The sequence below is a fragment of the Dermacentor andersoni genome, chromosome 11 (assembly GCF_023375885.2).
Source record: "Dermacentor andersoni chromosome 11, qqDerAnde1_hic_scaffold, whole genome shotgun sequence".
NCBI classification, from domain to species: domain Eukaryota; kingdom Metazoa; phylum Arthropoda; class Arachnida; order Ixodida; family Ixodidae; genus Dermacentor; species Dermacentor andersoni.
This window is the reverse complement of record NC_092824.1, coordinates 50,887,479-50,959,567: the sequence shown is the minus strand read 5'-3', so window position 1 is coordinate 50,959,567 and position 72,089 is coordinate 50,887,479. Positions and strand designations below refer to the sequence as shown.

The following is a 72,089-nucleotide window of genomic DNA, read 5'->3' as shown; positions in this document are numbered from 1 at the left end:
CCTTTTCAAGGTCAATTTGTATCATAGTGACTCTGTCCTCTCTTTCATCGCAGCATTCCAGTATGGTCCTTGCAGTATGTATATTCGAAAAGATCGATCTGCCTTTGATACCGCATGTCTGATGGGGGCCCACAAGTTCTTTTATAACGGTCTGCAATCGTCGCACCAGTACTTTAGTGTAAACTTACATGTGTAAGCCTACATGTGTTTTTCCGTCTGCATTTCGCAAGGCCTACTGATGGAAGACTATATGCGGGAAAATACACACGAGAGATACATGCTGCTTGAACATCAATACAAATATTTGTTCTCCGAAGAGAACCGCACGATGACAGTGCATGACAGCACACGATGACAGGCATCAGCGCATGCGCAATCGTCCTCGTGGCATTAACAAAATGAAATAAAGAAGAGTAAGAAAGGCATCTATTCCTAAGGCATAAGTACATGTAATATGCAATTACAAACAGCGTTTGAGTGGTCTGAAACCATATGCCAGTGCGATAAGTAGTAGGGTTGACCCTTCAGAGAAGTATCGCCAGCTGTTCCCAACGGCGCGACCTTGATGCGGCCAAATCCACTTGATGCCCCTCAATTTTCCAAACATGGCGCCATTCTTAAGCCTGTTTCAGATGATGCGACTTCCGTCGATTGCGACGAAAATCGTAGTGCCGACCCCCCGATTTTCGGCTGCGACCAACCGGTTGGTCCCACAGTCGCACTGTCGCGGCGATCGCTGCGATTTTCCGTCGAAATTGCGCTGAGAGCTATTTCGCCGGTTTGTTTTGGGAAGTGGCGCCTCGCTCCGTAAGTGCAATGCGCGGAGACGTGGATTGCCGAATGCGGTACGTACGCGAAGGAAGAATAGAAAACTTGTACCGCAGATTCCATTCTTCCATTTCTACACGTTCGTTGACAGCCTAAGCAGCAATGAAATGCATTTTGACGTTTGCTTCGTACACCTTTGCAAGTTGCCAGGAGACGACATGGCCTTTTGGAGTCTTCATAATTTTGTTTTGTTGAATAGCATACAAAAATCGAGCGTATGGAGCAGCTTAAATAATTTCGATGTCGGCAAGGGCAAATGACAGGACAGCAAAGTACCCGAAGTTACAATGTTGTGCATAACGCGTTACTGTTCAGTTGCATTTTCTTATCGGTTTTCAAGCATGAGTTTCCCGATGCATCTGGAAAGGTTATCTTATCTCACTTACTTATTAAATTTCACAAAGCAAACGTGTAGGCTATCGAAATGAATTTTCTACGATAGCATTAACTTCGTGGCTTGAATAAACCGCATCGTTAATTGGTTTTCGAATATTTCATGCACTTAAGTTGCTTCTATTCTCTGGAGAATATTTTTTCTTGCACAGAAACTAAAAAACATTGAATACGTTGCGGATTTTGTATTCTTACTGAACCTGCATTAACATTTGCTTTGAACGGTAATTAACGCTACAGTTAGTAAACCAAGTAAATTATTCGCTTGCTATAGTGTCACAGTGACAACGTACCCTCCTGCACCATCATGTGAAACTCGTGCAACAATGCGAAAAGCAGGCAAACAGCCTGTTCTTTTGGAGATGAAACTGTAGAAAACGACCCGTTAAAGAAAAGCAAATCAAAACTGTGCAGTGAAGTCAGCCAGTTGCATCCCTTCCAGTGAATCACTGAATCTTTTAGGTCCAAACGGTTCTTACACGTTCACAGCTGATCAAGTGTGCAGAAACATCCATGTCTTACATGTTTCTAGTAAGGGTTTCTAATAAGTTTGTGATTATATACATTAGTGTGCAAACCAATATAACGATATCCGCCGTGATTACTATCTTTAATACCATGCTACTTGCAAGAACATATCACCTTGGGGTTTTAGAAGAAATTTCTGCATTTCAACTATACACAATATGTCGTTTATTCAATAAAGTTCTACAAACTGCTTTTTTGCAATGACAAACTTATTCCAAGTTTTGCCTACATACATGTACAGGCAAGAAAGAAAAACTTATTTGTAGACAACAAAATTGTTAAAGTTATTCACCTGCCACTGTGGCTATAGCATTCTCCTACTAACACAAGGCGAGGGGTTGAAATGCCAGCCATGGCAGTCGCATTTCGATGGGAGTCAAAGCTAAAACAAAGCTCTTGCACTTAGATTTATTCCATCATCATTCATTGAACCCTTAAACTTCAAGATACTATTGCATAGGGGAGCATGCTTATGCAAAATCTAACGCCAATCGAAAGAAAAGGGCACAATTGTACAAAAAGCATCTTTTCTGATACTACAATTGTGTAAATATTCATTGCATCAATATCTATTGGTCAACAGCACTGCACAAATAACCATAATCAGGTATAGAAAATACTCTGTCAGGAAGCTGGTTCTACAGATGTATAAGTGACAGGACATGAATGCTCATACTACATCAGGCACACAGCACAATAAAAACCTTTTTCAAGAGTTGTCCCTTCTGGTAGATACGAGTTCGCCATAAGCAGCAGAAACTTTACTACAGGGCATTGTGTAATACCGGTTATGAATGAATGAAGTGAGTGAAGAGGCTTTTAACAGCAGCACCTCATGCTACTCTAATAAGAGGAACGTAGATCTAGAAAATTTCTGGTAGAGCACTCAAGTTCAACGGTAACTTTTTGAAAGACAGAAAATTCCAGGTGAGAGTTCGAGGTACATTTGGCCCACCCACAACAGCAACACATGGATACTACAAAACAGTACTACAGTCTATGGAAAAGATATTTTATACAGAAATCAAGAATGATGCAACAAGCTCTCGACAACACTACAGACTTGCTTGGCCAGTTTGGCCTCTCACTTTCTGATAAGTCAGCTTACATCGACGTCGGAAAAAAAGACTAGAATCAAGAACTAACCGAGATTGCACAATGTACTCCACATAGCTGGGCAAATATACTCGCAAGTCAACATCCACAAACCTTCAGCTAGTGTAAGACCATTACGGCAGAGCCAGCACACGGGTGAAACAATTATGCCTTGCCGAGACGAAAATTTTAATCTGGTGAAAAGAATACTCTCGAAATCATGGGTGGCCGACAAGCGGTCAATTTGTAAAATCGCAGATGCTGTACTTGCGTCCAAGACATTGTACTGCATGAATTATCAGCAGCGTACAAAAAAGACATCTATCACTTTGTACAATGACGACGTGACAGGCACACTTCACATAATTTTGAAGTGATGCTATGAGATCTATATATACAAAAATGATCATGTATACGAGAGCACATACACAGAGAAATCACGGGCACCTACATTCTATGCACATTCAATGAATACTTCTGATGGCCTGCCTACATGTACCAGGCCGGTCTAAAATGAAGCCTTACGCATTTATATGCCACTGATAGGAAAGCCATGACCCCTGTCGACGCAACTCTTCTTAAGGAAGAGTAACTCCTCTGATGGAAACGACAGTATACTATAGCTCAAAGTAGAACCTCCCGAGAAGTGGAAACAGAGCGCGGCGACCATGCCCTTTGGCAACTGCCTCGCACCGGTTACGCCAGAGACAAAAAGCCGCCGCAGCAATTAAAAGTCTCGCAAAGCGGCCACGTGAGCAGCGACCAGATGTAACAAAGCGACTAACTCCAAGGCCACGAACACCAGCATGCACGGCCCTCCAATAAAATAACCTCGCAACGACGCATTGCAGCAGCACATGTTTATAGGATTCTTGAAGGGGGCAATTGGGACACAGCGAAGATGGGACAACGCACCACCGCTCTAGCCTGTCATGAGTTAGAAGCACTTGCCACCTTAGACGCCACATGAAGTCGCGTATGGGGCCAGGCAGAAATGAAGCCGTTATCGCATGCCACGACACATTATTGGAGCGTGCGCGGCGCGCAGGGGGAACTAGAGGAAGCAGTAAGGCTGACATAGCAGCTCCAACACGGTTTATTGAACGTCTACATCAATACATACCTGCTCTATGTGGCGATAAAATGCTATGGCCGTAGAGTAAAATGCAGGTGCGTTTAACACTTATGGTCTGTGATTTGAGTGCACGCCCGTTAACATGTAACCAATTTTTGTGCCAAGCGGTTAGCAGGCGAGTTCGCGCGAAGAACACTGATCATGCTGTAACAGGCGGAGCAGAAATCGCAGAGCAAGTAACCGGCAGCTGACAGACACGGATGGGAACGGGAACCCACCGCGAGAGCGTGGTTGCCCAAGCGCCGCGCGACAGAACAGTTCCTTTGTTCCTTCTGCCCGACCAGAAGGAACCACGAAGGAACTGCAAGGACCTAGTAACCTGTAACGGTGGCAGTACAACGTGACAAACCTACCACACTCAGCCGCAACATACACACTGTGCTAAGTACCTTCTTTCTAATAAGGGTTAGTCATGAACTTGAACATCTTGTATATTTCGCCTCACATATTCAAGAATTGAGGGCCACACAGAGTCTGATATGCCATCATAGGTGTAATCAAGGCCTAAAATACTAAGGGAATCGCTATTTTGAAGACGGAAAAGAGGACTTGGGCGTATCTGTGGTGAACCAATGAAGAAAGAACGACATTTTGAAATATTTAGCGCAGCACCTGAAATATTTCATTACTCAGTGAAATTTCGAAGGCTACGGGGTAACCTGTCTGCATGCCTGAGATACAACATGACGTTATCGGCGAAGGCTGTCACCTTCATAATACCGCAACCAGGCAGTGGGAGACCGCACACGTATGGGTCTATGGCTGATCACAACGAGTACTTTGGATAGACACCCTTGACGAACACCACGAGTAACGGCAAATGGTGCACTTCCACGACCATCAAGAAACAATGTACTTCGGATATTTGAATAGGGAGTCCTAATAAGTTTAAAAAATTTCACGAAAAGCCAATCGAGGTAAGTAGATTAAATATCTAGCTATGTTCAAGGAGATCGAATGCCTTTTCTTGATCTAGTGAAACTAAGAGACCACGTGCTGACCTTGTCAACGTGTACGTCATTACGTCACGCGTAACGAACGAAAGACTGTGTATCTGTCTGCCAGAGACTGAGCATGCCTGATGGTGTCCTATTAAGGAAGGCATCAAGCTTCCGAAGCGTCGCGTGAGAATAGCTGTGAAGATTTTGTAGTCAACAATGAGAAGCGTGATTGGCCTCCATTCCTCTGCACGAACTGATGATGGATCGTGCTTAGGTATCAGCACAATACGGCCGTCGCGAAAACTACACGGGAATTCGAATTTATTAAAGTAGCGGCTGATAACAGACACGAAAGTGGCTCCAATATCTTCTCAGAATATTAGACAAAACTCTACGGGTAAGCCGTCCAGCCCTGAGGCCGAGTCGCGCTTCTTGGAAGGTAATGCTGCTCTCACCTCGTAAGCTGACGGTCGTACTCAAAGACGTTCAGCGACCTCAGGTGGAACTTGAGGCAGCTCACTAAGCATTTCAACGTTACTCGCACATTCGTACGCGCCATGTTTTCAAAATGCGGTACAAAGAATGAATAATCACGTGTACAAGGCGACCTAAGGAGAAGTGCTCTTAGAGCCGCAGTACCAATTTACATTGGGTTGTCTTGAAGGCGTATTGCAAATATGAATTTATGGCGACTCGCGATTGTCAATGGAGCCAGAATCATAAACTCACAGGCCTACATGTCATCGCTGATAACCACAGCAGTCATTCTGAAAATGTTTGCAGTCTTCTGAAAAATACTTCCTCATTTTATATCGCAGCTAGAAAATCAGAACGATCTTCCTCCATCGCTTCGGTAGTAGCAAGGGCCTCTTAGCTAAATATCTCCCAGGCAAAGCCCTTAAAGATCACAAACCTGAAGTTGAAGATAATATTTGGCAAGAATGCATTTTTTGAGAGTCGGTGGAAAAAAGCGCATCGTTGACGTCGACCCTCATTTGGAAGAAAAATCGCATTACGTGAACGTCACTGTGTTGGTTTGATGTTGTGATACTTCGAATGACCCAAACTGACGTCAAGAAAGGTTAATTGAAGAGTGGCAGATGCCCGTTGGCTCATCGAGCACATACCGAGTACCACACAGCCAGCGGCCACATGATACATACCCAATGATATCGATTTCACACACATTCATACGTTGTCGGTGAATTTTTTCGCGCTGTTCCGGTATTTATAGATTATAAGAAGGCATGACATTTTTATACATTATACATTTATACAATATAAAAAGGCATGGCATCTGCTCCTGTGTGTATTAGCACTAAACAATGAATGTGCTGGATTAAGGAAAAGAAGCAGCGGGAAATTGCTCGCTGAGAAAACAGGTAAACACAGTGCGACGCAACCTGAGAAATAATGATACTGAAGCGTCCAAGAATTTCGAAGAAAAAGAAATGATTGTATCGTCCCGACGGCACTTCGCAAGTCTCCGCAGGCGTCGATGTCCCTAGTTCTAACGAAATTATTTTTGAATAGCTCTGATAGTCCACGCAACAATTTGGTTGCTTGTGTACTGTTGATAAAATGCTCACGTGCTGCGTCCTAAATCTCACAGGACGAAACAACACATGTGCGTTGACATGTACAAAGACGCGCAGTCAGTCACGGCAAACGCGTGCGATCGCTGCTTTGAGGCTTCATTCTTTATGCTCTGTTTGGCTATGCACATACTCTCTATAACTTTGCATAGTTCGCCCTCAGCGAATGTCGAGCTTTTACGCAAAACGCCAGTTGGGGATACTTCAACGTGTCGACCGCAAGCAGTGGGCGTACCTTGAACGTATTAGGTAAATAGATGGCGTCTGCAAACCATTCTGCGCTTTCTGTTTGCCCAAGATTACTATTTTGACAGTTAAAAACTTCCCTCGTGGCAACCGTAGCAACTGCAAGAGGAGGTCAACCCAGCGCGCCTTCGCCTACCTTCCTCCTCAGCGACGCTTCGCCTCTTTTCTCCGCTATGGGGCTGACGCGGTGGAGTTTTGAATAAAACCCCTCGATTTTCGAAAAGTAGCGCAATCCTTAGAGCTTTCCGCCACCCCGCTCTCCCCGTTGTTTCCTCCTCCTCGCATCCTGTCCCCGCAGCCTCCACTGCTACTCCATTGGCCAATCTGTGTCATGTGGAAGCACGTGACGTGCTTTTGTATATTTCTTTCTTTCCATCGCGCTGCGACCGCCATTGTCGGCGCAGCGCGAGAAAAGTACGCGCAGACGGATTTATCGCGGAAGGTGGCGGGATCAAATGGCGACCAATTCGGCCGCATTTCGATGGGTTGCGACAGGCAAAGACGCCGGTATCTAGTGCATTGGGGCCACATTAAGGAACCCCAGCGGATCAAAATTAATCCGGAGTCGCCCATTACGGCGTGCCTTACAATCAGATCGTGGTTTCGACACGTAAAACCACAGAATAATTTTTTCTCTGTCTTGTGTGCCTTGAGTGCACCAGTTAAAGCAACACTGCTTCCCTGCTGAAACTTATAACGCAAAAGAATACAGACGCATGTTGTATACAGAAATAAAATTACTGCTTCAAGAAGAGTGTTACTGGTGCGAGTGAAGGGTGGGGATAATTATTTTCGGAACTTCAGTCCAGTTGTCCCATCAAGTTCGTTCTTGCTATCAAGTTCCATCCACTTGCGCTGTATTAACTAACTAACTAACTAACTAACTAACTAACTAACTAACTAACTAACTAACTAACTAACTAACTAACTAACTAACTAACTAACTAACTAACTAACTAACTAACTAACTAACTAACTAAACAAATAAATAAATAAATAAAAACTATTTCATGTGCGGGTACGTTGTTCAAATGATCAATACTGTATACGTGTGAAAACGTTGTTCATGGCTACCACAATCCGTGCGTAAGCTACACACATCTGGAAAAAGCGCGGAGGAGAAGCGAACCTGTTGTTGGCGTTGCTGGCCCCAGACAGTTAGAATCTCTCAATCGCCGGCGGAACAAAAGCCTTACAAGTACGTAAATGAACCTACGAAGCCCCATACGCATAAGTGAAAACCTGAGACTAAGGGAATTACGCGCCTGTTTGAGCACAGCTGGTGCATGCGTCGTGTTTCAGCAACACGAACTCTCAACTTCCGGGCGCTTTACGCCTTAAAGAATGGTTCTTTTCTGTAATATTGCGCAATTCCAACACGACATTATTAAGGCCAGTTACCGACTAACGAAGCAGAATCTCGCCTCAAAAACTGCTCCGCAGGGCTCGAACGACCTCTTGTGACGCCATCTTGGATTATGACTTCACAGTTACATGACGTCACCAATCACCAATTGGTTGCTATTGATTTACTATGGGGAGCGTGGCACCTTAGATTTATTGTTGGCGTCATCAATTGGCGGCCATGTTGAATATACCAGTGACGTCACCAATTCGATATACTAGTGGCTTCACCAATCAATTAACAATTGGGTTGCTATATCGATTTAATATGGTGGCCGCCATCTTGAATTCCATGAACTGAAAATTTCACGCCGAAGGTAGGTGCATGGTAGCAGACCCCAAGAAATCGAGAAATGTTATGAGTAAGAGCTTACGCTCTAAAAAGAAGAGCCCCTGTGCGTCAGCCAGTGATAAGGATACAGGCACTCAATCTCAGTGTTTACTGATTGTCATGTCTTGAAATGCGCTTTCGCAGCATAAATATACCAGAGCCGCTCAAGCTGAGTCCCGGTGCATGGTAATGCCAGCAGCGTAATATTCGTTTCATTGGTGAACAAATTCATTGTTATTAGCCCACGATTTTGAGTTGGTGCAGGTGCTTAAGCGAATAGACACATATCGCAGCAGTCTGCCGTTGCAGCTTGGCATCATGCTATTTGAGCAGCACACGCACTCAAAGCGGCCGCGCACCGAAACGGCGTCTGCGACTTTTCGTGCGCAGTGCACGCATTCGGCACGGCGCCTTGCTTCCTTGGCGACAGAAAGGGTGCTACAATGCCTACGATGCACGAAATTCTCTGAAACTCCCAACTCAGCGCAGCTGAGACGAGCAGAGATACCGTGGCGCCATGCATTCACCAGGAGAGCGTCGTGTTTTGTACTACCCGAAACCTATAAGCGCGGCACTGGAGGGCGCTGTTGACCGGTGTTTCTGCAGCGCCGCCTAGGCCGCCCCTCAGGCTGCTGCACTGGCCCGGTCTTGCGCCACCCTCGCCCTGTCTTGGAGGTAATCTCGGACGGAGGCAATAGGGTGGGCGAGCCGAGGCAGCGTGTTTCGGAGACTCCAGTTTCGGAGACGCGTTCAAGAGGCAGCAGAAGAGTTCGTTCCGCTCGTTTCGCGCCGTCATCGAGTGAGATCTGTGTGTATTTTCACGTGCACGCGGGACCCTACACTTGCCAATTTAATTAGTAAGCGAATGCTTGCTGCAATCTTACACAGCGGACAAAAGTACGAACCTTGCTTTGTGTAGTTGTTTAATAGATTGCTGTGGCTATTGAGCCTTCGCCTTTCGGGCGAAACTGCGACATCCTTGTTTCTTATGTTTCTAAGGGGGCTTATAACAGAGTTGCGTACGATAATGTTTCTTTCTCGTTGCGGACCGCATACCGCGGTAGCCCAGTGCTATCGCGTTGCGCTGCTTAGCACGAGGTCACGGGTCCAATCACAACCGCAGCGCGGCCTCATTGCAGTGGGTGTGATATGCAAAAAACGCTCGTGCCCCATGAATTCGGTGCACGGTGAAGAGCCCGAGGCTGCTGAGAATTAACCCGCACTTTCCCATTGCGGTGTGCCTCGTAACGAGATCTTTCTTTATTATTATTTTTTTGCCGCGTAAACCCCCGGAATTTCATTTTACGTCGCGCAACTACATTTACAACCGGCAGTTCTGCGTGCGTCTATTGAACTTAGTTTGGTATCTCGTTGCTGTTGTCTGTTTAGCAGCCAATCATTATTCTTTTTTTAGATTTTTAAGATCCCGTGGACGTAGGAGTTAGTCTGTGGCCTTCTGAGTGTTACTGCATGCCTCCGCCCTGGAATAAAAAGGAAAATATTAAATATCTGGTGCTGTTTCAGACCCAGGGTGGGCACTGCGTTGACTCGGAATAAAAGTTTATTATCTCTGTCTTTTACAAGTTGCTAGACACGTGCCGCGTTTTTCAGGCGTGGGAAGAGAAGGAAGAAGAGCGACTAAGCATCGGCCTAGCGCGTACCTCGTTCTCCGCGCGCGTTCAGGCATCACCAGAAGAAGAACAGGCTTTCGCAGGAACGGCTGCAGTTCATCGGTGCGGTAAGCATCTTGAGCTTGCAACAATGTTTCTCGATTCACGTTTTTTTTTCAGCACGCCGTACAGTCACGGGGTGCTAACTAAGCTAAGACCGATGATTACAGTGTCTTTCGCTGAGGTGACATCTTGCAGCGGGAGGAGGCGAAGGATGGGTCAGCCAAGATGGCGATCCGGTCACCTTCTTGCCCATGTTTCCCGTCGCCTTTTTCTCGCTGCGAGACGCTCACAGTGATATAAAAATTACAGATTATAATAGTAATAATAATTATCTTCTGTCATTTTACTAAGGGTAACAACGGAGCTGCTGGGGCTTCTGTGCTGCTGCTGTTATTAATTCGATGTTCTCTCTCGCGTCGCGATCGTGCCGATCTGCGCAGTTTTCGGTTGCCGCCAAAGAAGCAGCAACACTGCCGAGCAGCCAAGCTACTCCGAACCAGGCACGTATGGGTCTACGTAGCGCGGGCACCAAATGTGATAACAGGGCAGCGCGAACACGCACTGCAGTCGGGAATAAAAAAGTAATTGCCTGTGGCTAGCCTGAGAACCCACATAAATCGGAATAATTTTCAGTACGACAAGGACTCCTTTCCAGATATGAACATTGGATTCGTGGTGGGAGCACCGCAGAAAAGAAAAGAACAGTACGAGCGCGTGTTCGTTGTCTCATTTTAGTCCCTAACGCAGCTTCCTGACGACGCACGAAAACAAATGCGCCAATTTTCTTTTAGAGGTTTAGATGTTGAACCAAATCTTATTAGGGTCAACTGGCTCACGTACAGCCGCTGCAGTTATATGCCCAAACACACGCGAAGGAACTCGCGCTTATTTCGCTGAAGGCGTTATGATCAGACCAGCCACCAGGTGCTTTGCCGATATGTTTCCCACCCAACGTAATCGTTAAACCGCAGCGAGTTACGGATGTTCACCAATTTCTTTCTTGCCGAGTGACGTAGTTCGCGGACAACACTAGGTAATTACATAATCACACCCGCGCGCGTCTTAGATGGCAGCACGTCGGTGTGTATGAAGGGGCATCCGCACTGACGCGCATTTTTATCGCGAAAGCAATACTGCTTGCACTTTCGGCCCATCGGTGGCGTGGCGCCTCCTTACACAGCTGCGCGTCACGTGACCGTGTGACGTCACGCCAGACCGAAAGACCGGGCCGCAGCTCGCGGCATCGATGGTGGAGGCGAAGCCTTGCGCGCCGTTGCTGCGGCGCTACCGAGAGAGGGCGCTCGCTGGTGTGGCGTCACGCTAGGAGGATAAATGGGGCTACAGCTCGGCTCCTCGCAGTGGTCGGCGCGCTGCCTTGCGCTATGTCGGATGATGTATAGCCATAAGTTTAACAAAGGGCAACCATGTCCACACCGTCAGCCGAACCAAGGCGCAGCCAAGGGTATTGCTTTCGCAACCTTCCAGGCTTAACCAAGCCAAGCCTTCAGCCATTTTGTTTCTTGGTCCACGCCGTCGCAAAGTTCGACTATTTCATCACAGCGAGCTTGCGCGTTGGTCCCGCAAGCCCATCCATGTGCCAAGGGCAATATTCGGGTCTTCTAACTTTTGCCATCGCACAGCTCTTATAGGACCACAGATTTGCGGAGCGCATGCGTCGTAGCGAACGTCGAACACACGGTGGCACATAAACGAAATACCCAGCAATGGCGGATGGTCAGAGCAGACGGCGAATGTGACGTCTGTTTGCAAACTACACATTAAATGATTTTTCTTCGAGACTTGATTCGCATTTACTCAGCGAGGAAAGGTTGTTGTAGCGAAAAGAAATAAAGGACAACTTCTCCATTTGGGTCCCGGGGCCCCCACCGCAGCTTGTTTCTGCGAGCCAGTTTCGGTTTCGGTATACCTAGGTAGTAGATGAGTAATGACGTCATTATACGTCGACTTGCACTGTTACTTGCGGTTTGCGATATATACGCGAGCGCAGGCAAGTGCGACGCGCGTAGAACTATCGGGTTCACATTGTTATAACCAAGGTAGTCATACGTAGCATTTGTGCTGTGCACAACGTTAGCACAATGTGGACCTGTGTAATGACGTCGTGACAACGTTGATGACGTTGTGACAAATACGCTTCCCAACCTTATCACCTGCTAAGCGTCATCCTTTGAAGTGTGGAAATACACGGGATTGAGAGTTGCTGCAAGTTCAATATCTGTCACATCCTTTCATGCTTCGGGGCCAGAGTAAATCCCTCTCTTAACTGTTACGGGCACTTGCTGCGTGTCTTAGTGCTTTTGCAGCAAGTCTTCACGTGGACCCAGTGTAGGGGTGCGCGAATATTCGGAATTTTGGAATAACGAATCTATTATTTCTAAAATATGGTTTTTATAGCCGAGCTCCTCGGTATGACGACGTATATACGGCGAATTACAGCGCGAAATGGGCCAATATATAAACTTTTTACCTAGCATGGGGAAAATCGGTGCTTTCTGTAGGTTACGCCAGATATTTTTTTCTGATAGAACAACTGCACTAAATATGTTATGTAATACATAAACAAAACGCAGAATGAATGCAATTTTCGCGCATAACAGTCTTATTCACGAGATATATGTCGTAAAACGGACATAATTTGCCAGAATCAAGATTGTGGGATAAAAGTGAACAAAGTTTGTAATGGGATGCTTTTATTTACTAAGAAAAGAATGTTACAAAATTACGAGATATAAAAAAAGTACTGTTGTCTAGTAGTCACTTTATCTGGGCATTCCACTACAAAAATGTAAGTGCAAGCACTACAGTTTGGCGTGCCAGGCTGCGGCCGCCGACGTTCGGGGTTGACTTGCTTCATCATCGCCCTCAGAGTCAAAGTCCGAGGAAAAGAGAGCATCCTCCGACTCGCTGCCGCTCGATCCATCGATAAAATAAGCCGCCGATGCAGCAGAATCGAGAGAGCTGCGATCTTCCGAAGCGGCTGCAGCGCTCTCGGAGGCGGCCATTTTTGCTTTCTGCTTCGACGATCGCGAAACATCTGAGTGCGTTCAAAAATTAACGCCTGGCAGGGAAAAAGCGAACTGCTTGGAAAAGAAAAATACAGTTCTCCTCTTTCGCGTCCGATAGCGCAGTGTGTCCGTGAGCGGCGCGGAAGGTCTCGAAAGCGGCGTTTCAAACCATCGATAGCGGGCTAACGATGCCCAATGGGCGCGGTACGGAAAGAATCAAGGGGACGCACTACACTCTCTGACTTCCAACTAAAGTGAAATGTGCAGTGGGAATTTTTATGTTTCAACCTTTTCTCGGCTAGATATACCTTTCGCCATTGCGCAATAAAGTAGATATAGTCTTCAAATCGTAGGCACGAATAAGTTCAACTTCAATGTTTTTCAAAGTTCTCCAATATTTCAAATCCCCAACAGGGAGTGATCAAGTATGCAATTAGAGCAAAAGTGCGATACATTTCAAACAATAAAACTTCCTTAGTGGAGCTCGCTGCATCCCTCAGGAATTAAGGCTTTCCGACTGAACCAGTCATTGCATTCTCTAAGGAGTCACCGAGTGTGCGATTATTATGTGTTCATTGTTTCCTATTGCACCATTTATTTTTGCTTTCAATAAAGAACGCTTCCTAACTTGCAATGTGATGATGGAAACTTGTCCGCGTTTGGAATGTACTGTAAGGTGAGAAGATCGTTTTATAGAAATGGCGAAAACGGCTGTTCATTATTTGTAAAGTGTTCGAAAGGTATTGGAAGATTATTTGATTCGATTCGCCTCTGGCACTATTCGATGCGTATTGGATTCGGCAGTGAAGCTTACTACTCGCGTGCATCCCTATAGTCCAGAGGGCGCTATATGGAGACACCCGCATGTAACGTGCAGTGACTTGATGGTTCTATCAGCACTTCGTGAGTTAACTCAAGCGCAGTTCATGCATTAGTTTTTTCCCATCGACAAAAAAGAATGTAAAGAAAATTCTCGCAGACACTCCTCTGGGAGTTGTCTAACTATGCGTAAGCACTGTGGCACTTGTTCACCTCCACGCAGCCCGGTGTCATTATCAATGTTACGAAACTTGATCCAACCAGTATAAACGACAGCGCTGCGGCGACAGGAAATGGCGCAAGGTGAATTGATTACGCAAGCAAACTACTGCTGTTGGCGGCGCCACCTGCGCTAAGGACGTTGCAATAATTATGAGCCGTTCTCGCTAGTTAGCGCATTATCTATCCGCGGCGAACCACTATGGGCCGTGATCAATCGTACTCGGCAGCGCGGACCCTATCTTATAAGCGATCTGCGATGGGCACTGAGTGCACCGAGTGCTGATAGCTTCGTGTGCGCTGTGTTCTCGCCGATTCGCTGGATTTGAAACGAGAGACACCATGAAGGTCAATTCGCTCGCTGCCGCGGGCCCTATTTTGAAAGCGATGGTCTTACGTGACTGACGGATGATTCGGGTTTCCTCGTTGGGTAGGCATAGAAATGGTTACGCATTTAAAAAAGTCAGTTTCTCCCAAAAGGCATTGACTGCTTACGGAACATCATGGCGACGCCGACGGCGGAGATGCGCATTGAGTCTCTAACTGCTTTCGCAACAATAATGCAGACCGCACGCACTGTGCGAGACTGTCTTAAGCGAATGTGTGGGTGAACCGGCAAGACGAAACAGCGTGTTCCGGTGAAAGACGCGCAGTGCACTTTGGTTGACGAAGGCCATCCGCAGCATCTAAGCCTTCAGATTCAACACAGCTCTCGCGCCAAAGCACGTGGGTCTTAAAGACCATGTTTGTGTTGAAAGGATTGAAGTACTCTTGCGATTGACGCTAAATGCTCTTCCAATCAATGAATCGGATGAGTAAAGAAATAAATTAGGTTTATAAAAAAAGGAATGGCGCGTTTGTAGGCGCCTATTTATTGCAGCGAGGATGTTTAGGTAGCGCTTGTTGCTTCACTGCGTAATTCCGAAGCGAACGGAGCCAGTCACCGGCACATCTGTAGGGGCAGTAGAGATTGCTTTGTGTATACGCCAACTCGATAATGCTCGTGTGCTATCCTGCGTCGAGAAATTTGGCAAGAAAACCGCCACGATCAAGGTCGAGAGCGTTCGCTAAGAAAGCCTCGGTTTAAAAAAAAGCCGCCGTTCCACCGGAACGGCGAAGCACCGATTGCGATAGCAAATTAGTGGATAGCTGTGCGAAGTAAGGATACTAGCTTTATTGGCCGTATAAGCTTGTAAACATTCGCGTACTAACTAAATTAACAATGATAGAATATGTAAGCGTGACTCAGCGAGGACGTAGAAAGAAGCAGACACCCAGAGACAGCGTTGTCTTTGTTTGTGTGCTGCTTTCTACGACCTTGTTCAGTCACGCTTACACATTCTGTCACGGAATCAAACCGACTAGCCCGTCAACGTGTTTTAACTAAATTAACCAGCATGGTGTCACGCGCGCACAGGTAAGCATGAACACACATGCCTCGATGACAGCAGAAACTGTCTGTGAAAACGCTGGAGTGAGGAATCCCGGGAACAGCAGCGAGTCAACTGACCTTCGTGCATTTGTCGCTTCACTGCGTACGAAACGTCGAATGCACAGTGCCTAGGAAGCTACTGGCATAAAGTGCACTCTGCAAACATCGCAGATCGCTTTTAAGATGAGGTCCACGCGGGTGCTCGCTTCAAGTCACGTCGCACACCGCTTTCAAGATACACGAGTGCCGGCAATGCGTCCCTACCGCGTCCGCCAAAGCGTCTACTACGGCGTCCGCGATTGGCGTGGCCAACGCCGTAGTAGACGCTGTGGTTGTCACCACTCTGTACGGAGCGGCGGGTGAGGAGGACATCGATGCACCGTAGCAGCCGCCAGAGAAGAACGTCCTTCCTGCCTCGCCTCAACACCCTGCAAGCGTCCTTCCTTTCTTTAGATCACTATCATCATCAACACCCTGCCTCGCGCGCTACAGGAGAGGGCACGCATTCGGGCAGCGTTCCTCCCTCGCGCACGCGAGATTGAACCGCGTTCGCCTGCTCACCCTCGCACGCTTTCACTCATGCGGAACCTCACAGCGACGGCGACGGCAGAAATGCGTCTGGAGTGTCCATATAATTTGTATCGAAATAAAAAAAGTTAGCACGAAAGTGGTTGCCTCAGTGTAAAGACATGGCAGATTCACGAATTACCCTTGCAGATAAACTCGTATAGTCGTCGGAGCATGGATCAAGCGCAACCGCCACCGGGCCTTCCACAGTCCGTGTCACCGCCGCAACTCGATGAAAATCAACCACAGCTAGATGGACAACAGCCGCAACCAGGTGAAGAGGTCCAGGTGCAGCCGGGTGAACAGGCGCCACCGCAGCCGGGTGAACAGCCGCAGCAGCCGAGAGAAGAGCTCGTGCCGGACGGCCGCCACAGCTGGCAGGTGGCGGTCGCAGCGGCGTGGAACGTCTTCTGCTGCTCCCTGCTGCGTCGCGCCATGCCGGTGATGTTCCTCGCGGTGGGAGACGCGTTCGCCACCACCTCCAAAGGGGCGGTCGCCTGGATGAACGCCTTCATCTACAGCCTGGCATACACGCTGTGTGAGCGCTGATCACTTAGCGTTGATCGATGCCCTACAATCACGTGGCGCCATCAGTTTAGTAGAAATCGGCACGCTTTCCCGTCTCAGTGTCGTCCTTCCGAGCGTAACGATATTATCTATTAAACGTTGGGCCCGGGAGCGTCTATAGAAACGAGTGATCTGAATAACGTCGAAAATGCGCTTATACTTCTGTCCTCACTGTGAGTTCTTTACGCGCTGTTGTTTGACGCTCATGAATAACCAACTAGCCGGAATTGCTGGTCATCTGAGATGAGACAAAGCGATATTTGGTTAACAGAGCTGTACAGAGTAACAGAGCTGTACGTTGGTCATGTTGGTACCCGAACTTCGATAACATCTTTAGAGCCAGCGGACAAGGACAAAAGGGAGACGCCCGCTGCGATTGCACCCTTCTTGCAAGAAATACTCCGTACTCCTTGCTCCCTAATGCGAAATTTGAGCACAGCACTCTCTGTTTTCATTTCGCGACAAATTGGCTGACGCGGACAATCTGTCTCGTGCAGTACGTTGCAAAAGGAGCGACGTGTTGCGCGACTGCCTCGCTAACCTGGAGATTGCGAGAGGCAGCGCGTGGGCGACGCGTGGGCACGATTCACAGCAGCCGCCGCCAATAAAGCTCCCAGACAACGCGCGCTTCTCTGACGCCATCTAGTAGCCATCGTCACCGCACTACACGTCTCACCCTTTCGCCATACCCTCCTCCTCCGCTTTCCTCCTCGTGGTTCCACGCCACCCTCCTATACCGCTTTTCTCCTCGCGTCCTTCCTTCCCCGCTGCGCTCCGGTTTCGCTCTTTCATCTTTAGCTCTGTTCGTTCGCTCGGTTACTTTGACGCCTACGTTCGCCGCAGGAACGGATACCTAAGAGAGACGCTCTAAAACTGAAAAGTTCTGAACGCTGACGAAAAGTTCAAAAAGCACTGGCAGAAAGCTCAAAAAAGTTGTAGCCTTCTTGAAAGAAAATTCTAAGAAGTGTTTCTGCATTCTCTTTTGACATCCAGGACTTGTATTACTCATTGCTTCATAATAAACTAGTAACTTGCAAAAGGGAATTGTGATTTCGGTGCAGATGCCTTTCAATATTCATGTGGGTTATCCGTCCAGGACTTCTTAGCTTTGCTTCGATTTTATCTGAAGTCGGCATATGCAGAATGAAATGATGCTGTATTTGGTGTCTACATGGCTCATACTTGGTGCCTGTACTTAGCCCGTCATAACAGAAGCTTGCCAGATGCATTGATTTATTTCAGTCATTTAATGGTATTGAGATATGTCGATGAACATTTAGTTCTTTTTAATCTGGACGCAAGTTTTACAGTGGATAAATGATAAAATTTTTGCTGAAGCCCCCAATCCACTAACAGGGACGGTCGAATCGCCCGCCGAAGGAGCGCTGCTGTTTTTAGGTATCCAGCTTGAGTTATCCGACCAACACACATGTTGGATATGTAAGCTTACAGCTCATGAGCCCTTGTTACCGTACAACTCCACCTATTGAAAACTTGTAAAAATGAGCATTGCTAATCTATGCCTTGGAAATTCTTCAAAAAATTCGTGCCATCAAAGTATTTACACAAGCTTGAAGAATCAATTGGAATGGTTGTCTACAGCAGGGTTTCCGAAGTCATTGCATGTTTCTGTAGCAGAGGATTTGCTGGAGCGATCTCGTGTAGAAAATTGCTTTCGGGATACAGCGAATGAATAGACGTAAAACAAACGAAAGGTAGCAAGTGTAGTCTATCTTCACAGGACGGCACGCTGTCTTAAAAACAGTTCTAATCGCGTGAAAACAGTTTTCATTTTTCAGCTTCAGAAAAACTTAGCCATATGGTTAGGTTGACAAACCCGTAGCAAAAATCTGCGGTTGGGTGTCCCAAAATGCATAGAAATCCTATTGTGGATTGCGAAAAGTTAGTGGTGTACGAGTTGCCGCTGTCCTGTGGTATGAAGTGCATACGGGGCACACGGGACGGTGCCTTAATAATCGCTCTAGAGAGCATAGCTCAAATGCGGAAAAAAAAATTCACCGACGATTACGACACTCCCTGATGCGAATTTTGAGCCCAGCTGTTTGGGTCTTTTGAATTTGCGGTGTATCGTGGCAAAGAATTTGATCCTTAAATACATTGTCCTCTCGGCGGTGGCGCTGAGCCTTTGCTCGGGCAGCTCGTTTAGCAGCAGCGGAAACTACGAAGCATTTCCACATGCTGCGTCGCTCGTTGTTGAGAAGGAAAGCGCTAACACGGGAACACGTAGCTAGAGCGGAGTGGACTCTCTAGCGGCGGCGACGCAGGCAACGTAGCGCATGCGCAGTGGTTCCCAAACCCACACCAACGTTTCGTTTCCATATATGGTAAGGGTGGACGCGCTCGCCGCATGCCTGGTCGCCGCCGTGAAGCACGTACGTCCCGCTTGGCCCTCCACTTTCCTCCTCACCGTGACCTCTCATCATACTCTCTTGCTTTTCCTTTCCTCCTCATGCTTCCGCTGCACACTCCTCCTCAGCTTTGCTCCTCGCGCTTTCTTCGCTCTCGCCGCCTTCCATCTCCCGCTGCCCTCCACGTTCGCTCTTTCATCCTTCCTTGTGCTTTGGCGCGGTTACACCGAAGGACGCCGACGCTCAACGCAGACACGGCCACCTGAGAGCTGCCCTCTAAAATTAGCGTGACGTCCATCTGTCTGTTCATTGTCATGAAAGCGGCTGCGCTCCTCTGTTTGGTGTTTGCGTTGTTTTGTCCAGGCACAGAGATAAAGATGTGCGCGAAATTAGAGGCACATGCAGGCTATGAATCTGAGTGGTCAAAGCTGCGTAAGCACCGCGTCTACCGACCTCTTAGATAAAGAAACTGTCTTTTTGGAAAGCTCAGTTCAACGTATTGATCAGGTGTGGTGCTACTGTGCATGGTGTGTAAGGTTCTTTACTTTCTGGAAATAATTCTTCAAGATAGCGCGTTGTGTTGTCAACGTCTCCCTTCTGTCCCGGTCCGTTAGCGCTAAAGTTGTAATCCAAGTAACACAAGAACATTAGGATCGAAACGGTTGACCTGGACACTGCCACGTTTTTACGCAGTCACGATATAGTTAAGGCACCCTACGAGAGCCGCCCTGTAAACTTAAGGGAGCCCGCTATGCCGCACGCATGCGTAGTCGTGGAAGCCAGTGTTGGTAATTTGTTAAGGCGGTAATGTTATAAAGACACCAACGCTATGCTAAACCTCTCTCTACTAACACGTGGACGATACGAATATAAAACCGGCGTGTTTGAGGTATTTATTTTAATGCGAAGCACTCTTCGCCTATGCCTAATTATTGGCCCTTTGCGGAAGGCGGAGGCTGTCTCACCTCGCCCAATTAAAGAAAGAGAAAGTAATGTGTGACCGATGGGGGAATGGAACCTCTGCCGTCGAGCACGATAACCGAGTGATGTAACCAATAGGCGGGCTTTGCTGCGGAGATGGCTACGAGATGGCGGCAGGGTAGCGCGCGTCGTCTGTGTAGATCAAAAGCGCTGGATGAGCGGAGGTCTGTCTGCGGCGGCTGCTGTTAGTCGCGCCCACGCGTCACGATTAGCAGGCAGTCGGGCCCACACTTCGCTCCGTTTGCCAATATATCGAGAAATGAAAACACGTATACAGCTGCACTCAAATTTCGCATTACGGAGTGCATCGTGATCTTCGGTGAATTTATTTTTTACATACGCGCAAGAGTCAAGAGACGAAGGCATTACCGAGAAGAATGTTCAAATAAAATATCCGTAATGCGCAGAAAAAATGGGCAAAAACACGTGATAAACGGCAGTCTTGAAGGTGTTGGAATGGCGCGCTACACCTTAGCCACGATCAAACGAGGCGAGAGTTTTTGAACATAGATACGCGGCTACCAAAAAAAAGATAAAGAATAAAGAAAAAGAAACCAAACAAACAAAATAAAAGAAATCAGAAAGACAGAAAGGGAAATAAAGAACAAGAAATGAATGAGTTAATAATACTATTCATATTTAGTAATAAAGTACTGATTAGCTCTCACCTTGGGGCGCATACTGTGATTGCGAAATTGAAGCAGAGCAGTGGCGAGGCAGTGCTTAGCCGAAATTCTAAGAATGTGTAGCGCCACTTTCGAGCCATCTATCGGTTTCTAGCATCTGATCTAAAAATGCATTCAGGAATTCAGCGAACTTATTGAGCAAACCTTCCTCGTTGCTAATGTCTGCCTTGTCGCGTATAGCCTATCCACAAAGAAGCGGCGGAGGCACAGATGTCTTTCCTTTCTAAAGTGTGTCCCACTTCAGAAAAAAAAAAGAATTGATATACTTGTGCGCTGTTTCCAGCAAAACGATTTGCTGAAATTCCTTCCTCAGTTCGCGCTTTATTAAGCGCGCACTATTCCAAGCAATGAGTAATGTTATAGCTTTGCCCGAATCAGGGTGAATCACGTTAACTTGAGCGAGATAGTTTCCGGTTGGCGGCCGCCGTGCCCATAGCTCACCTCTCACCCTCACACGTTCGCAGCTCCCGTTGTGACCGTTCAGTGCCGGACCATGCCGCTAAAGGTTCTGTCCATCGGAGGCGTCCTGCTGGTCGGCGTGGGCCAAATAGTGTGCTTCGCCCTCGGCAGCCTCGCCCTTCTGGTGCCAGTGATAGGACTCTGCTGCGGTACGTCTCGGCAGGCTTTGTCCGTCGCGGCAACGGTTTGCAGGATCGAGCGCGCTGAACGGATCTGGTTGCGAGCCGGTTTTGAGAAGAATACTTTGGGGATAGTACTTTGTGGGTATACAGTATTCCGCGAAACTCATCTGGCTAGAAGCCTCTCCGCAGATATGCGTGTAGCCAACGGCAAAACGTTTGTCGGCTTCCACAAAGGTGGTCGGAATACTACCCTAAATCTCTCCTAATATCTCCTCTTATCTCGCAAATTGTGATACGCCTAGGGTCACGCTATATAATGGCCTTTAATTCAGGGGTAAGCTGTTCAGAATTAAGCGTTACGGTTGACATCTAAACTTATCTTTATGGAGATCTACGATACGTTTAACATCCGTAGAAACAGCACAGTGGGTTAATTATGAGAGACGCCGTAGAGGAGGGCTCCGGGTTAAATTAGACTTCCTAGGTTTTCTTTTTATCATGCCCCCCCCCCCCCCCCTCGCTCTCCCCAAATTCACCGTACACGAAAGTTTCGGGATTGAGCCCGCGGCCATGTGCACAGCAGCGCAACGCCTCTTAGCCATGCACGGAGCTACTATACCACGGAGGGTCACAAATTGATTGTGTTAAATATACGGGTGATTACTTAGGTTTTACGGAACTTCTTTTAAACATCGCCTGTTGCAGATAGCATAGTTCTTTCCTTAAGTTGGATAATTCGAAAAGGCGGGCATTACTAGCACGAGAAATTAATAATAATAATAATAATAATAATAATAATAATAATAATAATAATAATAATAATAATAATCTTTATTTCTCTCGTTCCACAAAATACAGAATGAGAGCGGACGTAAGGTTAAAACGCTCATGCAGCGGCCTGAAAAAAACCCATTACGCCCCACATGACAGTATGACGAGGGAACAGCTTAGTCATGACAAACGCAGTGCAATAATGGAAACATAGGAATACATTGCGAAATTTGTGAACGTACAAGGGCAAAAGTACAGTAGGGATCAGTAAGAAAATTACGTACAAAATTGAGAACAGCCGTGGTGCATTTGTTACCATTGTGTAATGTAAGAAACAATAGCGCGACATGCAAAAAATAGAACGAAACGCCATACATTAGTGCAAAAGCGGCAAAACACTAATTAACTTATTGTTCGATATTTCTTCCAGTGAGCTGTTATTCCGTTCGAGTGTGTTAAGGTAACAGGGAAGCTTATAGGCGCTTGATTGAAATCGGTAGACAGTCCGTCAGAACGGTGTAGACCAAGGGGTGCAACGGCTTACATTGCATGGGCACATGGCTTTGAAGGTTGAATAGTGTCAACATATCTGCGTTGTTTGTTCTAATAGCATTCTTGTTCATAAGAATTAATCTGAAGGCATAAAGATTAGGCACTTGAATGATGTTCAACTCGGAATAATAGCTTTCTGTGTGGGCATACCATGGTATGTTAGCAATTAATCTTGTCGCACGTTTCTCTGTAATAATAATCTTGCATAAATTATGCTTCGTACTTGTGCCCCAGGCAGTGTGGCAATTGTTAAGTATTGAAACTATGAAAGCGTTGTAGCTTAATAGTTTAATTCTTGTTGATAGCACATACCGCTGACGACATAGCACCCCGTTCACTTTGTTCATTTTTGATCACCTGTTATTAATTTGAGCATCCCTATTAAGCGATTCCGAGAAGGTTACTCCCAGACATTTGATACTACGCACGAGTTCAATATAGTTGTTCCCAAACCTAAGTATAATATATTTTACAACTTTGTTTTCGCTCGAAATACCATGGATTTAGTTTTGCTTGTGTTCACCTTTAGGTAATTTTCCTGCGACCACTGACACATGTATTGCAAAAACTCATTACCTGTAGAGGATAAGCCATTTTTTCTACTACCTGTAATGAGCACCGTGACGTCATGCAGTAAGGTTCACCGGTAGCTTAGTGTAAAATATGTCATTTAAGTAAACTAAAAACAACAAAGGGCCGAAGATGCTGCCTTGCGGCAGGCCCGATTTTATGTAATGGCCATCAGACAGAGCATCATTGTGCGCTACAATTTGTTTACAATGTTGAAGGTATGACCGTATCAAAGAATTAGGAATCCCTCCTATACCATAGTCGTTTAGTTTATTTACTAACAAGTGATGATTGATTAAATCAAAGGCTTTGGAAAAGTCAACATAAAGTACGAGGACATGGAGCTTCTCTTCAAATGCATTTATGATGAGTTCCTTTTGCTTGAGCAGTGCCAACTCAGTGGATCTTTTTGGTCTGAACCCAAACTGATCATTCGACAAAACGGAATGCTTATTTAAAAAATTAGTTATTCTCGTGTGAATAATTTTCTCTGTGCCTTTAGAAATTACCGGTAGAATAGAAATTGGCCTATAATTTGACAATTCAGAGGTATCGCCTCCTTTGTGTATCACGATAACTTTTGCAATCTGCATCTGTTTAGGAAATACTGCACTACTGAGACAAAGGTTGAATATGTATGTTAAGATTGGGGCTAACAAATCAATTACATACTTTAGAGGTTTTATTTGAAAACCGTTAATATGTAAAGCCCTGCTGTTTTTAAGATTTCTGAATTCTGAATACAGAAATTATATCATTTTCGGTTGTAGGGGACATAAACATCGACATCGAGACTCGTGGTGCTTGGTGAATTGACGTGTTTGTTGAATTAATAGGAGAGCATAGTGTATTTGTGATATTCACAACGAAATTGTTAAAGGCATTCGAGAGATCCTGCCCTGTCAGCGCAACACCATCGCGCATAATGCAGTTTGGACCACTGTTGTAGTGACGTCCAAGTAGTTTACCTAGTTGATGCCATCGATGCTGAGGGTTCGTGCTAGAATTACCTGAGAACGAATAGCTGAAGTATTCGTACTTGGCTTGACGTAGTTCTTTGTTCAAGTTATTGCGATATTTCTTATATTGAGACAATTTCACGGGATCCTTGGATTTAATGAATTGCGCATATAGTTTCGCTCTTTATTGTATTTTTTTTCAATAAGGCATTCGTAATTCATGGTTTCTTCGATTTTCGTTTGCGACAGCATTTTAAAGGAAAGCAGTTTGGATACATGTGGTTTAACACAATCATTAGTGCATCGTACGCAACATCTGCGTCAGGTAGCGACAATATATGGGAGAAGTTGGCCGTACATATTTCATTAAGAAAGGTGTCGAGGGATTTTGAATCAATGCAGCGATAATAAGACGCCGGTGATTTAGAAGCATGTTTAGGGATGTATTAGCAATAAAGGTAAATACTGTAAAATGATCCCTTATGTCGATTATCAAAGTTCCGGAAGTTATAGTGCTTTTATCGTTGTTAGTGACAATTAAATCCAAAGTAGTGGAAGTGGAACATATTTTGCGCGTCGGCAGAGTAATTACATTCACAAGAGCATAAGAATCAAATAAAGAAGCAAACTGTGTCTGCTCTAGTGACGCAGTTTGCATATGAATATTCATATCACCGGAAAGGTATAGCACGTGCTCATTTATAGACACAATCAAAAAGGGCTTCTAACGACGAAAAAAAATCTTCAAGTTTTCCGTCTGGAGGGCAGTAGACAACAGAAAAGATATTTTTTTGTCACTGTGAACGGTTAACACTTCACAGTTTGTAGTGCAGAACGGGAATTTCTCAAGTATTGTTGCAGGAAGCGAATTCACAATTTCCAGGGATACACCACCACCTGAGAACGAATAGCTGAGGTATTCCTACTTGACGTAGTTCTTTGTTCAAGTTATTGCGATATTTCTTATATTCAGACAATTTCACGGGATCCTTGGATTTAATGAATTGCGCATATAGTTTCGCTCTGTCTTGTATATTTTTTTTCAATAATGCATTCGTAATTCATGGTTTCTTCGATTTTCGTTTGCGACAGAATTTTAAAGGAAAGCAGTTTTGATACATGTGGTTTAACATGTAAATTTTATTTGTAATCAGTAAACATTAGATTAGCTTTTGTTATAGCTTTTATTAGCTTTTGTTATGTTTTGATTAGCCTGTTATTATAAGTGAGTATAATTGTCTAGCACAAATTAGGTTGAATCATCGTGGTACCACGTTTCAGTAAACATTATTGCATGGAAAGAAAATTTAAGGGCAATAAACAGGCGATGTATTTCATCAGCCTTGTTGCACACAGAACGACAGTTCATATGAAAAACAGCAATGCTATTTTCACAGTAAACGCTATCTAGATCTGTGATAGAAGGAAGTTCGAGGCACCTCATAGGGGCATCCATGTTTTTAGCTCGTTTTATTCAAATCATTCGACCTAGTGATCCTTAGTCTGGCACTGTGTTCAGATTTGCGGGCATAAATGTGCCTATCACGCACCCAAACAAACTTCCAGTTCGTTTCACGCTCTTTGGCAATGGCCTGCGCAAGGAGGCGCTTCCTTTCAGGACACAGGTGCTCATTGACGTAAATGGGCACAGATTTAGAGAACCCAAGTTCACTAGCCGTTAGTCGCTTTCGTCTTCCTTTCTCCAGCACAGCATTTCGTTTCCTTCGGAGTGCAAATTGGACAATAAGGCTCTTTCCAGTTTGGCTTCCTGGTATTGAAGTCCGGTGGCACACGTCAATATAAGACGGTGATATGGCTTCTCCAATACAGTCACCAAGCATCATCATGATTTCCGCCAGTTTTTCATTAGCATTCACTGGAATTCCTTTTATTTCTATATTGGCGTTTCGCGAGTACTGTTCGCAGTCCACGATTCGAGACTCGTTCGATTTCGTTTGACTTCCTATTTGATCACAACGTGACTTTAGGTTGTCATTTTCAGTGCGCAAGCGTTTATTTTCTTCTAGAACTGCTTTCAGATTAGTTACCATATCAAATTTGCCATCAGGAAACTTTAGATTAGCCTTAATTTCTCTGAGTTCATTTCGAAAGTCTCGTTTCAGAGAATCTTTCAAATTCTTGAGGTCGATCCTAATTTCTCTATTCAGGTCCTTGAGGGCACATACCAATTATTTGGTTATTTTTGCCATGATGACCTGCAGTAAGTTACAACAAACACTGGTATGCTATCGTATGGCAGCAGTGTTGTGGCATAATTTCAAGTGTAGTGACGAAGTTACAAAAGGAGTAAACAGATTTCACCAACCTGAAGCAAAAAGATACTGCTGTCAGTCCATCCGAATGATCCAGCGCTGTTCACGCCACTGCTGCCATTTGGTCGGTGCCCGACAAGGTCCCTGTGTTTGTAGCCTTTCGCTGATGACGTCAAAATGTTTCAGCAAACCAGCAGCTAGGAACAGTCCGCACGTGTAGTTTTGGGGCCAGCGCTTTGCTCGGGGTAGAGGCCGAAGGGCGAAACTTGACCGCACGTGGCAGGTAGGCCCAGGGCGTAGATAGAAGACGGATGATCAGAGTGAACTGACTGCCGAACCTGCAGCAAAAAGATACTGCTGTCTATCCATGCGAATCATCCAGTGCTGTTCACGCCACTGCTGCCAAATTGAAACACGTATTCAAGTAATTTACAAAAATTCACTAATTCACTTCTTAAATACACCATAGCACATAGTGCAATACAACATGTAGCCGATGAGCTTGCAAGACGTATCCACTTAAAATAAATTTCCCGGATGGCACCACTTTCGAGATTGTTTCCCAAAGTGTGGAACCAAACACACGAGCATCTTCTGTTTCAAGCAATTTCGACCGTAATTTTCTTAAGCATCCTGCATTTAAACGAATCGAGGGTAAATTTAGGAATACTTCTATACGGAACCCGTTGAATACTCTTCGTGACCGGCTGCGGCGATCAGAGGGCCAGTTGACGGAATCATAATTCTATCCGTATGCGTGCTTGTATGCATGGTCGCACAAGACGTGTGTGCCTTGTGTATGTCGTCGCAGGCCTTGGCGCCGCCGTGTCGATGGTCGTCAACGAGACGGTCGTTCACCTCCACTTCGAGGCGGAGCGTCGCAAGGCCCTGTCCATCTACCGGGCGGCCTTCTCGCTGTCGGCCATCGCGTACCCCTTGGTGCTCGGGCTGCTCGTGAGCGAGTACGGACTGGACGGCGCGTTGCTCGTGACCGGCGCCATATCGCTCAACGCCCTGGCCGGCTCCCTCCTCATGGCCAGGTACGGTCGCCTCGCGATGTGCCTCCGCCGGTGATGGATGTACTCGCACGTAACACCCGCCTATATAGATCACGAGGGTTGCAATGTGGGCTTGTTGGCAATGCATCTTCAAGGGGAGTACGGTAGCGCGATTAAAAGACGGGACAAAAGAAGACACATAGGCGCTGTTTGTGTCCCTATGTGTCTTCTTTTGTACCGTCTTTTAATCGCGCTACCGTACTTCCCTATATAGATTCGCGGAGGAAGGCGAAGTGAGGTGAAAAAAGAAAGTATGCCAGAAGTCACGTGTCATTTGAATGCTTCACAGTTTTCTTCGTTTACGGGGGTGCGCTAGTATTAGCTACGGCTACTATAAGACCGCTGGTTACTCTCTCTCTCTCTCTGGCGTCACCTTTCTCGGCGCGGCGTGAGGCGCGAAGGCGCACTAGGATGCGAGGGGAAAGGGGCAGATTAGAGGGGAGGAATTCACCTGTAAGTTGGAGGCGCCGGTCCCAGGAGGCTTCGTTGTGAGTGATGTTACAACGTTTTCGGTGGACGAAGACAAGCGCTTACTTGCAACTTTCACTTCCAAGTTAAATCCGGAGGTTTTACGTGCCATAATCATGATTATGGCCTGTGAACGCTGTATTCAGGGACTCCGGAATTTCGACCCCCTATGTTTTTTTTTTTTTTTTTTTTACGTGGATGGAGTGCACCGTATACGGCGACTTCCAAAGTTGGAAGTCAGCGCCTGTCTGCGTCCCCTCTCTTTTTCTTGGCGTCCTTTCTCTCGTTTCATACTCTCTAACAAGATGGAACACCAACTATAGCCCGGTCACATACCTTGCTGCAGTTTACCTGTCAAATTAACGTATCTTATAAGTGCATGCCAGCCTTCGTACTTGGAAAGTGTCATCCTTTTACCGTGACAAGCGTGTGGCAGAGCTTCTGCAACTTCAATAGTATAAGTCAGTACTTCATTATTCAGTGGGAACAGTGCACGCTTGCTAAGACCCACCGCGAATCAATCAATCAATCAATCAATCAATCAATCAATCAATCAATCAATCAATCAATCAATCAATCAATCAATCAATCAATCAATCAATCAATTGTTTATTAATCTAATAAGATCAAGTGTGTGGCGGGGAAAAGCAGCTTCACTGCAGCTCGACTGAGCGCGGTCCCCTGTGTTACGATTCGGCAGTGAGCATCACTGGCCCATGCGCAGTTAAGGTGACGTGACACAAATCTAGGCACTGCAAGAGAAATACTTTCCTTCTGTCACTTTCTTTTTTTTCCCTGCTCTCTTGCGCCGCCCTCCACAGGCCTCCGTGGATGTCTCCGAGCGACCCCGTGCCATCGATACACCGGCCAGAGAACGCGGATGCCCAGCCTGCGGCCGAATTAGAGCAGGGCACCAAGGCAGACGCCTCCGAGAAGCAGGATGCATCCAAGGTGCTTTTCATTGCACTTGAGGCGCGCTCGGCCCGTCTCAATGCTGACCCCGGGTGTGACAGCTCTTGCGTGGCCCATGTGACCGCGAGCCCGCGCTCCGAGTGTCGCATGAGCTGATGCAGGGGAGAGGGTGACGGCAAGTGCGAAGGCTGGCGCCTCTATGTGGTGCTTCTCTACCCGCGTGCCCAGTGTTGGAGGTCACGTGACATGCTTAGTGTCGGAGGCGTGCGGCACGGTTGATTGTAGGAGGGAACGTTCGCTTTGGGAGAAGCGCGAGCGCTTCCCGTTGCCGGCGCTCCTCTCCACGCGAGCTGTTGTGGCAGCGTATTAGTGAATGAAATGAGTAAAAACTTTATCGTTAATGAATGGGAGCCGCTAGGTTAGGCAGCCCTCAGTCCTGGGATGCTCGCAGTTATTTGAATTAACTTTGTTCACCTGCATTCTTGGGCGCGTGACGTGTACCACATATGTTAACTTAGCAAGCGAGTGCTCATTGTTATTTACAATGCCTATAAATGTGCGAACCTTAGTCCGTGTAATATTATAATACGTTGCTATCGATGTCAGTTTCGCCCCATGCACCTTTCTCTGTTAGGTGGCTGGTATCAGTGAACAATCAATGAAGAGACAGAAAGAAAGGCACGATCACAAGATCTCCAGCTATAGCTTTCGAGCTACGGTTTATTGCGAAGCATGCAAGGGGAGGGGGGGAGGGGGTCATTCAGTTTTACCGGCCTTCGCAACATAAATGTCACAGAGTGACAGAACGCTTACGTGCATAATGTGGTAAAATAAGTCAAGCATATGTGGTATTTGACGGGTGAAAACGCTGATATGATAATGAAGCACGCAGTAGGAAAGCGAGGTGGGGAGCCTCCGGATTGATTTCCAAGACCTGCGTTTTTACAGCGAAGCTAGCTGTCTATGGCTAGGATCCCGGGATTTCCTCGTGGCGTAACGTCGTCAGAAAACAGTGGCGGGCCGATGCCGGTGGCAGTGCAGGGCAGAGCAATGGCTCATACCCTCGATAACATCATACCCTCGATAACAATGGCTCCTCGATAACATCCCGGGGATCCGGCATGGCCTATATGCCGACGATATTACCATCTGGTCGTCCACAGGGTCCAGCCGCTTGCAGGAAGCTGCAGATGTGGTGACCGACTATGCTTAGTCATGCGGCCTCAGCTGCGCCCCCCCCAAAAGTCGGATTCACTCCTGGTCTCACCGCGAGAGACGCACGCATCGACTCACCCACTGTCACCATACAACTGGAGACACACCATCGCTCCGTCTCAGAGCGTCAATATATTGGGAATGGTTATCCAGTCATATCGCACCAATACAATATTAATTCACAAGCATAAGAAAGCAACAGCCCAAGTTACCCGCATGATCCGGCGAATAACAATCAATGCAAAGCGGTATGGGGGAGGAGGACATGCTTCGGCTTATCCAAGTCTTCGTCGTGTTTCGAATAACTTACGCTATTCCATACGCATTACTCAACGCGACGGAGCTCAAGAAAATCAGCACAATGACCAGAAAGGCATATAAGCAGGTGATGGGCCTGCCGATCAGTACGACCACAGAAGGCCTACTACGATTAGGTGTGCACAACACGGCCGAGGAGCTGATCGAGCCATACTTATCCAGTCAGCGAACAAGGCTGGCGGTTACGGAAGTGGGGAGGTCCATCCTCTTACGCCTGGGGCTCTCTGCCCCTCTCACCCGACCGCCGCCTCAGAATGTGAGCTTACCCCATGCCATCTGCAGCAACATCACCGTATGTCCTCTACCTCGCAACGTGCACCCAATGCACCACGCAGAGCGAATTGAGATCCGGGCCCTGGCCACGATACGGGACTTTACCCTCTACAGCCTATACGGACGCGGGTGCTTATCCCAGACACGCAGGCACAACAGCCACCGTAGTCGTCAACAAAGAACATCGGAGCAGCATTTCGCTCACACGAAACAATCTCCTCCAAGCCGAGGAAGCGGCCATAGCCCTCGCCCTCTCGCAAAGAGAGGTTGAAGTCATAGTGACCGACTCTCAACAGGCGTGCCGCAACTTTTCTGCCGGCAGAATTCATACTACGCTCCAGATCATCAATCAAAAGCCGCCAACGAGATCAGTCATGATCATCTGGGCGCCAGCTCATCACGGCATTCCTGGCAAGGAGGTCGCCAACCACGTGGCTCGAGATTTGACCCACCGAGCCGATGCCGAGGAATCTGGATCCGAGCGCATGCACCCTCTAGTCTCGTGCAAAGACATCAGGCCACACTACAAGCTAACCCGCAGAACATATGCACCGCAGCACAAGTCACTACCTGGAGAGCAGGAGCGATTCCTCCGAGCTCTACAGGTTAATACATTCCCTCGCCTAACCAGAAACCACCTCATAGCCCCTACACAATTCTCTCCGCAATGCCGCTTCTGCGCAGAGCCCGGGTCGCTCAGGCACATAGTAGGGGGCTGCAGAGCGGCACCATTAAATCCTCCGAACCCTTACCCCACCAAGGAGCTTTGGGAGAGAGCCTTCGCCAGCTCCGACGTCGATGATCAGCAACGGCTAATTGAGAGGCTCCAGGACGCGGCCCGAACTCAAGGCATTCTGGAATGAGGGCGCCTCTCCAAAGCTGCATTCACCCAATAAAAGTGTTTATTCTCTCTCTCTTTCATACCCTCATAAGGCACAGGCTACAAGCAGTGCTCAGATTCATCAGTGGTTCATACTAGCATAAGCAAGCAAAAATGTCAGGGATCATATCCCCGTAACGCAGAGGCTACAAGTACTAAGCAAAGTGCAGTGAGCGGTGCATACATTCTTTGGACTCACGCATATAAGATAAAAAACGACATGCGTTTTAATAAAGAGCAAGCAAAAAAATATGCAAACCACATAATTAATGAAAAGGAGCTCCTGATAACAATGCGAAGGACGTAGCGTTCCCCGCATACGTTTCCTGGTAAATATTACTGTTGCGCAAGCTGAACCGGCGACGGCAGCTTGCGACGTGGGGAGTGACGTCACTATATCCTTTCGTATATATAAAATAACCAGCCTAGCAACTGATTTCAGTGTAGTTGCACCACCACTATGGGCGACGGTGTGGCGTCGAAATTATCATTACTCCCATAACTACCATAACTCAAATAGTATTACGTACCTTTACTCTAAAGCCACAAAGCATTGAATCTCTCCCCCCCCCCCCTGCCCTCTCGGCAGTTGTAGTGGTGGTTTTCAACAGGTTCGCTGAACATCCATTTTCACAGGGCCGGGATGGCGAGTCAATTCTTTTTCAACATGCACGTAACTCTAAGTAAACGGGCGTTGTTGCATTTCGTTCTGGTTGAAATGCGACCGCCGCAGCCAATGACCTATATGTCAGTCAATATATGAGCTACCGCGGCGGCTTGGTAAAATCAATAATTGGGCAATACTTAATCTGGTCGGGAAGTAAACTAATATTCAGTTCAATTCTGTAAGGATGGAGGACAGACTGGAGAAATGAGTATCTTGACATTGCCTCCAATATACCGCGGATATTGTGATTACGCCTATATGGGGGCAAAGCAGCAGTTATGAGAGATCGATCATCTGCTATTTTAGGCGCCCGGCTTTTACATCATTGTAAAAACATGAGAAAGGTCGCTTCCAATGCCCTCGCTCAGCAGGCAAGATCAACGCAGCATACTTTTACCCGACGCCTGGCTTCGGTTATCATCAGAGAAAAATAACTAGGTGCAATGGAAACATATGGAACCTATGGCTACATCGAAATCAGAAAAAACAATTACTATGCAGATCGAACCCACATGTTCGAATCTGAGAAGCGAAGCTTTCTCGAAGCGCTGGAATAAATGCCGTGCAACTGGTTACACTGTGCAGAGCTTTTTGCACCACATAGCAATTACCTGTCTGCCATTGAAGACAGCAAGGCGCGGCGACCCCAACCACGTGACTCACGTGACTGCGCATTATACTGTCCAGGGACCCGCCGTCTTTATTGTGGCACTGTATCCTGGGTGCATCTGCTGACTAGAGCGGATGGGTGCTCGAGACAGTGCAACAGCCAAAATGCACTTTTCTCCCAATAAAGGCCGAACAAGCAGGCGTGCCAAACCACAAACCCTAGAAAAGGAGGCCTATAGGACGGTTTGCTTTATTAAAAAAATTGCGCTTTTGATGACGTATACTTGATTCGGTGAAGATATATTGCGCACCATTCGCTTTATCGCTGAGTAATTCTGTGGAAAACAGAGCCAGCAGTCAGGATACCTGTAAGGGTAGTAAATATGCTAGCGCTGTCTTGCGCATGAGCCATTGGGCAGGATACGGGGTACGCCACGAAAGCATTGTTTTAACACCGGCTGAACCGGCGCGACGGTAATCGTTCTGCTTGCCTGCGCATGGGACCTGAATATAATAGTGAAACAAATTGCAGAAGATTTAGTTCGGGGCCCACTCTGATTTCCCTATCCGAATACATGTTTCAATCAATCAATCAATCAATCAATCAATCAATCAATCAATCAATCAATCAATCAATCAATCAATCAATCAATCACTCAATCAATTTTATTAAAACTTTGATTATTCATAAAGGTATGACAGGCTGGATGTAAAACGCAGAAATATTTTTAACCAACTGTTGAACCGATTTGAATAACACTTGCTGGATTTGAGAAGAGTAATATAATTCCTAGTAACTTCAGTAAGCTGAATTTTTATCTAGAGCTTCGAATGTCTTACGAAAGCACCCCAAACTGGTAAGCTTAACAAAGTCATTAAAGCACGAAGTTTACAAATCTGGCACTCTGCACTAGAAACGGATGTCTCACTTCTGTAAACTGCAACTTTTAGAGCATATATAATGGAGACAAGTGTGAAGCAGGAACTTACAGTTATAACGAAAATTTTTTTTGCAATGTTTACAGGCGTCTTGAAAAAGTCTATTCCCGAACTGGTCGCATATTTCAGAGCGCTGCATGATACATCAGTTTTGTGCGCGTTAGATGTATAAAGTTAAGTTTACAGAATTGTGACATGTTTATGTAACTGAATTATATTTGTAAGCTTGATAGATAGTTTTCATTTTGTAGCTGTCAAAAATTTTTTAGAAAACATTGACGGCCTAAATCAGTATATGGCTTCCTGTGGTCACTACAGATTTTAGCGTTTTCTTTTAAATGCAACGAACTTCATAAAAAATCAGTGCCGTGGTTGCTGAGAGAAACGATTTCTCACTTTGCATGTATTTAGATAGAGGAGTCCGGGATAGGAGTCCTAATTAGCCCACAGCGAACAAGGCTTACGTGTGTAATACGAAACGTCTAATCCTCGGACTAAATCCTCTGGTCGTCGTTCTTTGTCTTCCTTCTTTAGCCTATTTTGGTAAAGGCTGCGAAACCACATGCCGACATCGAAACATGTGCATACCGCATTGATTTAAACGCACCGCATGTGTGTGCATTGTTGACGCTACGTTACATTACACTGATTGCACACAGGATTGCATGCGATCTTTGCTACCCTTAGGACTTCCCTATCTGTGTTCTTGCACAGGGATATACCTCCAGTTTCGTACTGTACGTTCTGTACTGAAGAAGAACGAGCAGTACGCACTGCTTAGAGAAAGACGACGACAACGTGTGGTTGGAACCCTTGTGCCTGTGTTGCCGAAGCTCTGTGTTTTCTTGCTGCGGTGCTCTGCTATCTGAGGGCTTTAGCAATCGAACTATAACGCCTCTTGACATTTGGTGGACGTGCTGGGCCCTTCCCAAACCTGGAACTCCGCAGCCGGACGCTCCCTACCGTTTCTGCCATGCCTCAGGACGCCGCGCAGCCCGATCCTCCCCTGGCATCGCCTGTCGTCTGCTCCGGTGCTCTACGCCAACGAGATCCTCCGGTCTTCAGCGGCAACGACGACCATGACGTGGAGGATTGGCTCTCGTCATACGATCGCGTGAGTGCGCATAACAAATGGGATGACAAAGCTAAACTTACTAACGTCATCTTCTATCTTTCTGGAGTCGCTAATCTCTGGTTCCGGAATCACGAATCCACCCTTTTCACCTGGACAGAATTTACCCATTCTTTCAAAGAAGTCTTCGGTCGCCCTGCTGTGCGCAAGCTTCGCGCAGAACAACGCTTGCGTAGTCGCGCTCAGCAAAATGGTGAAAACTTCACAAGCTACATTGAGGACGTAGTTGACCTCTGCCGGCGCATTAATCCCGCCATGCCCGACTCTGAAAAGATCAAGAATGTCATGAAGGGCATAGAGGATGAAGCCTTCCAAATGCTTTTGGCGAAGAATCCTCAAACGATTGACGAGGTAATTACACTGTGCCAGAGCTACGATGAGCTCCGCAAACAACGGCTTACTACGCGCCGAGCTGCCACGCCCGACAACACGATTTCGGCTTTAACTGACACTTCCAGTGCTGCTCCCGCCCACTCTCCGTTCCTCGACCAGATCAAACAATTCGTTCGCGAAGAAGTGGCGCGCCAACTGTCACTGCTGCCTTCTTCCCAGTCGTCTGAGTCCTCTTTGTCCCCGGAACTCCGACGCGTCATACACGAACAAGTCAGCGACGCACTACCTTTCTCTAATCAACCACCCTCAGCGCCGGTTCCGCTCACGTACGCTGCCGTCGTCGCCAGGCCAAGACCACCGCCTGAAGTTGCGCACTACACCCCCACAAGCGCCTTCTACGCCTCGCCTTCTCCAGCTGCGAACTACTTGCCCAGAAGCGGCTTCTGCGCGCCTCCGCAGCCCCTACGCCCAGCTCAAGACAGTGCACCGCTACCGAGGCCCCCTGTTGATAATCCGTGGCGTACCCACGACAACCGGCCGATCTGCTTCGCGTGTGGCGTTGCTGGCCACGTGGCACGTTTCTGCCGCCGGCGGGGTTGGTATCCTCCCGATACTGCGAGATGTCAAGGGAATGCTCCTGACTCCCAGTCCCGCTATTCGCCACCAGTTCCGCACTTCGCTCCTTCATCTCCTGTTCCCCGAAGCTTGAACACTCGTCGGTCTCCATCTCCCCGTCGACGTTCCCTCTCCCCCATGGTCCGCCGTCCTTCAGCTGTGGAGGAAAACTAAAAGGCGCAGTTCCGGAGGCAAGAACTGCGATCTCTTCGAACTGCTCAAGCCCTCGTTTATTCGCTACGAACATCATTGAAGTTTTTGCCGAAGGTGTCGCCGTTCACGCGCTTGTCGACACGGGTGCCGCAGTGTCCGTGATTGCCGACCAGCTTCGCCGTACGCTCCGAAAAGTCGCGACGCCGTTTTCTGTCATTTCACTACGTACAGCCAGCGCTGAGCCAATTGAGCCCTTAGGAACATGTACCGTCCGTGTCGCCATACAAGACAGTTTACACCACATTGAGTTTGTTGTTCTTCCCCGCTGCTCTCATGCCATCATTCTAGGATGGGACTTCCTCTCATCTCATCACGCTGTTATTGATTGTGCCCGTGCAGAACTTGCGCTGACTCCATTTTGTGCCAGTCCTTCTGAAGATTTGCCTCCACCTTCTGCTCAGGTCTTCGTCGCCACCGACGCTGATATCCCTCCTTTCTCTTCCGCCCTTGTACCCGTTTCCTGTGCTGCTTTCTGTGATTCCACAGTTCTTTTCACGCCATCTCAACTTGCTGCACGCCGTCACCCCTTCTTGCTTCCCTTTGCCCTCCTTCCCTTTCGCCAGGGTTCCAGCGCACTTTACGTTTCGAATCCGTTTTCGTGTCCATCAAGCTTACATCGCGGCGAATGCCTCGATTTTGCTGATGAATTCGACAGGAGCTCTGTGTACGATGTGCCTGATGACTCGACTCCTCTGCACGTTGACGCCATGGCTCTCCCTGTCTCTGCGCCTGCGCCTGCATGTGACCGAACGTTTGCTCCATTTATTGATCCTAACCTCACTCCGAGTCAGCGCACGCAGATCATCGACCTCCTTAACCAATTTCGAACTTCTTTCGACCTCCAAAAACAATGTTTAGAACGTACCTCCACAGTCGTTCATCACATCGACACCGGCAGCCACGCGCCTCTACACCAACGTCCATACCGTGTGTCCGCGACGGAGCGCCGAGTCATCGATGAGCACGTAGGAGACATGCTTCGACGCGGCGTGATACAGCCATCACACAGTCCCTGGGCTTCTCCGGTAGTGCTTGTCAAAAAGAAAGATGGGACTATTCGTTTTTGTGTGGACTATCGACGTCTAAATAAGATAACCCGGAAAGATGTCTATCCTCTGCCCCGTATCGACGACGCACTGGACTGCCTCCAAGGCGCTGAATTCTTTTCGTCCTTAGACTTACGATCCGGTTATTGGCAGGTCCCCGTGGCTGACGCAGACCGCCCGAAAACAGCATTTGTTACGCCTGATGGCTTATATGAATTTACCGTGATGCCCTTTGGCCTCTGTAATGCGCCTGCAACATTTGAAAGAATGATGGATAACATCCTCCGGGGTCTCAAATGGCAGACATGCCTTTGTTATCTCGATGACATTGTCATCTTTTCCCCGGACTTTTCCTCTCACCTGTCCCGAATCAAACGCGTGCTCACTTGCCTTGCCGATGCTGGACTCCAGCTCAACTTAAAGAAGTGTCGCTTCGCCGCCCGGCAGCTAGTCATCCTTGGCCACGTTGTTTCGAAAGATGGTGTCCTCCCAGATCCAACCAAACTCCAAGCCGTTTCCGAATTCCCACGACCAAAGACCACAAAAGAACTCCGCAGCTTCATCGGATTATGCTCCTATTTTCGTCGTTTCATCCGCAACTTCGCCACCATAATAGCGCCTCTGACGCAGCTTCTCGCGGGTAACCACGACCTCATGGCCTGGCCGCCAGTTTGCGATGCCGCATTCACGACGCTGCGTCGTCTTCTAACCTCACCTCCCATACTCCGACATTTTGACCCAAGCGCACCGACAGAAATACACACGGATGCCAGTGGCGTCGGCATTGGCGCTGTTCTTGCACAACGAAAGACTGGCTTCGATGAATACGTTGTTGCCTTCGCTAGCCGCGCACTCACGAAAGCGGAAGCAAACTATTCCGTTACAGAAAAAGAATGCCTGGCTATCATTTGGGCCATAACTAAGTTTCGTCCTTACCTCTACGGCCGCCCGTTCGACGTCATCACAGACCATCATGCACTCTGCTGGCTGTCGTCCTTAAAAGATCCCTCAGGCCGCCTCGCGCGATGGGCGCTTCGCCTCCAAGAGTATGATATTCGAGTGCTGTACCGCTCTGGCCGTAAACATTCGGACGCGGATGCCTTGTCTCGCTCCCCAGTGTCAGGCCAGCCCAATCATCAGACAGTACAAATATGCGAGTCCTCCCTCACCACCACGGATATGCTTTCGGAGCAGCAGAAGGATCCATGGATTGTCGCTATGCTGGCTTTTCTGTCAGACCCATCAGGGCCTCCTACTGGCCGTGCATTACGTCGCCAAGCACACCACTTTGCTGTTCGTGACGGGCTCCTATATCGCCGTAACTACCTCTCGGATGGGCGCAAATGGTTACTCGTGGTTCCTCGGCACCTACGTTCGGATATATGTGCAGCGTTTCACCATGACCCGCAATGCGCACATGCAGGAGTACTCAAAACATACGCGCGCCTGCGAATTCGTTATTACTGGCGCGGGATGTACCGATTCGTCCGCCAATATGTTCGCTCCTGCCTCGCTTGCCAACGCCGCAAGAATACCCCTCATGCCTTAGCCGCTCCACTGCAACCATTGCCTTGTCAAAGACGGGCCTTTGACAGGGTCGGAGTTGATCTCTATGGGCCCCTTCCATGTACTTCAGATGGCAACCGCTGGGTGATAGTGGCGATTGACCATCTGACACGCTACGCCGAAACTTCGCCTCTGCCCAACGCGTCTGCGCGGGATGTTGCCTGGTTCCTTCTGCGTAATATCATACTTCGCCATGGAGCCCCCAGAGAGTTGCTGAGCGACAGAGGCCGCGTCTTTCTGTCTGATGTTATAGAAGCCCTGCTCAAGGAGTGCAACGTAATTCACCGTACCTCTACTGCATACCACCCGCAAACCAATGGCATGACTGAGCGCTTTAACCGCACTCTTGGCGATATGTTAGCCATGTACGTCGCATCTGACCAAAGCAATTGGGACCGAATTCTACCCTTCGTGACGTACGCTTATAATACCGCCACACAGAGCACTACAGGATTTTCCCCGTTCTTTCTTCTTTACGGACGCGAGCCTTCCTGCACAATGGACACCATCCTTCCGTATCGCCCTGACACAACGGAGGCTACTACCCTGTCCGAGGCTGCTGAGCACGCGGAAGAGTGCCGGAAGCTCGCCCGCACATTTACTTCGGAAGATCAGCAGCGACAGAAACACCTTCGCGATATTCCCTCTTCTCCGGCACCCTATGCCCCTGACTCACTAGTCTGGCTTTGGGTTCCCGCTACCAGCCCTGGACTTTCACCCAAGCTTGTGTCCAAGTACCAGGGTCCCTACCGTGTCGTCAGTCAAACGTCTCCTGTGAACTATTTGGTAGAACCCCTTGAGCCGCCTTCCGATAAGCGCCGCCGAGGGCGCGAAATCGTGCACGTTCAGCGGCTCAAGCCGTACTTTGACCCACCTGTGCTATCTTGCCCGTAAGTCGCCGAGACGGCTCCTCTTCCCCGGGGAGGCAATTGTACTGAAGAAGAACGAGCAGTACGCACTGCTTAGAGAAAGACGACGACAACGTGTGGTTGGAACCCTTGTGCCTGTGTTGCCGAAGCTCTGTGTTTTCTTGCTGCGGTGCTCTGCTATCTGAGGGCTTTAGCAATCGAACTATAACGCCTCTTGACAGTTCTTTATTATGTAGTCGACATATGCTTTCCTCGCTCCTTGTATATTGGGCACTGTATTCCATTTACAGAATGTGAACACTCAGCTTTGTTCTCTTTAGCTGAGTATGAAGTGCATCGCTAACACACGTCACGTCATAAAGTAGGCATTCTATTATTAGTAGGCATTACATCGTTATCCATTGTAATATTAAAATGCATTACTGCGGAATCGATCATTCTTAATTGGCATATGTCCTTGTTGAACAAACCGCTGGTCGATGCATATTAAACAGATGTCGGTGGCTGCCGAAGACCTGTCGAACGCAATGAATCCCGGACTGGTTTCGGGCGGCGTCTCGGGAGGAACGTCGGTCGATCCCGGCACGATGGGTACCACCGGAGGTGACGGCACGGCGGCCACCTCGGCAGCCCAGGCTGATGGAGAGCAGGCCGCCGCGGTGCTCGAAGGCCAAGCCAACGCCGACCAGCAGCCCGAGGAGGCCGCAGCGGAGCCGCCTAAGCTGGCGTCGCATACCGGAGTCGGGGGGGTGAGCGTATGATTTGTTACGTGGCCTCCGAGAGCGGCAGGCGCAGCGCCAAGTCACGGGAGTGCGGAGGAATTAAAAGAAGCTGCAATTTCGCCCGAAAGGCGAAGCATCTACTGCGATGGAAGATTAGTCGACAGCTAGCCATGCGAATTAGGGATAGCAGTTTTATCAGCCGTATAAACTCGTCAACATAGGCATACTAACTAAATTAACAAGCGTGGTGTCAGGCGCGCACAAGCCAACACGTACACATCTCGCTCGATGACCGCGGAAACTGGCTGTCAAAACGCTGAAGGGAAGAAGTGCGGCAGCAGCAGCGAGCGAATTGACCTTCGTGCTGCGTCTCGCATCAGCGCGAACTCAACGAGCGCGCGCTCCGCCACTGATTCCAGACTTTCATTCGCCCCAAACCTCTCGTGTAACAACACGTCGTTATCCATGAGCGTCCCACAACTAAGGCGGTTTCTAAAAAGAAATGCTACAGAAATTCCGAGAATTGTCTATGCGCAGGCATTCTTTCGTTCGGCAGTTCGCTTTTCCTTACTTGGTTTTCCTAGCTTACGCATGTTTAGTTTCTTTCAGTTTCAGTTTATTGATGCGATTGAAATCTTTTACAGAAATAGTAACTCTAGGAGGTCCCATAGTCAACGACTGGGGAGGGACTCGGCGCGTCTCCGGCGCCAATGAAATGAAATCTGTGTACTGAACGGTCCGGAGATGAGTTGCCAGGAAGCTGCATGACCTTTTCAAGCTATCGTATCAACTGAGCCGGAACGCCGTTACAACCGGTTTCATCGCAGCTGTTTTAAGGGCCCCGTGTCGCGTAAATTCCGGCGTCGGTGTTGGCGTCCAGCGTCGGCGTCACGGTGATTGAATATTCCCGCGTATATTTACGCATATGCATATGCCACGCCTTGCTATGTGGCGCGCGGTACATGCGAGTTGCGACACTGTTCTATCGCTAAGGTTGCTCATACCTTGTCCTACATTTTTGACAAGTTATTCCTCGGCATTTTGAGAATGACAACCCACAAACAGATGACACCTGTATGCCTTTTATGTTAGGTCTTCTCAGACAGAAATATAAGTGCGAACCAATAACACAAACCTGAAAATTATGTAACGTTCTTGGCGCGGCTGTGCAAGAACTCCGGGATTGGCCCACGCAGGAGGCCGCTTTTCTACCGGAAAGCTCATCTTCGTGCATAGCGTTCGCCGCGAGCGTTTCCCTGTAAAAGTAACGTTTACAAGCTGCAGTTGCTGGGAAGCGTGAGAAGCAGTCGGGCATCTTTGAATGCTATCGCGTACCACTCTTAAAGGTGAAGCTTAAGCATCCTCCAACTTCTTCTAGCTAATTTATTGCGATATCAATTATATGGACTTATATATATTATATAAATATATGAAAATTATGGACATTCCAGGCGCATTTCTGCCATCGCCATCGGCGTCGCCGTGATGTTTTCATTTTATTTTCTCTTGTTATTGTTTTTGTTACCTCGTGTACGCGGCGACGGCAGCATCACCTGCTCCTTTTTTACCGCCATCAATAGTTTATTAATATATTACTATCAAACTATTATCACATGTACCAATCAGTTATATTTATACCCAACTGCCCCAAAGCAGGCTTCTTTGCACACATGCTTATAATACGGGAAAGTAAGCTTTCAAGGCGCCTGACGAAACGTCTTTCTTTCTCTGATCAATACTTTTTTTTCTATCAATTGTTCCTTATCGCTTATAAAGCTACTAATCATCTACATTAACACTATTATAACGATTAAATAGCTAAACGTCGCAAGTTAAACCATTTTTATGCAGATATAAGGCATTACACTTTTATCGTGACAGACAGATTTTGCTGGCGTACTCTCCGAGGAATGCTTATGCATTAAAAATTGCTGGAGTGAGTGCGTGCGATCGAGTGATACGAGCGAGTAGCGAAAGTGATGGCGCGAATGACGGTGCAAGATAGTGACACGAGTAGTGTGACGCAGTATGCGACGTCACGCGCAGTAATACACTCGACGAAGAAAGGGGATAAACAGTTTTGACATGACATGCAAGAAATACGTAAGGTCACGAAATTTTCAAGTACGTCAAGGCAGCACTTGTCCCCATCCCAATAAAAAGAGCGATATCTATCTATCTATCTATCTATCTATCTATCTATCTATCTATCTATCTATCTATCTATCTATCTATCTATCTATCTATCTATCTATCTATCTATCTATCTATCTATCTATATCTATCTATCTATCTATATCTATATGTATATCTATATCTATCTATCTATCTATCTATCTATCTATCTATCTATCTATCTATCTATCTATCTATCTATCTATATCTATCTATCTATATCTATCTATATCTGTCTATATCTATCTATCTATATCTATCTATCTATCTATCTATCTATCTATCTATCTATCTATCTATCTATCTATCTATCTATGATGAAGACCACTCTGGACAGTGCGGTGGCCAAAACACTGGCTGCACACGGCGCGCTCACGTCGCTGTCGGTCACGGCCGGCGCGCTCATCTACGACTACGCCATGGACGGGGACCCGGCGCGCTCTCGTTCGGCCACCCTCGCTTTGCTCTCGTACGGCGCTGGCGACCTGGTCGGACGCTTGTGTTACGAGGCGCTTCTTGGCGACGGCGAGCACCGGAAGGTAAACACGAACACTCGACCGTGCATATGCTTGCTGAAGGCGGCGAGGACGAGGCTCGCGTCTGTACCATAAGTGACTGTTTGCGAATGAACCAGCAACACAGCGGTAACAGTCACGTGAGGCCTTAAACTGTTGCATTCGCGGCCGTCGCCGTTCTTTATCGTAGTCGGAGTGGTGGCCTAAATAATGTCATCTTCGTCATGCCATTCCGTTTTTTGAAAGCTAGCACAAGTAGTCAGAACAACGTGCGAGCATCGAAAATGATAACGATGACTCGCAATCGATTCGTTGCAATGCGCGCTGTGACGCCCCAGGGTGACGGAAACGAACGACCAGGTTACGCCAGTCCGCTGCATCTGTCTTAACGCGTCGAGCTAAGTTTACAATTATAGTGAAGGCCTCTTGAAGTGGCTGAGGTGTAAAACCTGTGAAGACCTGTGTGTCTTCGGAAAACGCAAATTGCGGAAAGTGATACGCGTGAGTCATCAAGCATCAGTAGTCTGTCACGAGTAGTCGGTTAGCAGCACGGCATGCTAGAATTGAAATGTAAGACAAAGATTTTTAAACCTCATACGGATTTCTTAAGAAAAAGAAATGCAGCTGCATTATTATTTCGTTTTACCCTTTGGCGTCGGAATTGGACGTCAAGGGAAGAACGACGGGAAATAACGTTTTGACGGGATAAAGTTCAGGGCCGTGTGGCTCTGATGCTCGTGTGATAGTGTGGCAGAAAATCCGGTGTCGGCTTCGGAGAAGTTTTCTGTGATTGAAAATTTCCGTGTATGTTAGGTATCTGTATACATGCCATACCTTGGTATGTGACATGCGGTATGGGGATGGTATATTGCCGCACCATATCTATCAATAAAGTTACTCATATCTTGTCTTAACATTTTTGACAAAGTTATTCCTTGGAATTCTGAAATGACAGCCCACAAACAAATGTCACGAACAAAACACCGACAGCGCATGGCTTTCATGTTAAATCGTTTCATATTTAAATATTAAAACTGCGAAACAATAACAGAAACGGGATAATGACGTAATTTTCTTTTTGCCGCGGCTGTGCTCTACCTCTGGGATCGGCTCACCCAAGAGGCCGCGTTTCTACCAGAAAGGTCGCCTTCGTGCATAGCTTTCGCCGCCAGCTTTTGCCGGTAAACGTTATGGTTACATAAGTTGTAGTTTCCGGGAAGCGTGAGAAACAGTCAGGCATCTTTGAAAGGTATCGCGTTCCACTCTTAAGCATTCGCCATATTTTTTTATGTCAGAGGTCGGGAAGCACAAGGAACAAAATATAATGTATACGTCCGAAGACATTGTGTGCATACAAGACTGTCGAGGTCCAGCACGTACACGTTTGTTTCCAACACAAATAACTGCGGTTATGTCAGTAAAAGCAGCACGACGCTGTGAGGCATGGATATACGCACAAGAGCCTGTTACAAGTGGTGCCAGTGATGACGTTTCGAAGGCAATGTAACGATGCTAAAGCGCAAAGTAAAGCATAGATGCTGTGCCCCAACGTTCACTTGCAAATATTTGCATGCCTTGCACCGCGGGGCAGCTGTTGCCTTGAGAAGGGTGGAAATTCGACCTTGTTTGTACGACATACTGCAGGTAAACAAAGAAAGGAAAGAAAAGTAAATTGCAGGACGCTTAAGCTTCGCCTTCAAGAGTGGAACGCGATAGCGTTATGCACCCCGTTCGCACCGCCCACTCGTTCTCTCGGCACGCTCTTGACGAGACGAAGGGGAGGAGTGGGCGAGTGGCGCGCCACCCGTCAGGGCAGCACCGTACATTGCGAGGAGGGGGCCTTTTGTGTTTGCCGCAAGATGGCTCTGCGTGTGCGTCAAGCGCAGTAGAAATGTAGCGGAAACGTACTTCACTACTCGTTCAAGTGCGACTTCTGTAATTTACATGCTCATAATTACCGATATACACCGCAGAATAACTTTCTACGGCATGTTTCTAAGGCAAGACCGCATTCACTAGAGGCGCTTTTGTCGCGATTTGAACCATCGAACTGAGTAGTAGCGGCTGAGTAGTAGCGTCTCTGGCTCACACTCCTGAGACCCTGGTTCGATTACCACCCAGCCCAGCTTGCAAGTTGTTTTTATTTATGAATTGCCTTCTGGGATTTTTCGCTCACGGCCAACGCCGCCGACACCGGTTTTTCTGCGGCACGAGCTCGCGTTAAAAATAGGAGAAAAACGAGGATAAAGAGTGCGCATGTGTTGCCTCCACATACTGTTCGCGCTTTCTTGGCAGCAGGTGTTGGCACTTCAGGCAATGTGAGCATAATAAAGAATACAAGGCGACTTATACGGATACTGTGCAGATATCTATAACGTCCAACGCATACCAGTGCCAGTGACGACGTCTGTAAGGCGATACAAACGTCTTAAACACAGAGTGACATACGGATGATACATGCCCGAAATGCTCGCGTCCAACGTGAACGCGCCCGTCACTGGTGCAGGTGATGGCGGTGCAGGCGTTCCTGCAGGGCGGCGTCCTCTTTCTCATGGCGATGACCAACGAGGTGTTCCTGCTGGCGCCAGTCGGCTTCGGCCTGGGCGGCATCAGCAGCGCGCTCGACCTGCTGCCCGTGCCGGTGCTGCAGCGCTACAGTGAACCGGACGCCGTGGAACGCCAGTTGGGAATGTGCCGGGCCGCCTCGGGCATCGGATGCCTGCTCGGACCGGTGTTTGTCAGTGAGTGTACATATACGTAGCAGCAGGGGCAGTACTGCATTCCACTTGTAAAAAGCCCTGGAAGAGAAACAGACAGTTTGACGTTGATCTGTGTCCAGCTTTAACCATAGAACTCTTTGGCTTTAACCACGGAGTCAGATAGCGGCTGGTGAGATTACTTGGTGGAGGCAGGTGGTAGGATACATAAGCCGACACCCCCGCCAACTATTTAAAGCGAAAGCTTTACTGGCCGCGAACTTGCGATTTCGCCGTGGCCGTACTCCGAAGATGCACATGACGTCACACTGCGTTCCTCGTCGTTGCGCTCGCCTCTGCTCGCTTCGCCAGCTGCGTCGCATGCCTGATAACATGTCGGAGGCTTGAAAGGGAGAGCTCGCGTGCGCCGCAACCACAGTTGAGGCGGCAATACGGACGGCGACAATTCTTATAAGGAGGAGGAAGCCTGTAATCGCCCAGGAAACAGACTAACAGCGCGCCGAACGACTGGCTAAACGCCGCAACATAGCTAGACAAGCAGACTAACCTGGACCTGCAATCAAGATTAACCAAGACTAACCATGCTACGCATTAGCTTTCGCACCGTACATCCTGGCATAGCCGAGCTAAGCCGCTGTTTAGGAGTGCTGCTTCTCGGTTTAGTCGGCGGTTAATGTAGGAGGCACGATAAATGGCAAGGGCATGCAAGGACTGAGTGAGGCCTGCTGTGTAGGCTGGTCTTCCAACAGATATCCAGAAGCTTTTTTATTTTAATGAACCGAACTTCCGTAGGGTGTATTGCACCTCTCCGTTTCTTTTCTTCAATCTTACCCGCAACGATGTAGCGTCGCGACACCGTGCATCCTGCCAAACGCGGGTGACAAAAATAAGGAAACGGGTCAATGGCGCATCACCCTCTAAACCCGTTGTTCTTACTGTTCACAATTGTCAGTGCTGTTATTGTGGTTCCGACAGAGAGCACTCGAACATGATCGCCAGCTAACTATACAAGCTGGCCTCATTGGATACCGCAGGGCTTTTGTGCTGCGTATTTTCCTAAGTAGGGGCATTAACACGAAAATCACGGTGCGTCTCCTGCGATCTTGTGGCAGTAGCCGGCCTATGCCGAGAATAGCGGGACAAAAGGCTCGATACACGCCTGACGCTCCCTTTCGGTGGACGTCCGCTCGGCCCTGCATAACTGAATGGCCTCCGCAATTAAAAAACAAAACAAAACAAATCAAACAGAGCGAGACGCAGAGAAAAGCGTTGCCATCAATTAGTGGTTGGTTGATACTTGAAGAAGACCTATTTGGGAACATCTCTGAAAAGTTTCGGCAATATAGGCTTCTGGGCAGCTCGGTTATTTGTTAGTATGAAGTCCCACCGAAATCATCAGGCTAATCGGAAACCTATTACCAGACTGCTCAAAGTTGCTGCTCGCCAAATAGCAATATTTTTTAAATATCACTAAAACGTTCACTGATAACAGCGTTTTTTCCGAGAAATCGCATTTCTAATTTGCCGTGCCCGTTCATATTACTTTTTCTCTTATTCAAGCTGGATATGACATTCGGCAGTATAATAGCAAGAGCTTGGTGGCGAACCCACCGCCCCCTTCCAAAGGGGACGCTCATAACATCCATCCATCCATGCGTCTTGCATTCCTCACTTCTGGGCATAGTGGGAGGCTTCGTGTATAGGCGCTTCTCGTATTACAAGGCGAGTCTTGCGGTCGTTTGCAATCGACAGTGGTGTTCCTGGACGGCGAGACGCAGTCCTACGCGATCGTCTTCATCTTGTCCGGGCTCTTCTCAATTATTGCCGGCACCCTCTGGCTCCCTGGTCTCAAGAAGGAGATGGACGAGGCCAGAGGCAGGATGACCTTCCCGCCGTCTGCATACCCAAGAAATGTAAGCTTTGTATAGTTGCTATCTTTGGGGGGCATTTTGGTGAGCTACGGTTTCAGTAATTTCTGTTCTTTTTCCTTCTGTAAAAATGGGGAGGATGGGAGTGCTGCTTCCGACGGAGCCTATTTTGTTCATGAGTTTCGCTACAACGCTGCTGCCAAGTATACGCATAGTGCTCGTAGGGTCTCTCAAGTGTGCGCCGTAGGACGCGCCGCTGGTGGCCGTGTTGTTAAGTGCCCTCGGGAAAGGAGGCAGCCGCCCGCCGTAGTTTTCTGCGTCGTTGCTCGTGTTTAGTTCCCGTTTTCGGAGCGAGATGAGAAACACTCGTCCCACTTGTGCGGTGGCCAAAGCTCCATTGGCATGTTGAAGTAGAATTTTCGCGCGGTGGAGCACTGAAACACCTGCAAGAACTTGAAAGCGACAAGGTTCTAATCATTCCCCGCGAGGCTTCATGAGTGGGTGCAACAGCTGCAACGGATCGCCGCCGTTCGGAGGGAAATTTCTAGTTCTCACGGGGGGCTTTCTTTTGTCACCTAGGTGTTTGTTCTGCTTGATCACGTTTACACGGGCTAGCGATGAAATTGACCGCAGCCTACTTTTGTTTTGTTTCGGTTCTTCCGCAGTGCAGCATGCTGCTTAAAGGCATTTCGTTTAGGTTCTGAATTCCACTTCCCCTTTTACCGTTTTCCGCATCTTTATCATGTTGCTCTAGATAGGTTGCACGACTGCTTTGGGTGGTAAAGCTGCTGAATCTTATGAGGGCTGATCTTTTTGGGTTTATGCGGCGCTTTAAAGCGTCACACCGGCTGTTTGTTACGCACTTCATATTTTTGGATCTATTTCATGTGTGGCTTTGTGCATGTTTAACTGCTGCTAGTTGCTTCGTAAACAATTGATAATGATTTTTTTCTGACTTCGCTTGTAAGAGGGCTTAAATCACGCTGTGTTTTATCGGAATGATGGCCGGCAAGTACACTCTTGAACAGAGTTAGTCTTTTCGCCCGAGCATACGTTCGACGTTATGGTTGCTTCGGAAGTGTTTAGAAAACAGGGATGTGTAGCTCAGGGCGAGGATTGCTGTTAGCTGCTGCATACGGTTTTGTCGTTCGACTTCTCGCTGAAAAATTTGTTTCATATTTGTGAGGTCATTATACCTTGATGATGTCTGAGCAGACTTAGCACGCACCACGTGTTTTGTTTGTTTCCGGTCGCCCCTCTTGCGTGTGAATGTTGTACTCCATTGTTTTTTTTTTTTCCTGAGTATCTTTTACGGCCGATACACCTTCGCCGGCGCTGCTCGACCTTAGTGTACCGCGTGTCTGCTTTCTTCCGTAGCATTAAGGAAATGCCCAAAAGTTTGTAATACTTCAGCTTTGTAACTTTCCAAGCAGGACACAAAGGGAACTTGAAATTGTGAAAGCTGCAGCGGGAAAGGCAGTTCGTCGGCGTGCGCAGCGGAATTGCATCGGCGGAGCAACGCCAACTGGCGCGTAATAATTCACCCGTGCGTTTGGTGACTTCGTTAACTAGCGCACGCATTTCCACTAATAAATTCGCAGCTACTCTTCTTGAGGCGACGTTGAGGTGCACTTATTCGTCGAGGTGACGTGCATTCATCAGTAGCAAGGTAAGCACAGTGTGTGCCGGCATTGCACCGTGCGTGGAGCCGCTTGAGATTTGCCTACGCCAACTACGTGTGCCTGTTTTATTGAAGTACGGAAACATTACTATGGCAAGCGCACAATTAAAGAAAAAAGAATATCGAGACATCGCCTTATAGCAAACAAAACGAAGCGTCTAGTTAATATGAACTCCATTTCGTGCAACGAATCTTCGATGCTATTGTCTGCAGGACGTAACTCGCACACGAACTGGGTTGTCCCAAATTCCGCTAACATCATGGACAACTCCGCTCTTATAGAGGTTCCCCTTTTGCTACAACTGTCACCCCTGACGTAGTGGTCTGGCATCCGAAAAAAAAAAAATGGAAATAGCGGCCGCGGACTTCAACCATTCTCTTTGCAAAGCCCGTGGTGGTCTTTTACTGCATCCAGAGCGTGCTTTCTAAAGTGGCCGTTCTGTTTCATTTATCTGCAGGAACCACCAGCAGCTGAACCAGCAGCGGCTGAACCAGGCGCTGCTGAACCAGGAGCGGCCGAACTATCACCGCCGCTGCCCGGAGCGCTCGCACCGGCCGCGGGAGAACCGGTTTCGGGAGGACCTTTTGCCGCGCCCGATGCGGCAGAACCAGGCGCTTAAATGCCAGCTGCGGATCCGGCTCCGGCTTAGGATGCGGCTCGACTCGTACCTGATCGCTAGCGGCCCTTGTCTTTGTGTTTTCTTTATTTTTTTCATCGATACGCGCACCGACATAATCTCCTCGTGCGCGTGCGCAGTGGGGTGCGTAAATATAAGATACACGGCTTCACGTTGCCATGACAGCCACCCACGGGCATGATCATGGCTACATAGTTTTATTCATTTGCAACGTTGTAAGCCTGCTCGACTACGGATTTTTTTTATTTGGTCCTTTTCTTGGTATGAACATGGACGTAACCTCCCCGCTGGCCTGCCTGATTTGGTTCGTGAATATGAAATGCCCGGCTATGCGTTGCCGCGACAACAATTTACGGATACTATCCCGAAAAAAAAAAAAATGCATTTTCAGGAGTAAAACACGCTCTCCTGTCGTTTTATTTCTAACGATGACTCAGGATGCGAAATAAAGTGCAAGTGTGGGTCAACTAGCCCAGCAAGGAATAGCGATTCTTTTTCTTCCCTTTCCATCTAGAAGCACACGAACGCAACCTCAATCCCTGTGCCCCGGAGCACTCCCGTTTGCAAATATTGAAATCCTCGGCTGTGTATGTGTTATTGCCGTGACGACCACGCACGGGTACAATTTTGACAAGAGATTTTCGCTGGTGACTGTTCCGTTGACCAGAGTGCAGGATAATCCTTGCCTGCATTCTGTGGACCAGACCACGGTTCGCGTAATAAGCTCTCGTAATATGTCCCATGACGTTGTGCGAGAGCATGGCGCTCATGGCTTGGAGGTCCTCAGTTCAACTCGCTTGTTCGATCGACTTTCTTTTCGTTTGAAGTACTGCTGATTCTTTGAAATAATGTTGCATTATTAAAGTTTCGCCTCCGTTTGCAAATTTTAAGGTCGAAAGCGCCGCAATTCTGTTTTCAAACGCGTTGTAGGTGTCGGTGACAGGCGTGCTATGTCGCCGACAATCCTGGCATTGGAAGTAGTGACGCCGGCAAAATAGAGCGCTAAAGACGCTTCACGAAGTGCCACACCCTTGTGTTACGTACGCCCCAAAGAGACGCTGGGCCAACCAGTGACGACAAAGAATCGCCGCTTCGCAATTACGGATTCTATATCGGCCTCTGATTGTTTTGTGGTCTGCTATACAAAATACGTGCTGTCAGTTATTTTAGATGCCCATGGATTCCCCCCGCCCCCTACTCCGATTTTTCACGATGCGCGCACGACCGTAACCCCATAGTGCGCATGCGCAGTGTGATGTTTAAAAGAAAGCACACGGCTATACGCGTTGCCGTGGTTACCATCCACAGAGAAGGCGTCCGCGCACACGAGCAGAGGAACAGTTGGAAACGAAGTGAACAGAAAATTTAAGTCGGTAACAGGAGTGGCGAAAGAAGTAAAGTAAACGAAATGGGATATACGTATTAATAATTTTTTAGTTGACAGTTGGCGTTGACGTTGGCATTAGCCAACGGCTTTCTGGACTAAGAGAGCCGCCCACTTAGGGCGAAGAAAGAACACTTTCTCGCTGTTTCACACAATAAACGTTCATTCCTCCTCCTCGAGAGCTTTCCTTTTACAGCGAAGCTGTAGACGGCTAGGGTTCCATGCATTTTTGTTCTGCATGAACAAAAAATAAATGAATGGCTCATAGACCCGAAAGCATTCATACTCCCATTCATACAGGGAATTTTGCCTTGCCCGTTTAGCACAGGCTACAAGCACTCAGCAAAGGCAAGAGAACAGCGCCTAAATTCTTTCTAATCGCGCATACATAGCCCTGTACGGCTCAGGGCTACTCACTTTGAGTTAATTATCTGCGATGACACTACTGTCGACACATGTTGTCCTTCTCGGTGATCTCAATGTACATTTGTCGGTGCCGAAAAGGGAGCGGTTTCCGCGTTCCGTGTTGCAGAAATCCTGCGCGATGCCACACCGACCCGGCCCAATCGACCGCCCAGCGGCGTATGTGCATCAATTTAACATTATTAAAGAATGGTGATTGCAGTGGCGAGGGAAATAATGACCACCCACCAAGACAATGAGTTCGTACCTTTGTTCAAAATTATGTGTCACCTCCGTGTGGTGTGCTAAACAGCTTCGATTGTCAACCAGCTTCACGGAGTGGAATGGCTCATGATTTTTTTATTCCCTTTTTACTATCACAAAAATTTTACTTTATAAGTTCAAACATGCAAATTGTCAATTCTCTTGTTTTCATTCGCTTAATCAGCCACCCTCTTCGTGGCCAATCTCCCACTGTGGGTATGAGTCACATGCAGGCACCTATAACTTTGTCCCGTTTATGCAATCTGCAGCTACATATTATGCAAGCACATATAGAACCATTAAAAGTTCAGATACCCGAGATCATTCTCCCCAAAAAAAATCCGTAATTGCTATTAAGATTGAAGTTAATGAAATATTTTCTTCCAATGCTAAACTCCTGCCCACTATATATTCAGGCGGCCTATAACAAAATAATTTAGCGCAATTGAAAACAAACAACCTAATAGAGACGGGTGCATCAATGTGTTAGGAGAAAGCGGCTCCAGGCATTTTCTTCGGAGTCGCTATCCTGGTCTTATTCATTGCTACCTTATTTTACACCCATATTGGAGGCGGTATCGTTAGCAATTGCTTAGCTCTTCGAAAACTTCCGGGAAATTCTTCGGCAGCTGTGTTAGTGACCCATTCATTGTAATGTACACAGCATGTCCCTTATACTAAGACAGTACAGTTCTGAATGCACTGGAAATAATAATTCCGTTGATCTCGAGTCTGGTGTACTTGATATGGGTACCAGGTCACCGTGGTTTGTTCCCTAATCAAATGGCAGACATACTTGCGTGCACATCCATAGAGGGACCTCTCTTGGCTGTTTTGCTAACCTTTCCCTTTATCACCAGGGCTAGATTTAGAAATCATTCTCTTTTTAAATGTATTGCAAAGCAGAAATTCCAAATAGCAGACAGGCTGTAACCAACTACTTCTTCTTTGGTAGAATCGATGGTGTCCCACATGCAAATTGGAAATTGCCGTAAAAAATTACGTTCTTGTATTCCATCTGTAAATCTTTATTTACCCAGGTCTGGTCTAGCCCGGTTCCCTCTATGCCATACCTGCAAAGAATCTAATTGCGATTTTTACTTTTTCAATTAACCTGCCGTCAATTCATAATCCTGAGAAACAAGAAACTTCGAAACGCAATTCCGAAAATTAGGCAGTGCTGTAAACACGAAAACGTTCTCTACTCTCTACTCTACTCTACTACTATAATCAACTTTCTACTCTATTCTCTACGCCAGAGGAATGTATGCATGGCTGTCTGCGACTTCTTTTGTGACACCTGGTTGACTGACTTAGCTATTGCTCAACATTCCAATTTGAATTTGATCAGTATTTACTACTTTCATATTTTCTGTATTTTCGTAAAGCACGCGTTTTCCTCTGATGAAAAAAAAAGCCTATAACATTAGTTTGTCTACTTTTATTCATTGTAAAAATTGAACTTTACATTGACATATACATATTCTCTCCCGTTTTCTCGCCCCTCACCCGTGTAACCGCTAGCCTCTTGGCCAATCCCGCGTAGTGGGTACACAGCATAACACAGGGAGCACGCGAGCAGGCACGCCATCGGCCCAGGTGCAGTTCCTTCCGTTTTAGGCTTGGATTCATCTGCAGAGCACAGCGAGTTTTTTCTCGGAAAGGTGAGCTTCACCTCGGTGACTCAAGTATGTTGTTCTTGACTTGTCTTACACGTTACTTGACCCATTCTGTGTATAAAAACAATATTTCAAAATTTCTCACTCTGTTGCTCTGAATAGGGAGAGTTGGTCTAAAAACGTTTTTGTCAGGTTCTCTAACGGATGCTTCTGCTGCCGTGTGTCCGCGCTTCCACTGAAGGGACTGGGAAGAGGGCTAGGCAGTATGGGAAGTATCTAGACGGTTCCTCTCACAGAGGAACTTTATTTAAAATACCGCCATCACAAGCCATCGCCGCAGTGGGCGACGAGGGCGCTGTTACGGTTTTTGAGGGCGACAGAATTGGACAAGCGGCTATAGCCTGAACAGATGTTGATAGTGCTGCAAGTGCCACTGTGCTGTGTGATGACAGTATTCGGTGACAGTGACCGATTGTGATTGTGTGTCTATGCTCCGTTCTTTCCTTATCTCTACTTTGTTACCACTTTCCCTCCCCCTCCCCTCTCTCCCCAGCGTAGGGTAGCAAACCGGATCTTTTTCTCTGGTTAACCTCCCTGCGTTTCCTCTTTCCTCTCTCTCTCCAGACGGTAGGAGGGTGACGCAGGGGTTTGGCTTCTATGCGGTTGCTCAGCTGGTGACGGGGGCTTGCGAATGAGGAAGGCTTGGGTGAAAATATGTCACCATTGTTACCCTTATATTAACAAAATATGTAACCATTGTTGTGGCGGAGTTGGAAACGGACAATGACATGCGAGTTCAGCCGTGGAAGTCGCATTGGGACGGGAGCCGAATGCGAATACGCTCATGTAATGAGCCTCGGGTGCAACTTCCCGGGCGCGTATTTTGTGACGTTCCATTTCGTTTTCCTCTCCCAGTATTCCTATGCGTCAAAAGCGGCCAATCCCAGCGATAACGGGGCTCCTCGAGCCGCGTCCGAGGAACCAATTACAAAGAGCGGGAAGTATGGAAAAGGAAATGGGCCGTCCGCGAATACTACGCCAGACGGGAAAGATTACTGGGGACTATTCATTAGCTACAGCGTTTGTCATAGCCTCCTTGCTGTAGTGGGAATTGTAAATATAGTTTGGTCTTGTGCGTACAATCTTTTGACAGCGAGATATAGAATATTCTTGGAATTATTAAACCTGCGTCCGTGTGCATCAGAAAGCTGTTCGTTAACGAGTATAGACAGTGTGGTAGACGAGCGTTTTTCATTCCGAGCCTGAAAAAATCCGGCTGCCATGGCTAAGAATAGAAACCACGCACCTCGATCGCACTTCGTGGCAGAACTGCGTAGCCACCGAGTTCCTGCGGCGCACACTAGTGCCAATAGGCTTGGAAAAGATTATTGCGTGTATGGGGAGCAGAGATGCAGAATGTTGATAATTTGCACCGTACCTCGTGCTAAACAGCCGGATCAGGGTGAAAAATCTTTTTTTTTTTTTTTTTTTTTCTGGCGCGCTCTGCAAACCTTTCCTGTTTGGCCCCTGCACAGACCTCCTGAAATGTTGCTTTGAAGAATAACTGATTGGCTGCTAGCACGTGTGTTAATTCCTGCGTATGCGTTATGTGCTTTCAGGCATTCTTCAGCTTAAGTGTCTAGAAAAGTGTACCACACGAGCCGTTATGACCAATCTTTCCTCTGCGGTAGTCCGAATCGGTTTATGGTGGTAGGTGTACTGTCAGTAGTTAGATTCTCGCATAGTCATTTCAGCCGCATTCGTTTTTGACGGTCGAGTATCGTAATCCGTTTATGAAATATTTGAACGTTTATATGTAATTACGTACTTTTAAGAAATATGCGATCTGAAGAGAGGTAAAAAAACAGCGTCTTGATTTTGATTTACTACTAACAAAAAAAAAGAGAAGATGGGAAAACGCAGGCTCCAGTAGTTTCCTTACTCGTAATGTACTTAATTGACAGTTATGTAAGTTTGCTTTATTTTGGGAAGTTGCGCACTCACCGAAATCTCTCGTACGAAGACTGATTTATGAGAGATCGGTGCCTAGGAGGGACGTTGAGGATACAGGTGATGGACAGTAACGTTCACTGCAAAACAGCAGATTATAAATTCATAGCGCAAGGGAGGCCACTTTCGGAGGAGGTTTTGTTCACCGTTATCGTTCTCGAACCTCGATCTTTAAACGCTGAATTCCTATGAGAGAGTGCGTGCATGCACGATTAGGGAAGTGTCCCAAATGAACTGTTCATCAGCTGCATATTGAACAAGACACCACTAGCTGCCCCACTAGTTTCTCTGTTGTTTCATTTCGATCATTTGCAAGTTAATCCACGTGGTGCACTTTTACCACCTGATCGCCTATCTTGAGCAGGAAATAACTAACAACTGTAACAAATACCGTTCTACATTCCAGACCTGTTCCTCTTGCCGTGCGTCTGTTTTGCAACGGGAGGCTACCAGCTGTGACGAAGATCTCATTTCGTGCCACAATTTCGTGCCGTGTTACGGCTCCTTGCCAACGTGCTCGGCCATACTGCTTAAGAATATCGGAGAAAGACACGCAGCTCTTGCGTTGGGACAGGCGAGGTGAGGATGGTGACTCACCATCATGGAAGTCTCCGCCTGCGCGAAGCTCATCACCGGCCTTGTTCGTGGCGCGTGGACAGCGATATTCGAAATATCAGACGCTGCCCAATACCCAGGCCTGGCCGCGGCCAAACGGAATTGACATTAGTAGCCTACTGCGATCTGGTCGTGCAGAGACTTACGTTCTTCTCCGACGTGGACGAGTGGACGCCGAATGAACGCCGTCAAAAGGTGAGCGTGCGGTAATCGCGTCAACTCCGGCTCGTCCACTGCCTCGTTGTGGCGTCCGAAGTCCTACTTGAATTTACCGCGAGATGCCTTGAGCTCCATTGTGCAAACCTCGTCGCCGAGCCACCGGCGCTCTTTCGGCTGCTGTCTCAGAGGCTGGTATGCCTGAAGATGAGGCGATGGTCTCTCTGCGAGGACGGCCGCTACGAGTCTTGGCTGGAGAAAGACGTCATTGCGGATGTCGGCACGCTATGCCAGCTGCAGACTCTCAAGCTGGATACCACCTACGCGGAACTGGTAGCGCCGCCGCTGACAGCCGACTTCGTGAACAACGTCTCGAACGGTTGCGACGACCAGCAGCGCCCGTGTATCCATGCCATACGTAAGGACGCCGTAGGCGGGCCAATCACCAACGCTAGTACGAAGCTGAAGACGGTCAGGCCAGGTCTGCGCAGCTCCCGTTACACTCCCCCCGCCACCAGCCTTCGTGCTGAAGCCTAGTGCAGCGTCGTCCGTCCCGAGGGCGGCCTGGAGCAGAAGGTGGCGCTTTGGGAAGTGCGCCACGCTGTCGTCGCCGCGGAAGTCGACTCGGATGCTGCCTTCCGCTTCCTCGGAGGCACTCGGAGAGCTGGCGCGATTAGCCTCGGCAGCTTAGTGAGCGGTGACTACCCTCCCTCTTCTTCTACGGTCGCTGTCGTCTCCTTTGCGCCAATGTGCGACTCTCTACGTTGACCATACAAGCACGCACTGCTTCGCAGCCAGACTCGCGCGGCGAAGACTGCGCTATGAGTTCCTGCTGTCGTGGGATCGGGTAGCGGAAAGCGTGGTAACGAACTTCGTCAGGAGCACGCTGGCCGGATGTGTCGCCACTGCTGCGGTCAATTCCCGCGCAACTTGACTGTTGCGCGGTGAAGACCCCTTCGTGGGTCTTGTAGGGACCTACATCGGTGATCGAGCTGCCGACCGGGCGCACCTGGAAGTTGCGGACATTTTTCGGTTTCCGTTATGGACATCCGTAAAATTTTCGGTATTTTCTTTTTCTGAGTGTACGTCATAATTCTGAATTTCGCGTTGTGTTCAGTATATAAGTTAATAAGAATATACATGACTTATTGGGCGGTTTTGCGGTTGAGCATTACACATTAAAATGTTTTACAGAAGAGAGAAACGCAACTTGTGTTATGGCTTGCTCCAACTCATTTCAACGGAATCTCCCTTAGGGCTAATAAATATATATGTTTCTGTGAAGAAACGAATTCCTGAGCGAATCATTGTTGTTGTTGTTTATTAGCAAAAGCTACTTCCCGCTGGTCAGTACAAAATGCTAAGTTTCTGACTTGTGTTGCCCAACTTGTCAGGCGGCCTTGTCCCACATACGAGCATAACATTTGTGGGTTGGTATTGCATACGTATTTACAATAAATATTGACCAAACGTCTTCTTCGTCCTCTGTTGCTCCTCTAAACCAGTAGATGACGGTGGCTGCCTGTCATTCAGTGTTGGCCGAAAATATTTAGCCAAGAAATTCGCACTCAATAGCGAAACTAGATCGGCTAGAAAATGTCTTCTTGGTATGTTTTTTGCAAGCAACACTTGCCCATTGAGGGATTACATGGAAGTACACGCTGCATAGGCTAACGAGAAAGAATTGTAATCATCGCACTTCGAACGAACGAACGAACGAACGAACGAACGAACGAACGAACGAACGAACGAACGAACGAACGAACGAACGAACGAACGAACGAACGAACGAACGAACGAACGAACGAACGAACGAACGAACGAACGAACGAACGAACGAACGAACGAACGAACGAACGAACGAACGAACGAACGAACGAACGAACGAACGAACGAACGAACGAACGAACGAACGAACGAACGAACGAACGAACGAACGAACGAACGAACGAACGAACGAACGAACGAACGAACGAACGAACGAACGAACGAACGAACGAACGAACGAACGAACGAACGAACGAACGAACGAACGAACGAACGAACGAACGAACGAACGAACGAACGAACGAACGAACGAACGAACGAACGAACGAACGAACGAACGAACGAACGAACGAACGAACGAACGAACGAACGAACGAACGAACGAACGAACGAACGAACGAACGAACGAACGAACGAACGAACGAACGAACGAACGAACGAACGAACGAACGAACGAACGAACGAACGAACGAACGAACGAACGAACGAACGAACGAACGAACGAACGAACGAACGAACGAACGAACGAACGAACGAACGAACGAACGAACGAACGAACGAACGAACGAACGAACGAACGAACGAACGAACGAACGAACGAACGAACGAACGAACGAACGAACGAACGAACGAACGAACGAACGAACGAACGAACGAACGAACGAACGAACGAACGAACGAACGAACGAACGAACGAACGAACGAACGAACGAACGAACGAACGAACGAACGAACGAACGAACGAACGAACGAACGAACGAACGAACGAACGAACGAACGAACGAACGAACGAACGAACGAACGAACGAACGAACGAACGAACGAACGAACGAACGAACGAACGAACGAACGAACGAACGAACGAACGAACGAACGAACGAACGAACGAACGAACGAACGAACGAACGAACGAACGAACGAACGAACGAACGAACGAACGAACGAACGAACGAACGAACGAACGAACGAACGAACGAACGAACGAACGAACGAACGAACGAACGAACGAACGAACGAACGAACGAACGAACGAACGAACGAACGAACGAACGAACGAACGAACGAACGAACGAACGAACGAACGAACGAACGAACGAACGAACGAACGAACGAACGAACGAACGAACGAACGAACGAACGAACGAACGAACGAACGAACGAACGAACGAACGAACGAACGAACGAACGAACGAACGAACGAACGAACGAACGAACGAACGAACGAACGAACGAACGAACGAACGAACGAACGAACGAACGAACGAACGAACGAACGAACGAACGAACGAACGAACGAACGAACGAACGAACGAACGAACGAACGAACGAACGAACGAACGAACGAACGAACGAACGAACGAACGAACGAACGAACGAACGAACGAACGAACGAACGAACGAACGAACGAACGAACGAACGAACGAACGAACGAACGAACGAACGAACGAACGAACGAACGAACGAACGAACGAACGAACGAACGAACGAACGAACGAACGAACGAACGAACGAACGAACGAACGAACGAACGAACGAACGAACGAACGAACGAACGAACGAACGAACGAACGAACGAACGAACGAACGAACGAACGAACGAACGAACGAACGAACGAACGAACGAACGAACGAACGAACGAACGAACGAACGAACGAACGAACGAACGAACGAACGAACGAACGAACGAACGAACGAACGAACGAACGAACGAACGAACGAACGAACGAACGAACGAACGAACGAACGAACGAACGAACGAACGAACGAACGAACGAACGAACGAACGAACGAACGAACGAACGAACGAACGAACGAACGAACGAACGAACGAACGAACGAACGAACGAACGAACGAACGAACGAACGAACGAACGAACGAACGAACGAACGAACGAACGAACGAACGAACGAACGAACGAACGAACGAACGAACGAACGAACGAACGAACGAACGAACGAACGAACGAACGAACGAACGAACGAACGAACGAACGAACGAACGAACGAACGAACGAACGAACGAACGAACGAACGAACGAACGAACGAACGAACGAACGAACGAACGAACGAACGAACGAACGAACGAACGAACGAACGAACGAACGAACGAACGAACGAACGAACGAACGAACGAACGAACGAACGAACGAACGAACGAACGAACGAACGAACGAACGAACGAACGAACGAACGAACGAACGAACGAACGAACGAACGAACGAACGAACGAACGAACGAACGAACGAACGAACGAACGAACGAACGAACGAACGAACGAACGAACGAACGAACGAACGAACGAACGAACGAACGAACGAACGAACGAACGAACGAACGAACGAACGAACGAACGAACGAACGAACGAACGAACGAACGAACGAACGAACGAACGAACGAACGAACGAACGAACGAACGAACGAACGAACGAACGAACGAACGAACGAACGAACGAACGAACGAACGAACGAACGAACGAACGAACGAACGAACGAACGAACGAACGAACGAACGAACGAACGAACGAACGAACGAACGAACGAACGAACGAACGAACGAACGAACGAACGAACGAACGAACGAACGAACGAACGAACGAACGAACGAACGAACGAACGAACGAACGAACGAACGAACGAACGAACGAACGAACGAACGAACGAACGAACGAACGAACGAACGAACGAACGAACGAACGAACGAACGAACGAACGAACGAACGAACGAACGAACGAACGAACGAACGAACGAACGAACGAACGAACGAACGAACGAACGAACGAACGAACGAACGAACGAACGAACGAACGAACGAACGAACGAACGAACGAACGAACGAACGAACGAACGAACGAACGAACGAACGAACGAACGAACGAACGAACGAACGAACGAACGAACGAACGAACGAACGAACGAACGAACGAACGAACGAACGAACGAACGAACGAACGAACGAACGAACGAACGAACGAACGAACGAACGAACGAACGAACGAACGAACGAACGAACGAACGAACGAACGAACGAACGAACGAACGAACGAACGAACGAACGAACGAACGAACGAACGAACGAACGAACGAACGAACGAACGAACGAACGAACGAACGAACGAACGAACGAACGAACGAACGAACGAACGAACGAACGAACGAACGAACGAACGAACGAACGAACGAACGAACGAACGAACGAACGAACGAACGAACGAACGAACGAACGAACGAACGAACGAACGAACGAACGAACGAACGAACGAACGAACGAACGAACGAACGAACGAACGAACGAACGAACGAACGAATGGGTGAAAATCAAACGCGATGCTTACATCTCTCTTTGTTATCATCCTGTGTAGTGTCCAATTCCATCTAACCCATTTATGGAAAAGTATTCCCTATAACAAACATCTACATTTACCAGCCATCTACATTTACACTTTTATAGCAATTAAATGTCTTAGCTTCACAAATTTTGCACTTTTCTGCTGATATGAGGCATAGTACTTTTGGCCTGATAGACAGATTTTGTTCGCGTGCTCGCCGAAGAATGCTTAAGAAATTACAAGTAGTTTCTTCGGGTGCACAGGACAATCCAGAGAGTGGAAATTAACTGTGTATAGCTTGTGAAATACGGTTACATAAGTGGCCTAGCAAGCTCCACAATGCAAGTTCTCATGTCTATGTCTATGTCTATGTCTATGTACCATGTCCACTGCGGTGAAACCTTGCCGTACTTTCGCTGCAATTTTACGTTTACTTGGGCGTAGTCGACATTTTCAAATATGCGAGAAGTATTCTAAAAATATTTGCATTTACGAGTAGTGATTATTCGATTGGAAAACCGAATCGAATAGGACACTATTGAAATCGTTATTCGAAAATTTCGAATATTTGTACACCCCTTCAAAATTCAGCTGAGTTTCGTTGTGGTGTGACGAATTTCCTAGCTAAATATTTTCAGGCAACAGTTGAGTACAAGCAGCATGATTCAGACCAGGGAGAGAGGACGAGGAAGGAGAAGCTTGGTCAAAATTTATGTTCAATGCATGTTACGCCAGCCTTGATCAAAGCTGCAAGATTTCGGTGGCAAATGATGCCACGAGAATTGTCTGTACCATCTATAACAAATTTCACAGATTTTAATCTAAACGTCCATTATACCACTGGAAAAGTGATCGATGTCAATCGAGAAAAATTGAAGCAACTATTAGCAGACATCACTGTTATTTGCTTGCTTTGATATCTTATTTATACACGACTGGCATCCTCACCGATTTGTCACATGTCTAAGGAAGACCATTGAAGATTTCTTAATTGCTTGTCGACGATTTCTTACCTTAAGAAAACGAACCTGATAACACCACACCGCCTTCTTGGATTAAATTTAACTCTTCAAAATGTACCATTCTTGGGTGCCTCTACACTTCGGCGTAGCGACGGGATGGTTAGCACTGCCGAATAATATTCTGTTTAGAATCAATGATATTTAAACTCCGAATACAGTATTTTAGGCCGCCTTGTCTGTCACCCATATTGCACTTACATTTAAAGTTTAAGGTCACGGTAGAATTTTCACTTTCACAAAATTACACAGGCTTTCCAATCTCTATCTTTCGATTCTAACTTGATTACTATAAAAATGTGACCTCTTATTTTGCGCTTTAACTTGACCTACTCGATTCTTGGCCAATCACCCATTGTGGATACGTGCACATATATCTCAAACATCTACATCTACAAGAGTATCCCGCAAAAGCATTTGTGCTTGCATGCGGGACAGGGCAGTCTGAGAAGTTGGGGAAAAGAAATCAAACGTAGCATCTTGCACAAATCAGCATAAAGCTTTCACTGCTGAACAGTGATGACCATAATTCATTCAGGCATTCATTTCTTCAAATAACAATTTATATTAAGAACTATTAACGTGTATTCATATTTGCTAAAATCAATTAGAGCATACGATAACGGAAATTGCATTCATCTCTTACTAAAAAAAACATTTTAATATGTAATCCTCAAACGCACAACCGCCTGATAAGTCCTTTATATGCTTATTAACTTACATACTGAACGCAACACGATATTCACAATTACGATGTACACACAGAAAAAGAAAAGATCGAAAATTTCAAGAACGTCAATAAGGGAAACAGACAAATGTCCGCCACTTCCAGGTGCGCCCGTCGACAGCTCGGTCACCGATGCGAGACGCTAGAATATCCGCGAGGTGGTCTTCACCGCGTGACAGTCAAGTTTCGCGGGAACTGACTGCAGCAACAGTGGCGACGCGTACGGCCACCGTGCGCCTGACGAAGTTCGTCGCCGCTCTCTCCGCTACCATAGCGCAGAGTCTTCGCCGCATGAGTCTTGCTGCGAAGCAGCACGTGCTTGTATGGTCAGCGTAGAGAGCCGTACATTGGCGCAGAGGGGATGACAGCGACCGTAGAGGGTGAAAGAGTCGCCGCCGCCGCTCGGTGAGCTGCCGAGGCTAACTGCACCAGCTTTCCGGGTGCGTATCGCCTCCGAGGAAGCGTCAGGCAGCTCCAGGGCGACGACAGCGTAGCGCACTCCCCGAAGCGACGCCCTGTCCTTAGGACGGACGAAGCTGCACGAGGCTTCAGCACAGAGGCTGGCGGCGGGCGGACTTGCCCACTCGCAAGCGTACCCCGAGCTGTGCAGACCGGGCCTGACCGTCTTCAGCTTCGTAAAAGCGTTGCTGATCGGCATCTCTACGGCGTCCTTACGTATGGCATGGATGCACGGGCGCTGCTGGCCGTCGCAGCCGTTCGAGATGTTGTTCAAGAAGTCGGCTGTCCGCAGCGTCGCTACGAAGTCCACATAGATCGCATCCAGCTTGAGAGTCTGCAGCTGGCAGTGCGTGCCGACATCCGCAACGGCGTCTTTCTCCAGCTAAGACTCATAGCGGCCGTCCTCGCAGAGAGACCATCGCCTCATCTTCAGGCATACCAGCATCTGAGACAGCGGCCGAAAGAGCGCCGGTGGCTTGGCGACGAGGTTTGCACAGCGGGGCTCAAGGCATTTCGCGGTAACATCAAGTAGGACTTCGGACGCCACGCCGAGGCAGTGGGTGAGCCGAAGTTGACGCGAGTACCACACGCTCACCTTCTGACGGCCTTCATTCGGCGTCCATTCGTCCGTGTCGGAGAAGAACGTAACTACTTGGACGACCCGATCACAGTAGGCTACTAATGTCAGTTCCGTTTGGGCCACGTCCACGTCGAGGTGTTGGGCAGCGTCTGATATTTCGAATATCGCTGTCCACGCGGTACGAGCAAGGCCGGTGATGAGCTTCGCGCAGGCGGGAACTTGCATGATGGTGGGTCACTTTCGTCACCTATTTGAGGATTCCCTCGCCTGTCCCAACTCGAGAGTTGGGTTACTTTCTACAGAATTCTTGAGCGGTCTGGCCAGAAACGTTGGCAAGGAGCCGTGAGACGGCGCAAAATTGTGACACGAGATGAGGTCTTTGTGACGGCTGGTAGCCTCCCGCTACAAGATAGAAACACGTCCAGAGGGACAGGTCTGGAATGTAGAATGGTATTTGTTACAGTCGGTACTCACTTACCGCTTAAGAAAGGTGATCAAGTGGTAAAAGTGCAGCCCCGTGGATTGAGATGGAAACGAGCGAAATGAAACTACCGGGAAATTAGTGGGGTAGCGGTGTCGTGTTCAACATGCACCTTGTGAACAGTGATTTCGCCCCACTTGGTTAAATGTGTATGCACGCCCAGTTTCATAAGTTTTCGTCGTTCAAATGGGTTTGAACAGGAGAACGTTGAACAAAACCACCCCCAAAAATAACCTACCTAGCGTTATGCAAGTAACATGCTGCTTTCCAGTCAACGTCACTGCCACTGACCTGGATCCTTGACGTCTCTTGTAGGCGCTGATCTCAAATAAACGGGTCTTCTTACGAGATATTTCGGTGGGTACGCAACTTTGCAAGAAAAACCAGACTTACAGAACTGCCAAAAAACTACTTTTCGAGTGACGAAACTACTGAGGCCTCTTTCTTCTCCTTTTCTTTCTTAATTTTGGTAGTAATAGGTCCAAATCTAGACGCTGATTTTTATTTATCTTGAAATCTCATATTTCTGAGGGTACGTAATTAATAATAAATGCATGAATACTTGATAAATTATTTACGATACCCGACAGCCAATAACGAATGCGGCGAAAAAGACTATGCGAGAATCGAATTACTGACAGTTCACCTACCACCATAAACCGATTTTAACTAACGCAGAGGGAAAACTGGTCATGACGACTCATCTGGTCCACCTTTACAGAAAAACCGCCGTGGTTGCTCAGTGGCTATGGTGTTGGACTGCTGAGCACGAGGTCGCGGGATCGAATCCCGGTCACGGCGGCCGCATTTAGATGGGGGCGAAATGCGAAAACACCCGTGTACTTAGATTTAGGTGCACGTTAAAGAACCCCAGGTGGTGTAAATTACCAGAGTCCCCCACTACGGCGTGCCTCATAATTAGAAAGTGGTTTTGGCACGTAATACTCCATAATTTACCTTTACAGCCACTTAACTTGAAGAATGGCTGAAAGTGCCGCGCGGAAGTACAGGAATTTACGCACGCACTAGCAGCCAAGCAATTATTGCTCAAGGCAACATTTCAGGAGGACCCTACGTGGGGTGAAAACGAGAGGTTTGCAAAACCCATCAGAAAATTAAAGAAGTTATTTGCCCTAATGCGGCCCTTTACCAAGACGTACGGTGTAAATTATCAAGCTTTTGCATCCGGGCTCCCTATACATGCAAAATTTGCAATATTTTGGAAATAGTATGCGCTGCAGGAACTCGGTGGTAGGTACTTCTGCCACGAAACGCGATCGAGCTTGGCGGTTTCTATTCTTGGCCACGGTAGCCGGAATTTTTTCGGAGTCGGAATGAAACGCGCTGCGTAATTTTTTTAAAAGCACTGACTGGCTCAAGTAAAGCGTAAGACTAGTCGAGAACATGCAGCACAGGTTAGTTAACGAAGTGAAGCTCACCTTTCGGAGGAAAAACTCGTTGTGTTCTGCGGATGAAGCCAGGCCTAAACCAGAAGGAAGTGAACCTGGGCCGATCGCGTGCTTACTCGAGCGCTCCTCGTGTTATGGTGCGTACCCACTACGCGGGATTGGTCAAGAAACCGGTCGTTAAACGGGTGAGGGGAGACACAAATTAAAAAAATATATATACGTTGGGGTAAAGCTGAATTTGTACAATAAATGAAAGAATTAATTAAGGATAGAAAAATTTGTGCTTTATGGAAGGATAGCAAATGTGAAAGTAGTAAATTATGATCGATTTAAACTTGGACTTTTGTGAAATATCAAACGATAAATAGGTAAGTTAACCAGGTATTCTCCTTGTGTTACAAAACAACCCGCAGACAGCCATGCATACGTTACTATGGCTAAAACACAATGCAAATGCCCGAAGTTGAGAATATTTAAGTGTTTACAACAATGCCTAATTTTCGGAATGGTATTTATAAGTACTTTTTTTTCTTGCATTGTGAAATAACGGCCGGCTAACAAAAATTTGTTTAAATTGTTTGAGATTCTTCGTACACAGGCATCGAGGAGCGTCATACCGCACCTATTTAAATAAAAATTTATTGGTGTATTACCGCAAAAGTATTATTTGAGGGTGATTTCCCATTTACATACGGCACACCATTTATTTATTTTGTACTGAAGAAGAATGAGCAGTAGGCACTGCTTAGAGAAAGACGACGACGACGAGTGCTTGGAAGGCTTGTGCCTGTGTCGCCGAAGCTCTGTGTCCTCTCGCTGCGGTGCTCTGCTATCTGAGTGTTTTAGCAGTCGAACTATAACGCCTCTTGACATTTGGTGGAGGTGTTGGGCCCTTCCCAAACCTGGAACTCCGCAGCCGGACGCTCCCTACCGTTTCTGCGATGCCTCAGGACGCCGCGCAGCCCGATCCTCCCCTGGCATCGCCTGTCGTCTGCTCGGGTGCTCTACGCCAACGAGATCCTCCGGTCTTCAGCGGCAACGACGACCATGACGTGGAGGATCGGCTGTCGTCATACGATCGCGTGAGTGCGCATAACAAATGGGATGCCAAAGCTAAACTGACTAACGTCATCTTCTATCTTTCTGGAGTCGCTAATCTCTGGCTCCGCAATCACGAATCCAACCTCTCCACCTGGACAGCATTTACCCATTCTTTCAAAGAAGTCTTCGGTCGCCCTGCTGTGCGCAAGCTTCGCGCAGAACAACGCTTGCGTAGTCGCGCTCAGCAAACGGGTGAAAACTTCACGAGCTACATTGAGGACGTAGTTGACCTTTGCCGGCGCATTAATCCCGCCATGCCCGACTCTGAAAAGATCAAGAATGTCATGAAGGGCATAGAGGATGACGCCTTCCAAATGCTCTTGGCGAAAAATCCTCAAACGATTGACGATGTCATTACACTGTGCCAGAGCTACGATGAGCTCCGCAAACAACGCCTTACTACTCGCCGAGCTGCCGCACCCGACGACACGATTTCGGCTTTAACTGGCACTTCCAGTGCTGCTCCCGCCCACTCTTCGTTCGTCGACCAAATCAAGCAATTCGTTCGCGAAGAAGTCGCGCGCCAACTGTCACTGCTGCCTGCTACCCAGTCGTCTGAGTCCTCTTTGTCCCCGGAACTCCGACGCGTCATACACGAACAAGTCAGCGACGCACTACCTCTCGCTATTCAGCCACCCTCAGCGCCGGTTCCGCTCACGTACGCTGCCGTCGTCGCCAGGCAAAGACCACCGCCTGGAGTCGCGCATTACACCCCCACAAGCGGCTTCTACGCCTCGCCTTCTCGAGCTGCGAACTACTTGCCCAGAAGCGGCTTCTGCGCGCCTTCGCAGCCCCTACGCCCAGCTCAAAACAGTGCACCGCTACCTAGGCCCTCTGTTAATAATCCGTGGCGTACCCAAGACAACCGGCCGATCTGCTTCGCGTGTGGCTTTGCTGGCCACGTGGCACGGTTCTGCCGCCGGCGGGGTTGGTATCCTCCTGATACTGCGAGATGTCAAGGGAATACTACTGACTCCCAGTCCCGCTATTCGCCACCAGTTCCGCACTTCGCTCCTTCATCTCCTGTTCCCCGAAGCTTCAACACACGTCGGTCTCCATCTCCCCGTCGACGTTCCCTCTCCCCCATCGTCCGCCGCCCTCCGGCTGTGGAGGAAAACTAAAAGGCGCAGTTCCTGAGGCAAGAACTGCGACCTCTTCGAACTGCTCAAGCCCTCGTTTATTGCCTACGAACATCATTGAAGTTTTTGCCGAAGGTGTCGCCGTTCACGCGCTTGTCGACACGGGTGCTGCAGTGTCCGTGATTGCCGACCAGCTTCGCCGTACGCTCCGAAAAGTCGCGACGCCGTTTTCTGTCATTTCGCTGCGTACAGCAAGCGGTGAGCCAATTGAGCCCTTAGGAACATGTACCGTCCGTGTCGCCATACAAGACAGTCTACACCATACTGAGTTTGTTGTTCTTTCCCGCTGCTCTCATGCCATCATTCTAGGATGGGACTTCCTCTCATCTCATCACGCTGTTATTGATTGTGCCCGTGCGGAACTTGCGCTGACTCCATTTTGCGGCAGTCCTTCTGAAGATTTGCCTCCACCTTCTGCTCGGGTGTTCGTCACCACCGACGCTGATATCCCTCCTTTCTCTGCCGCCCTTGTACCCGTTTCCTGTGCTGCTTTCTGTGATTCCACAGTTCTTTTCACACCATCTCAACTTGCTGCACGCCGTCATCCCTTCTTGCTTCCCTTTGCACTCCTTCCCTTTCGCCACCGCTCCAGCGCACTATACGTTTCGAATCCGTTTTCGTGTCCATCAAGCTTACATCGTGGCGAGTGCCTCGGCTTTGCTGACGAATTCGACACGAGCAATGTGTACGATATGCCTGATGACTCGACTCCTCTTCACGTTGACGCTATGGCTCTCCCTGCCTCTGCGCCTGCGCCTGCATGTGACCGAACATTTGCTCCATTTATTGATCCTAACCTCACTCCGAGTCAGCGCACGCAGATCGTTGACCTCCTTAACCAATTTCGAACTTTTTTCGACCTCCAAAAACAATGTTTAGGACGTACCTCTACAGTCGTTCATCACATCGACACCGGCAGCCACGCACCGCTACGCCAACGTCCATACCGTGTGTCCGCGACGGAGCGCCGCGTCATCGATGAACACGTAGGAGACATGCTTCGACGCGGCGTGATACAGCCATCACACAGTCCCTGGGCTTCCCCGGTAGTGCTGGTCAAAAAGAAAGATGGGACTATTCGTTTTTGTGTGGACTATCGGCGTCTAAATAAGATAACCCGAAAAGATGTCTATCCTCTTCCCCGTATCGACGACGCACTGGACTGCCTCCAAGGCGCTGAATTCTTTTCGTCCTTAGACTTACGATCCGGTTAGTGGCAGGTCCCCGTGGCTGACGCAGACCGCCCGAAAACAGCATTTGTTACGCCTGATGGCCTGTATGAATTTACCGCGATGCCCTTTGGCCTCTGTAATGCGCCTGCAACATTTGAAAGGATGATGGATAACATCCTCCGGGGCCTCAAATGGCAGACATGCCTTTGTTACCTCGATGACATTGTCATCTTTTCTCGAGACTTTTCTTCTCACCTGTTCCGCCTCAAACGCGTGCTTACTTGCCTTGCCAATGCTGGACTCCAGCTCAACTTAGAAAAGTGTCGCTTCGCCGCCCGCCAGCTAGTCATCCTTGGCCACGTTGTTTCGAAAGATGGTGTGCTCCCAGATCCAACCAAACTCCAAGCCGTTGCCGAATTCCCACGACCAAAGACCACAAAAGAACTCCGCAGCTTCATCGAATTATGCTCCTATTTTCGTCGTTTCATCCGCAACTTCGCCACCATAATAGCGCCTTTGACGCAGCTTCTCGCGGGTAACCACGACCTTTTGGCCTGGCCGCCAGTTTGCGATGCCGCATTCACGACACTGCGCCGTCTTCTAACCTCACCCTCCATACTCCGACATTTTGACCCAAGCGCACCGACAGAAATACACACGGATGCCAGTGGCGTCGGCATTGGCGCTGTTCTTGCACAACGAAAGACTGGCTTCGATGAATACGTTGTTGCCTTCGCTAGCCGCGCACTCACAAAAGCGGAAGCAAACTGTTCCGTTACAGAAAAAGAATGCCTGGCTATCATTTGAGCCATAACTAAGTTTCGTCCTTACCTCTACGGCCGCCCGTTCGACGTCATCACGGACCACCATGCGCTCTGCTGGCTGTCGTCCTTGAAAGATCCCTCAGGCCGCCTCGCTCGATGGGCGCTTCGCCTCCAAGAGTATGATATTCGAGTGCTGTACCGCTCTGGCCGCAAACACTCGGACGCGGATGCCTTGTCTCGCTCCCCAGTGTCAGGCCAGCCCAATCATCAGACAGTACAAATATGCGAGTCCTCCCTCACCGCCACGGATATGTTTTCGGAGCAGCAGAAGGATCCATGGATTGCTGCCATGTTGGCTTTTCTGTCACACCCATCAGGGCCTTCTACTGGCCGGGCATTGCGTCGCCAAGCACACCACTTTGCTGTTCGTGACGGGCTCCTATACCGCCGTAACTACCTCTCGGATGGGCGCAAATGGTTACTCGTGGTTCCTCGGCATCTACGTTCAGATATATGTGCAGCATTTCACGATGACCCGCAATGCGCACATGCAGGAGTACTCAAAACATACGCGCGCCTGCGAATTCGTTATTACTGGCGCGGGATGTACCGATTCATCCGCCAATATGTCCGCTCCTGCCTCGCTTGCCAACCCCGCAAGAATACCCCTTAAGCCTTAGCTGCTCCACTGCAACCATTGCCTTGTCCAGGACGGGCCTTTGACAGGGTCGGAGTTGATCTTTATGGGCACCTTCCGAGTACTTCAGATGGCAACCGCTGGGTGATAGTGGCGATTGACCATCTCACACGCTACGCCGAAACTTCGCCTCTGCCCAACGCATCTGCGCGGGATGTTGCCGGGTTCCTTCTGCGTAACATCATACTTCGCCATGGAGCCCTCAGAGAGTTGCTGAGCGACAGAGGCCGCGTTTTTCTGTCTGATGTTATAGAAGCCTTGCTCAAGGAATGCAACGTAATTCACCGCACCTCTACTGCATACCACCCGCAAACCAATGGCATGACTGAGCGCTTTAACCGCACTCTTGGCGATATGTTAGCCATGTACGTCGCATCTGACCAAACCAATTGGGACCGAATTCTCCCCTTCGTGACGTACGCTTATAATACCGCCACACAGACCACTACTGGATTTTCCCCGTTCTTTCTCCTTTACGGACGCGAGCCTTCCTGCACAATGGACACCATCCTTCCGTATCGCCCTGACACAACGGAGGCTACTACCCTGTCCGAGGCTGCTGCACACGCGGAAGAGTGCCAGAAGCTCGCCCGCAGATTTACTTCGGAAGATCAGCAGCGACAGAAGCAACTTCGGGACATTCCCTCTTCTCCGGCACCCTATGCCCCTGAATCACTAGTCTGGCTTTGGGTTCCCGCTACCAGCCCTGCACTTTCACCCAAGCTTGTGTCCAAGTACTAGGGTCCCTACCGTGTCATCAGTCAAACGTCTCCTGTGAACTATATGGTAGAACCCCTTGAGCCGCCTTCCGATAAGCGCCGCCGAGGGCGCGAAATCGTGCACGTTCAGCGACTCAAGCCGTACTTTGACCCACTTATGCTATCTTGCCCGTAGGTCGCCGAGACGGCTCCTCTTCCCCGGGGAGGCAATTGTACTGAAGAAGAATGAGCAGTAGGCACTGCTTAGAGAAAGACGACGACGACGAGTGCTTGGAAGGCTTGTGCCTGTGTCGCCGAAGCTCTG

At 48.1% G+C, this 72,089-nt stretch overlaps 2 protein-coding genes across 2 annotated transcripts; both read left to right on the top strand.

Annotated features, from left to right (window-relative positions):
• The first annotated feature begins 21,085 nt into the window (after positions 1–21,085).
• LOC129381623 (uncharacterized) lies at positions 21,086–29,135 on the top strand. The gene is made up of 3 exons (XM_055064636.1): positions 21,086–21,443; positions 27,353–27,581; positions 28,889–29,135. Exons 1-3 carry the CDS (start codon positions 21,329–21,331, stop codon positions 29,133–29,135), a joined length of 591 nt encoding a protein of 196 aa, XP_054920611.1. The 5' UTR covers positions 21,086–21,328.
• A 16,353-nt stretch (positions 29,136–45,488) lies between these two features.
• On the top strand, positions 45,489–50,453 carry LOC129381454 (uncharacterized). Its single transcript, XM_055064324.2, has 3 exons — positions 45,489–45,807; positions 47,536–47,696; positions 49,791–50,453. Exons 1-3 carry the CDS (start codon positions 45,576–45,578, stop codon positions 49,950–49,952), a joined length of 555 nt encoding a protein of 184 aa, XP_054920299.1. The 5' UTR covers positions 45,489–45,575; the 3' UTR covers positions 49,953–50,453.
• Positions 50,454–72,089: the final 21,636 nt, after the last annotated feature.

Bases quoted from the DNA above. Each gene is read 5' to 3' on its own strand.
- LOC129381623 (XM_055064636.1), top strand. From the start codon at position 21,329: ATGCCGCTAAAGGTTCTGTCCATCGGAGGCGTCCTGCTGGTCGGCGTG. The intron at 21,444-27,352 runs GTACGTCTCGGC...ATGTCGTCGCAG, and splicing joins AGTGATAGGACTCTGCTGCG to GCCTTGGCGCCGCCGTGTCG. The intron at 27,582-28,888 runs GTACGGTCGCCT...CGCCCTCCACAG, and splicing joins GGCTCCCTCCTCATGGCCAG to GCCTCCGTGGATGTCTCCGA.
- LOC129381454 (XM_055064324.2), top strand. From the start codon at position 45,576: ATGGCGGTGCAGGCGTTCCTGCAGGGCGGCGTCCTCTTTCTCATGGCG. The intron at 45,808-47,535 runs GTGAGTGTACAT...TGCAATCGACAG, and splicing joins GCTCGGACCGGTGTTTGTCA to TGGTGTTCCTGGACGGCGAG. The intron at 47,697-49,790 runs GTAAGCTTTGTA...ATTTATCTGCAG, and splicing joins CGTCTGCATACCCAAGAAAT to GAACCACCAGCAGCTGAACC.